Genomic DNA, 72,089 nt, shown 5'->3' with positions numbered 1-72,089 from the left:
TGCCAGCATCATTACTTTTGTGCTTTGGGATCATTATTAAGTAAAATGAGAGTTGCTTGAATGCAAGTAAGACAATTCTGTGACAGTTGATCTGATGACAGAGATGGCTACTAAGTGACTAACAGGCAAGTAGCATATACAGGGTGGATACACTGAAGAAAGGGATAATTCACATCCTAGGCAGAGTGAAACGGGACATTACAGGATTTCATCACACTGCTCAAAACAACATTAAGATGGATGAATTGTTTATCTCTGAAGTTTTCCATTTAATATTTTCACACCACTGTTAACTGTAAGTAATCAAAGATACAGAAAGTGAAACCACAGATAAGGGGGACTACTGTATTTTGTTAGGGATTTTTCATTTGTGTTCACAAGAGATATTTTATTTTTTACACATATGATCCTGAATATATTAAAAAATCACTAAAGAAGCTTAAGAGCACAGCCAAGTTTTCCTTTCATAAATCAACAGTACAGGAATATAAGTTATTGAAGAAATCTCCCAATCTTTCTTTCAAATACGAATGAACATGTGTTCCCATTGAAAGAACAAACTAATATTAAATCTTTGGAAGTTATACTAACTTTTAAAAAATATCATTATTATCTGGGAATTCAAACTGTTCCTACCAATCTCTTTCTTTTACATTTAGATTTTGTTTCTAGTTTTTGACTCCTGAAGGTTAGTATAATATCTTAGCTGGGTGATTTTAGGTAACGGATTTCGTTTTAAATAATTCCTATAGTGTCACCTTTTAGTCCTCAACCTGGATTCTGGCATCATTCAATTCACATCCAACTTCTTTTAGGTGCTACTATTCCTGTTGCTGTTTCCACAATTCCTAGATCAAATTTTGCCCTAATTCCTTGCATCAGCTGCCTTTTGAATATTACCTCCTGACTCTTCCTGGAGACCAGGGGAGGAAGATTTTTTTTAAATGAGTTCTTGCATGGAGCGATTCTGGATCTATATTCTCTTGTCCCACCATATTTATTCCTAACATGACCTGATGCCTGGGCATTTTATGATTTAATAAGAATTTATGGCAGCATAAGAGTTAATGAAATACACTCAAAATGCAGCATGTAGTGTGAACAGATAAGAAAACAGAAATGGATACTAAGAGGACATCAAGATTTAAAGTGCAGAGAGAGCCTTTTGGCTCTCTGATCAGCACCATGGCGGTTGGCAAGAACAAGCGCCTTACGAAAGGTAGCAAAAAGGGAGCCAAGTAGAAAGTGGTTGATCCATTTTCTAAGAAAGATTGGTATGATGTGAAAGCACCTGCTATGTTCAATATAAGAAATATTGGAAAGACGCTCATCACCAGAACCCAAGGAACCAAAATTGCATCTGATGGTCTCAAGGGTCGTGTGTTTGAAGTGAGTCTTGCTGATTTGCAGAATGATGAAGTTGCATTTAGAAAATTCAAGCTGATTACTGAAGATGTTCAGGGCAAAAACTGCCTGACTAACTTCCATGGCATGGATCTTACCCGTGACAAAATGTGTTCCATGGTCAAAAAGTGGCAGACAATGATTGAAGCTCATGTTGATGTCAAGACTACCGATGGTTACTTGCTTCGTCTGTTCTGTGTTGGTTTTACTAAAAAACACAACAATCAGATACGGAAGACCTCTTATGCTCAGCACCAACAGGTCCGCCAAATCCGGAAGATGATGGAAATCATGACCCGAGAGGTGCAGACAAATGACTTGAAAGAAGTGGTCAATAAATTGATTCCAGACAGCATTGGAAAAGACATAGAAAAGGCTTGCCAATCTATTTATCCTCTCTATGATGTCTTCGTTAGAAAAGTAAAAATGCTGAAGAAGCCCAAGTTTGAATTGGGAAAGCTCATGGAGCTTCATGGTGAAGGCAGTAGTTCTGGAAAAGCCACTGGGGATGAGACAGGTGCTAAAGTTGAACGAGCTGATGGATATGAACCACCAGTCCAAGAATCTGTTTAAAGTTCAGACTTCAATTAGTGTCAAATAAAAAGTGCTGTATGTGGGAAAAAAATAAATAAATAAATAAAGTGCAGAGAGATAAGGAACCATAAGAAAAAATCTCAGAAAAGTAGGTGGGAAACCAGTTTAATGACATATGAATTAAATTAGGAGACAGTTTCAAGATGTAAAACAAATTAAACCATGTAAGGTAATCCAGGAACCTAAGGAGCATGAAAAATAAATTTAACACTTGGATTTTGGCAATTAAGAGATCCTTGTTAACCTCTGAGTTAGTGGCTCTGAATAGCAATGGAGCATACTGATAAGTGGTGGACTCTGAAATCGGACTGCTTGAATCCACCAGCTTTACAACTTACTAGTTATGTGACCTTGGGCAAATCACTTAAATTCTATGATCCTCAGTTTCTTTATCTGCAAAGTGGGTATCATAAGAGTAATTGTCTGGGTTCTGATTTTAAATGAGCTATTATATCTAAAGAACTCAGAACAATATCTGGAACATAACTATATAAATGGTCTTGAATATGCACCACCCAGATTTTCTTTCAAAGAAAGACTTACTATCTGAGTTTCTAGAATAGCTGTCAAGAAGTAACTTTCAGCTGTCATATTCTGTTGGGGTTACCTGAGGTGGAGACTCACCACACCCAAAGTCATGCTCTTTCCAAGACAGCATACATCCAATAAGTGATTAAGAGATAACAAATAGGTCCAACTATTTCAGCCCAACACAGAAGATCTCTGATGGGTTTGATAGCTCCAAAGTTTCTATCAGGCTGATCAGGCTTCTTTTTCTTAGCCAAGCATGGTGATTCTAAGGCTTTTCCATTTCTAATAAACATCTTACACACTGAAGTTTTCCCAAGAGTCTGTTTCTCAGTGAACTCAAATTGTGACATAAGTGTAGATCGCTTTTATATTTTTAGTTGGATGTATGGGCGAATCAGATGGCAGTAGTAACATTAGATATTTTTCTGAATGCTTTATTTACTGACTGTGTTATTAAAACCATATTAGTATTAACCCTAAATGAAGTTTTAAAGTTTATTCTCCTAATTATTATCATAGTAACTTCCAAAGAATTTGCACAGAAACATAACCTATTTTTTCATGACAAACTAAACTCTTAAAAGCTTGTGTCTATAAGGAGAAATAGCCATTAAAAATCACCATTGACTTTTAGGTAGTAGAAAGTAAATTACAAATAGTATAAGTAGTCATCTTCACTACAAAATACCCAACATACTGTATCTCTGCATGCTAAAAATGATTATTTTGTCGAATAAAAATAAAAGATCAAAATGTTGGGCACAAATTGATATTATGCTCATTAAAATGAACATAGCATTAAAAAAAAAAAACCCTGGAATTCAAAAAACCCATAGAAACAAGAAACATACCAAACAATTTAAGGTTTCTATAATGAGAGGTATGGGGGTTTTGATCCAAGAGATTTACGACATTATGAAAAAATTATAACAAATCTATAGAGACTGAGCTTTTATTTTTAGCTCCTGAATTACAAGATCTGACATAAAAATATCTCTCTCTTCCCCTAACCCACTTTCAAGGACCTCATTTTTTTCATCTTTTGACTTCTAACTGCATTTTTTTTTTTTTTTTTTTTTTTTTTTTTTTTGAGACGGAGTCTCGCTCTGCCGCCCAGGCTGGAGTGCAGTGGCCGGATCTCAGCTCACTGCAAGCTCCACCTCCCGGGTTTACGCCATTCTCCTGCCTCAGCCTCCCGAGTAGCTGGGACTACAGGCGCCCGCCACCTCGCCCGGCTAGTTTTTTGTATTTTTTAGTAGAGACGGGGTTTCACCATGTTAGCCAGGATAGTCTCGATCTCCTGACCTCGTGACCCGCCCGTCTCGGCCTCCCAAAGTGCTGGGATTACAGGCTTGAGCCACCGCGCCCGGCCCTAACTGCATTTTTTAAATGTCTGAGTTCAAATGGTTGTGAGAACTTATATGACTAAGTTATGTGTGAAGGGAAATAAAGCACCAGAATGTGAGTGGGGGATTATTTAGTGGCTAGCTTTGCATCAGTTCTCCTTCAGAGGAGGACTCATGCAATTGTCAATGGCTTTAGAAGACTGCATAATTTAAGGGAAGCATAAAGAAAATTTTCCTCATTGGCAATGGTTGTTAAAAACTGAAATGAGTTTTCAAAAAAGAGATTGTAGAACAGATAAGAAAGGGATATCTTTAAATATAGTCTAGATTAAGGCCAGGGGCAGTGGATCATGCCTGTAATCCCAGCACATTTGGAGGCTGAAGCAGACGGATCACCTGAGGTCAGGAGTTCGAGACCAGCCTGCCCAACATGGCGAAACCCTATCTCTAGTAAAAATACAAAAATTAGTCAGGCATGGTGGTGGACGCCTGTTATCCCAGCCACCCAGGAGACTGAGGCAAGAAATTCGTTTGAACCCAGGATATGGAGGTTGCAGTGAGCTGAGATTGTGCCAGTGTACTCCACGGTGGGCAATAAGAGCAAAACTCCATCTCAAAAAAAATAATAATAAATAAATACAAAATAAAAAAAAATATATATATATATATAGAGAGAGAGATTATATTACAAAATATTAGCTGAACAATAGTTCTGCCTAAAGAAAAATACGTGTGTGTGTGTGTGTGTGTGTGTGTGTGTATTGGGGGATTTCAAATAAGAATCTTTCAATTTCAATTGAATCTATAATATGACTTGATATAGAGGCTAACTTCCTTGAAAAAACATCAACAACACAATAAACATTGATTAAGACCACTAACTCAAAATTATTCTATTAAAAATATATCACTATATCTAAAATATTATTTTAAATATACCTAATGCATTTTATTTTGAATAGCTGAAACTTACTCCCAATTTGGTTGTTATGTAAATGAAAACAATGCTTTCCTAAGTAATGCCTATTACTTTAAAAATTCTAATTTTCCAGGGACTTAAAAAGACATATTGCTCCCCAAATTCTTATTCAAATGGATTTAAGCCTTAGATACGTTTCTCTTAGAACAGAGATGGGATGAAAAGTAAGCCAAAATATTAATGTAAAAATAATAAATCATCTGGATCGGATTTTTCTTTTTCTTTTCTTTTTTTGAGACGGAGTTTCACTCTGTTGCCCAGGCTGGAGTGCAATGACACGATCTTGGCTAACTGCAATCTCCATCTCCCGGGTTGAAGCAATTCTCCTGCCTCAGCCTCCAGAGTAGCAGGCACTACAGGCATGTGCCACCACACCTGGCTAATTTTTGTATTTTTAGTAGAGATGTTTCGCCATGTTGGTCAGACTGGTCTCGATCTCCTGACCTAAGGCAATCCACCCACCTCGGCTTCCCAAAGTGCTGGGATTACAGGCGTGATTCAATGTGCCTTGCCTAGCTTTCCAGGTTCCACAGAGATCATAGTGGAAATTACTTTTTTAAAAACTTTTATTTTAGGTTTGGGGGTACATGTGAAGGTTTGTTACATAGGTAAACTTATGCCATGGGGTGTTGTTGCACAGATTATTCCATCACCCAGGAATTAAGCTCAGTACCCAACAGTTATCTTTTCTGCTCCTCTCCCTCTTTCCATCCTCCACTCCCAAGTAGACTCCAGTTTCCTTCCTTGTGTTCATAAGTTCTCATCATTTATCTCCCACTACTTGTAAGTGACAACACACGGTATTTGGTTTTCTGTTCCTGCATTAGTTTGCTAAGGTGTCTAGCTTCATCCATGTTCCCACAAAAAAATAACATGATCTTATTCCTTTTTATGAGCACACTGGGTTCCATGGTGTACATATACCACATTTTCTTTTCCTTTTTTTTTTTTTTTTTTTTTTGAGACAGAGTCTTGCACTGTCGCCCAGGCTGGAATGCAGTGGCGCTATCTCGGCTCACTACAAGCTCTGCCTCCCGGGTTCATGCCATTCTCCTGCCTCAGCCTCCTGAGTAGCTGGGACTACAGGTGCCCGCCACCACACCCAACTATTTTTTTGTATTTTTAGTAGAGATGGGATTTCACCGTGTTAGCCAGGATGGTGTTGATCTCCTGACCTCATGATCCCTCCGTCTCCACCTCCCAAAGTGCTGGGATTACAGGCGTGAGTCACCACGCCTGGCCTACATACCACATTTTCTTTATCCAGTCTCTCATTGTTGAGCATTTAGGTTGATTCTATGTTTTCACTATTGTGAATAGCGCTGCAATAAACATTTCCGTGTGTATGTGTTTATGGTAGAATGATACTGGATATTAGGCCTTTGTCAGATGCATAGTTTGCAAATATTTTCTCCCATTCTTTATGTTGTTTGTTTACTCTGTTGATAGTTCCTTTTGCTGTACGGAAGCTCTTAAGTTAATTATATCCCACTTGTCAATGTTTGTTTATGTTGTGATTGCTTTTGTGGACTTTGCCATGAAATATTTTCCCATTCCTATGTCCAGGATGGTATTGCCTAGGTTGTCTTCCAAGGTGTTTATGGTTTGGGTTTTACATTTAAGTTTTTAATCAAACTTGAGTTGATTTTTGTATACAGTGTAAGGAAAGGGTCCAGCTTTAGTCTTCTGCATAGTGCTAGCCAGCTATCCCAGCACCACTTATTGAATAAGGAGTCTTTCCCCCACTGCTTGTTTTTGTCAGCTTTATCCAGTATCAGATGGTCATAGGTGTATAGCCTTATTTCTGGTATCTCTATTCTATTCCATTGGTTTTTATGCCTGTTTTTGTACTAGTAACATGCTGTTTTGGTTACTGTCACCCTGTATGTACTATAGATCAAAGTCAAGTAAAGTGATGCCTTCAGCCTTGCTCTTTTTGCTCAGGATTGCCTTGGCTATTTGGGCAATTTTTTTGAATTGTAATAGTTTTTTCTAGTTCTATGAGGCATGTCATTGGTAGTTTTAGAGGAATAGCATTGAACCTGTAAATTGATTTGGGAAGTATGGCCATTTTAGTGATATTAATTCTGCCTATCCATGAGCATGGGATGGTTTTCCTTTTTTTTTTTTTTTTTTTTTTTGTCTTCTCTGATTTCTTTAAGCAATGTTTTGTAATTCTCACTGTAGAAATATTTCACCTTCCTGGTTAGCTCTATTTCTATGTATTTTGTCCTTTTGCGGCCATTGTGAATGGGACTGCCTTTCTTATTTGGCTCTTGGATTGGCTGTTGGGGTATAAGAATGCTAGAGATTTTTGTAAATTGATTTTGTATCCTGAAACTTTGCTGAAGTTGTTTCTCAGCTGAAGCTTTAGGGACAAGACTATGGGGTTTTCTAGATACAGAATTTTGTTGTCTGCAAACGAGATAGTTTGACTTTCTTTCTTCTTATCTGGATGCTCTTTCTTTCTTTCTCTTGCCTTATTGTCCTGGCCAGGACTTCCAATATTATGTTGAATAGGAGAAGTGAGAGAGGGCATCACAGTGTTGTGCCATTTTTCAAGAGGAATACTTCCAGTCTTTGCCCACTAAGTATAATGTTGGCTGTGGTTTGTCATACATAGGACTTATTATTTTGAGGTATGTTCCTTCAATGCCTAGTTAATTGAGAGTTTTCAACATGAAGGGGTGTTGAAGTTTATCAAAAGATCCTTCTGTGTCTATTGAAATAATCATGTGGTTTTTGTCTTTAGTTCTGTTTATGTGGTGAATCACATTTATTTATTTACATGTGTTAAACCAACCTTGCATCCCAGGGATAAAGACTACTTGCTAATGGTGGATAAGCTTTTTGAAGTGCTGCTGGATTTGGTTTGCAAGTATTTTGTTGAGGATTTTTGCATCAATGTTCATCAAGGATATTGGCCTGAAGTTTTCTTTGTGTGTATGTGTGTCTCTCTGCCAGGTTTTGGTATCAGAATGATGCTGGCTTCATAGAAAGATTTGAGGAGGAGTCCTTCCTTATCAACTTTTAGGAACAGTTTCTGTAGGAATGGTACCAGCTCTTATTTGTACATCTGGCAGAATTCATCTGTGAATCCATCAGGATGTGGGTTTTGTTTTTTTTTTTTTTTTTTTTTTTTTGGTAGGCTATTTATTACTCATTTAATTTCAGAGCTTATTATTGGTCTGTTCAGGGAATCAATTTCTTTCTGGTTCAGTCTGGGGAGGGTATATGTGTCCAGAAATTTATCCATCTCTTCTAGATTTTTTAGTTTACATGTATAGGGGTGTTCATAGTAGATTCTAATGGTTCCTTGTATTTCTATGGGGTCAGTGGTAACATTTCCTTCATTTCTAATTGTGTTCATTTGGAGCTCTTCTCTTTTGTTCTTTATTAGTCTAGCTAGTGGCCTATGTATCACATTAATTTTTTCAAAAAAAAAAACAGCTCCTGGATTCATTGATCATTTGAATAGGTTTTCGTGTCTCAATTTCCTTCAGTTCAGTTCTGATGTTAGTCATTTCTTGTCTTCTGCTATCTTTAATTTACTCTTGCTTCTCTAATTCTTTCAATTGTGATGTTAGGTTAATTTGAGATCTTTCTAATTTTTTGATGTGGGCATTAAGGGCTGTGAATTCCTCTCTTAACACTGCCTTTGCTGTGTTCTAGAGATTCTGGTATGTTGTATCTCTGTTCTCATTATTTTCAAATATCTTCTTGATTTGAGCTTTAATTTTATTCAGAAGCATGTTATTTAATTTCCATGTAATTGCATGGTTTTGAGTGACTTTCTTAGTTGTGACGTCTATTTGTATTGGACTGAGGTCCAAGAGTGTGTTTGTTATGATTCTGGTTCCTTTGTGTTTGCTGAAGATTGATTTATGTTCAATTATGTGGTCGATTTTAGAGTATGTGCCATGCAGCAAGGAGAAGAATGTATAATCTGGCTTTTTGGGGTCAAGAATTCTATAGAGATCTATCAGATCCATTTCATCTAATGTTGAGTTCAGGTCCAGAATATCATTGTTTATTTTCTGCCTTGATGACCTAATACTGTCAGTGGAGTGTTGAAGGCTTCTACTATTATTGTGTGGGAGCCTATGTCTCTTTGAAGGTCTCCAAGTGCTTGCTATATGAATATGGGTGCTTCTGTGTTAGATGCATATATATTTAGGATAGTTAGATGTTCTTGTTGAATTTAACTGTTTACCATTATGTAATGTCATCTTGATCTTTTGTGATCTTTGTTTGAAATCTGTTTTGTCTGAAATTAGGACTGGAACCCCTGCTTCTTTATGTTTTCCATTTGCTTGGTACATTTCCCTTTATCCCTTTATTTTGTTATTACACATGAGATAGGTCTCTTGACGACAGCATACCATTGGGTCTTGCTTTTTCATCCAGTTTGCCACTTTGATCCTTTTCAGCAGGACATTTACCACAATTACATTCAATGTTAGTATTGATATGAGTGGATTCAGTCCTGTCATTGTATTGCTAGTTGGTTACTATGTTGGCTTGTTTGTGTGGTTGAGATACAGTGACACTGGCCTTTGTGTTTAAGTGTGTTTTTGTATTAGCTCGTAGAGGTCTTTCCTTTCTATACTTAGTACTCCTTTCAAGATCTCTTATAAGGCAGGTCTGGTAGTCACTCATTTTATGAAAACTTGAGCCCAAACTCTCCATCGTGTGTACACTGCTTAACATGAACAGGACCAAAAAAACAAAAAACAAAAAACATGAACAAGACCAAAATTTGAGTTAAACAAATTGAACCAGTCCAGCCACAAAATAATAAAGGAAAACAGGGAGTGGGAATGTGGAGTTTTTGCTTTATACTACAGAGTTTCCAACACAAGAAGGCAGCAATTCCCCAGTGCAACAACAAACTGCTTCCCACTGTTCCCCAAAGCACAGTGATTTAATAATAAAATAGTCAAAGTCCTAAGAAAGTTTCAAGGAAAACAAGGACAGAACCCCTGTGGCTCTGTGCATGGCCTACCATTGAGGAACTAAGTTGTTAAGAACCTGTGATTGGCTAAATCTCTTGGGGAGAGCACCTTCATAGAATCTCCAGCACCAGGCCTCAGTTTTCCCATTTGTACTGGAGAGAGTAGGAGATCAAGTAGGCTTCCAGATCAAAGTTATTGTGCTCCTGGTTGTACTCTAGCACATTCTGCTTGATCCGAGATGAGTTGACCCAGGTGACAAAGTCCACCATTCTGCACATGACAAGGAAGGTAGTGTAGGTAACCATGTCAGGGCCCATGCACACATGGCCTTGCTCCACAAAGGCCACAGCAGCCTGAAGGTGCTTCATGATGTGCAGCTTGAGTAGCATAGTAGACAGGTGGTGGTGGCAGAAGAATGAGGCCATAATGAACTAACAGAGCTTGAATGAGCCACATGTAGGCACCAGGCTGAGAGCATACAGCTTGTCTAGCAGTGTGGCTGAAATACACATGCAGAATGGGTCACGCTCACACAGGTCTCACAGGCATGCCACGCTATCTTACACATGGCATGGTTCAGCTGGTTGTAGCACCTGTTGTCCTCCCACTGCTTCAACTGGTAATGATCAGTGACCTCTCAGTTCAGGAAGTTCACCTGCTTCAGCAGCTTCTGCACATGGAACTTAAGATTCTGCACCATGATGGTGGCAGCCAGAATGGCAGGACCTAAATGACTTTTAAACCAAGCTTATGATTGCTATACACTTGCCCCAGGATCTGTGTTCTGTGGGGAGGGTTGGAAAACACTTTGAGAAGCATATGCTGCACTGTTCTCAAAATCACTAAGTGTAGCCCATTCTCCTCAAAATAAATTTGTCTCTGTGAGAGTGTTTGACTTTCTTGTAAGTTTACAAACATGTAAGATAGACCTCACCAACCCCAGAAATGTTCTAGCTATAGGCTTTATGACATCATTATTGGTTTGCTAAGACATAAGTATAAAAAATAATAGAAATCAAAACAATCAATTTAAGTAATATTGCCATAATTCTAAAACACAGTGAATGTTGTATAATAGGTACTCAATCTGATAAATCTCTTCTTTGAAGCTTCTTCTAAAGTCAACGAGATTTTAATTATGTTTTCAATCTTTTTTTTTGCAAGAATATCCTTATTTGATTACTATTCCTCACAGATGGAAAATTATCTTTCTTTTTTTTTCTTTTCTTGAGATGGAGTTTCATTCTTGTTGCCTAGGCTGGAGTGCAATAGCACAATCTTGGTTCACTGAAACCGCCTCCTGCTGGGTTCAAGCAATTCTCCTCTCTCAGCCTCCTGAGTTGAGGGGATTACAGGCACCCACCACTATGCCTGGCTAATTTTTGGTATTTTTAGTAGAGATGGGTTTCATCATGTTGGCCAGGCTGGTCTCAAACTCCTCACCTCAGGTGATCCACCCGTGTCAGCTTCCCAAAGAGCTGGGATTACAGGCGTGAGCCACCATACCCGGCCAAACACTATCTTCTAAACCCAATATTCATGGCTGTCTTACTTTGACACCTAGTGTAGCTTGGCCCAATTTATCCATTTGTTTCATCTAATTTTACTTAATGTCTATGAAGCACCAGGAAACTTGCTAGTTCTAAAGTTATAAAGCTATAACTAGAGCTATAACTCTTGGTTCTCTTTCAAACAACCAAGGTCTAGCATGTGGGGCAGATACATCAATAGACAATAATGCAACCATAAGGTAAAATGCAAGCACAAGTGGCTAAGCAAACAATAAAATAAAATAAAATAAAATAAAACCAAAACAAAGCTAGGGTCTTAGAAAGTCTCAGTAAGTAAATAAATCCTGATCTGAATTGTGATGATATGAGAAATTAATCAGGAATAATATAAGTATGCTGAATTGGAAGGCATGGTTCAGGGAGACAAGCACCATATCTCTCAGGCAAGAGGTGAGGGATATGCTGAAGCTCGGCATAAACAAGGATCAGTTTTTTTCTCTGGGAACCACAAGTAATTAACTATTGATGTAACTCAGTACAAAGTGCATGAAGTTGACAGATGATGCTGGAGATGTAGGTAAAGAAAAATCTTGCTTTGGACTTCATGATTTAGGCAATAGGAAATAAAAGGATTTTAGGTGACGATGTGATATAACCAGATTAAGTGTGACACATGTTTGGAAGGGTCAAAGCTGGTGGAAAGATTATTCCACTTATCAATTGTAAGAGGTTACACAATTGTGTAACTTTTCTGAGCCTCAGCTTTCTCATGTGATCACACACACACACAAAGATATTAGTAATTTCATTTCAAAGTTGTTGCAAAAGTAGAGGATGTGTCTATAAAGCAGCTAGCACAGCAACAGTAATCTATTAGTTAATTATTAAGTGAAGTCCTTTTACCAGCTCCAGCCGCTGGAATGTTAGCCACCATTTCTACAAGGAAGATGATTTTTCCTTACAACATAATATATATTTTTTCTCTTTCTTATGACAACTCACTCTTTCACATGAATGCAAGAATGGGGAGGTAGCTCTCCTGCTGAGAATGGATGAACATATACAGTTATGTGCTTAGAAAAGGAAGCATGTCATTTCAAAATAGCTATTTCAAAGACATATCATATATTGATACATTGCATGCATTTTGCAGCTTAAACTAAAAATCCAGGCACAAATCGTGATTCAGGAGACTCCAGTTCTGCTATTTTGCCATACAATCACAAAGGCAAGGTGTCTGCTAAAGCCTTCCTTGTAAAGAATAGTTCCTAGCACCAAGCAAAATCTAAATGTATTTTTACAGGTGGATAGATTGTTAGTTTCCAAGTCGGCTTGTCATGGTAAGTGATATTTATGGGTGAAGATCAGTCACAAAGTTGTTCACATTACCAGTTTATCTTTCTTGGCTATAATTTTCATAAGACAAAGTCAAAGAACCAGATAAATAAAAATGTGGGTGTGTATGTTTGCATATGTGCACACTTGTATGCTTTTCTGTTATATCCTGTCCTCCAGTTAGTTTATCTCCCCCAAATTAGTGCTGAATACCTCAAGGACAGAAAATGCTTCCTGGTAAACATTTTTTTGCTTGATTCCAAGTTAGGCTTTGAAAGAGAGAAGAACATTTTCAAATGCTTTTGGAAAAGTAAGATCCTATGTTGAAGATTTAATATTTTTCAAAGTTATGCCTAAGGAAATGCTTGGAAAATTAGCAACTGGACAGACTGCTTGAAACTGTCTCCCTTGTGGAAAACAGCATTAATTTCTGAGAAATTTGACTATGTGATTGAGTGGCAATTATGCAATGTAGTGACTCCTAGTTGTGGGTTAAAATAATGTGCAAAGCTTAATTAATTGCTACAACAACTGATGGCCCTGTCAAATTGGCAAGTAAGTTCATTGATCTTAAAATTCAGCTGAGCTCAAGAGAAAGGCTGACAAAACAATTTGTAGACTGTAACAGAGAGAGACAGCTAGAGATAACGTGTGTGAAGGTAAAGTAGAGGATATACCACCAGGAGAGATAAAACAGGTATGGTATTTTCAAAGAAATATTATGCTTACATAGCTCCAGAGACAGGACCCTAGGAACCAAATATCTATCCTTCTCATGTATTGTACATAAGGGATTTCTTGTACTTTTAATGATCTCCTACTTTTCAATTTATACTGAGCATATAATAAATGGATCAGATTGTGTGCAAAGTTCATTTAATCTCCAGTTTTGAAAGCAAAAATATCCTGACATTTGGTTAATAAAAGAAGAATAAGTGCCTTCTTTTATATGAACTTCCGACTCTCAGACTTCCATGTAATCCTCCCAAGGGTGAAACGAATCTGACACATTCTTCTTTTTTATGTTAAGAACAAATTAGTATGCTTTGCCCTGTAGTTTAGAGATCTTTTATAAACTGAAGACTCCCTGTTACTCAAAGTAGCAGGATACCCCTCATCAATGTTCACTCACTGATAGAATAAGAAATGAAAAACAATGCACAATTCCTCCACTTTTTCCAAGATTTATAAGTGAGAAAATCCAATCCCTGAACATAGCGACTGAATTGCAGTACAGAATTTCTAATCACTTAAGCTATTCCTATAATCAGCAGCAATCTTGATGCTCATTGTATTGTCCAGAGAGAGGGTAAATAATCACATTAACCATGTCACAATGTAATCTTGCAAACAGCCATGGAGTATGTAAATAATAATGAAAACAATAATTAGAAAGAAGAGGCACAGTATTGACATTTAGTGAAGCAGTTCCAGAAATAAGACTCTGGATAAAACTTAGATACTTGGTATCCGACACCTTTTATGTTGCACATCAGATCACCTCAGCCTCATTGGTCTCCTATCTCTGGAACCTCTGGTAACTTTCTATATCCCAGTTCTTGGCTATTGTGATTAACTCTGTGTGAGTTGCTCCCTCAGCTCCAGAGTCTACCCTGAGAAAAAGTCATGTCTATGGACTTTCAGAAGATAATTATGCAAAACTGAGCAAGCAGTCTCACTTGACTCTAGTAATTGATCCTTAACGTGACTCTTCTCCTTCCCTGCCTCATTATCTTTTACCTTCTGCTCTCTGGAATTGCCCTCTCTTGTAAACTGGTAGTCTATAAGGCTTTGCCTTTGTTAAATAAAATTTATGGGAGGCTTTTTTTTTTTTTTTTTTTTTGGACTGAGCTCCTGCGCTAGACCCCAACATACCAAACCAAAATGGAGTCACTAATGCAAAGGTTTCACATCACCAAACCTAAACATAAGCTGTTGAATTGTAAGATCTGACCTTCCAAAAATCAAGAGAGAGATTATAGCCAAGCCTTCAACCAGACCAGTTTTCAGGAAGACAAACAAGCAAGCAAACAAATAACAACAACAACAAATACAGGAGATTCACAGCAACCAACCAAAAGGGGGCCAGTCAACCTGACTCAGTATAAGAAAGAAGCCCCTGCCGCTTTAACCCATGCAAACAAAGTCACCTGAAGTAACCTGATGTTAACAAATCAGTTTTTTGCACTCTGTTATTTCCTTGATTCAACTCAAGCTACCTTTAAAAAACTGACTATTTCGTCACTCCCAGTGGAATGCCTTTCTGTTTCATAAATGGAGTGCTGCCCTGTTCATAAATCCTTAACAAAAACTAATCAGATATTTAAAATTCAACTTGTTGAATTTTTGTTCTGTGATACTTCGCATTTGTTTTCTGCAACCTACATTGTAACATAGTATCTTTTCAAAGTAATAAAAATACTTCTTATATAAAAATGGATTAGCATGGTGCCAACACGATGTAAAAATTAAAATACCATGACTTATTTTTATTGAAACTGACAGCTCTATGCCTTCTAAAGTAATAAGGAAATATCCAACTATTCTAAATTTCTCATATATTTATCTATGGGCAACGTATTTGGGGAACAACAATATTTATACTATTAATTTCAAAAGAAAGTATAAAATGTGTGAATTGCTGGTTTGTCATAGCTAGGGCAGTTTAATGTGAATGTGTCTGTTTGTGTGTATTCATGCCTCTTTAGCTTTGGAGTAGGAATCCCTAGATCTAGTGAATATGTTCATATCAATAACTGTGGTTATTAACAAACTCAATAACTGTAGCCTGAACAATGTTTCAGACCCTGCAGGTTATGCTGTTGTCTCCTCCATTCTTCCCATACTCCTACTTCAGGGCATCTTGCCTGAAGGACTTCTTTCCACTGGTGTGAAACCAAGGTTTTTATTTCTCTCATTTAAACTGTCAGTGCACTACTTTTCTTCATGATTTTCTTTTCAGCAAAGTTCTTAAAAAAATTCTTTAAGGAGGAGTCAAAATGTAGAGGAAATTAATGAACTGGAGACTTCTGTATTTTTGTATATATTTAAAAATGAAATTTCAATGAAAATTCTAATTTAAAGAAGGCAAGATGGATGAATTAAGGAAAATATACATTTGTAAACACTGGGGTGAATGACACTTCCTGGTCCTTGAAAAAGCTTTCAATGTATAGCTAAGCTCTTCAGAGAGTAACACGTTGAGATTATAAACGTGGAAAAAACACACTAACAATGAAATATAGCACTGCACTTACATTTCATTTATTTGTTTCATTTCTGATAAATTATTATGATAAATGTCTGTGTGCATGAGCCCTTCAATTGAAAGTAAAATGTGATCCTATATATAACATATTGTTTTACTCTAAAAGCCTATTTTTAACAATTTGATTATTTTATCTAACACACATCTATTTCAAGTTCCAGAATTGACCTTGACATTAAAATTACAAGGACAACTTAAACATAGTTTTGACGATCAACTGGCAACAAATAGATTCTAGAGTTAATAAAGCAAATTAAAAGTGATGGTTTATTATAACCCAAGTTATGATAAATTTCTATTGGAGACCTACTGAATCACAAGGTAAAAGCATTTGTATTGGGGTTTACATTAGGCAGAGGTTAAGGGTTAGGGATCAAGGGAAATATCTATGAGCAGATAAAAATGTGGTAATTTAGAATGAATTGAAGCTATTTGAACACATATTGTACCTTGGGTTTGGAAAGAGAGTATATTCCACAGAATATTAACAAGCATGCTCGTGTTAAATAGCATAATGCAAGTGTAGAATCTTCAAGTCATTGTGGCTATGACTTGAGCACAGATTGAGGGATAGAGTAGAATAAGACAAGGTATAAGAGACAGAGACACAGTGTAGATAAAGCTAAACTAATTGAATATTATTCTGAAATATTTTGAAGCCATTGAAATCCTTTGTGTGTGATTAAGATTGTGTTTGAAGAGATCTCTAGGTCAGTATGTGTTGGAATGCTAGAGTCCAACTGGAGGCAGAGACTGGTTAAGCATCTACTGCTTTACTCTAAGAAAAAATGGTGAGTGTCAAAAGATAAACAGTGGAAATAATAAGAGAGAATAGGATGTCAATGGGATAGACATTAGAAAGAAAAGTTGATTGATCTTGGTGACAGAATAATGATTTTAAGTATGAACAAGTTTCTGACTGAGGCAACCTGAGAGTGGGTGCTAGTGCCCTTTGATTAATAAAGGAAATAAGACTTAGGAAGATGCTTGGGAGCAAGCGGCAATTATGAGTTCATTAATGTGTAAAATTTGAGATATATTTTGGGAAAGAAACTTGGAAATGTCTTAAAATGCAGGTACAGTCATGTGCCGCATAATGATGTTTTGGTTAATGATGGACCACATATAAGATGGTGGTCCCATAAGATTTATAATGGCACTGAAAAAATCCTGTTGCCTAATGATGTCATAGCCATTGCAGTTATATACTCATGAGTTTGTGGTGATGCTGGTGCCAAAACATGTACTGTGCTTCCAGTCATACAAAAATATAGTGCATATAATTATACACCATAGACAATACTTGACAATGTTGATAAATGACTATGTTTCTGGCTTATGTCTTTACTATACAGTACTTTTTATTGTGATTTTGGAGTGTATTTCATCTGCTTTTTTTAAAAAGTTGACTGTAAAACAACTTCAGGCAGGTCCTTCAGGAGATATTCCAGAAGGCATTATTCTAATAGGAGGTGACAGCTCCATGCATCGTTTTGCACCTGAAGGGCTTCCAGTGAGACAAGATGTGGAGGTGGAAGACAGTGATATTGATGATCCTGACCCTTTGTAGGCTTAGGCTAACGTGTGTGTTTGTGTCATAGTTTTCAACAAAAATGTTTAAAATATATTTAAAAAATGAAAAATTTAAAAATAGAAAAAGCTTATAGAATAAGGATATAAAAAAACAAAATATTTCTTTACAATTATACAATGTGTTTGTATTTTAAGCAAAGTATGATTACAAAAGACTCAAAAAGTTAAAACAATGAAGTTTATAAAGCAAAAAAGTTACAATAAGCAAAATTTATTATTGAAGAAAAAAAGGGTTTTTTTTCTTTCTTTTCCTTTTTTTTTTTTTTTTTTTTTTTTTTCCTGAGATGGTCTCTCTCTGTCGCCCAGGCTGGAGTGCAGTGGCATGATCTAGGCTCACTGCAAGCTCCACCTCCCGGGTTCATGTCATTCTCCTGCCTCAGCCTCCCGAGTAGCTGGGACTACAGGTGCCCACCACCACGTCTGGCTAATTTTTTGTATTTTCAGTAGAGACAGAGTTTCACGGTGTTAGCCAGGATCTCGATCTCCTGACCTGGTGATCCACCCGCCTTGGCTTCCCAAAGTTCTGGGATTACAGGCATGAGCCACTGTGCCTGGCCAAGAAAAAGGTATTTTAAAATAAATGTATGGCACCATAAGTATACAGAGTTTATAAAGCCTACAGAAGTGTACTGTGTCCTGGGCCTTCAGATTTACCACCACTCATTCACTGACTCACTCAGAGCAACTTTCAGTTAGTTCTTCAAGCTTCATTCATGGTAAGTACCCTATGCAAGTGTACCATTTTTTATCTTTTATACCATATTTTTTACTGTACTATTTCTATGTTTAGATACACAAATACTATTGAGTTATTACTGCCTATAGTATCCAGTAAAATAACATACTGTATAGGTTTATAGCCTAGGAGCAATAGCTATATGATATAGCCTTGGTATATAATAGGCTATATGATACAGGTTTGTGTAAGTGTACTCCGTGATGTTTACACAAGAATCAAATCACCTAACATTGCATTTCTCAGAATGTATTCTCATCCTTAAGCAACACATGCCTGTAAAAGCATAGTTCTAAATTTTAAGAGGGCGAATTTGACCTAAGATATATATTTGGAAGCTGATTGCATTTAAGCAATAACTGAAAACAGAAAATTGAATGAGGTTTCCCAAAGTTATACAATTTAAAAGATAGACAGCAGAGCATTTCCAGAAATATGCATTTCAAATTTAAGCATAAGAAGACCAACTAGCGAGGAGTACCAAGAAGGAACAAATGTAGTGGTAATAACATCCACGGTGATGGTGATAACCAACACCAAGTATTAGATATTTAACAGCATGTGTCAGCAACTAGTTACATGCTTCACATATGTTACCTCACTCAAACTTTGCAACAAATCTATAATTGACATTATATTGTTATTGTCTGCTTTTAAAGATAAGAAAACTAGGGCTCAGAATGGTTGCCAATTCACATAAATACTATAGTTACTATCGGGTACACTGGATGCAGCAGAGTGTATTTTCCAAAAATGTAATAATATTTCCCATTGTGAATACTCTCCTATAAACTCGGTGATTAAAAGGTCACGCACTTTTTCTTTGCTCTGCTAGGACTGTCACTTTTAGCAGAAGTCTCCATGGTGTGAGGAAGCCCGAACAGCCGGTATAGAGGACCCGACATGTGGAGAGGATCACAACCAAGCTGAGTGGCCTTTCACCATCACCAACTTGTTAGTCACGTAAGTGAAGCATGATTATTGTTGTTTTAAGCCACTAAGTTTTGAGTTAGATTTTTATGCAACAATAGACAAATAATACAGATTTGGGCACCTAAAAGTGGAGAGTAGACATAAAAACACCTAACACTGGTGACATTGACTTTGAGACTAGGCAATAAGTTAAAGCTGAAAATGCCTTGAGGAGACTCTTGGTAAAAAGCCTAGGACCTCAAGAATAGGTGAGAATAGAAAAGTAATGAAAATGTGACCAAGTTTTACCAAAGGGAAGCCTTGTTATATACGGAGTATTGAATTTTGAGAGTTCTTTATACAAGTTCTTTGTTAGAGAGGTGATTTGCAAATATTCTCCCCAACTGTGGCTTTTATTTTCACTCACTGTTTTCAGTCACTTAAAAGTGACCTTTAATAAGCAGAAGTTCTTAATTTTGATAAATTACGATTTATTATTGTTTTTTATTGTGTGTCCACTTAGTGTTGCATCTAAGAAACTGTTGTCTTATTCCGAGTCACAAAGATTTTTACCTGTTCACTTTTAACAGTTTTATAGTTCTATATTTTGCATTTACATGTGTACAATTTATTTTGAGTTATACATGTATAGTTGTGAGTGTGAGGACTATATCAACGTTTTTGTTTGTTTTGTTTTGTGTGTTTTGTATGCATATATTCAACAGTATCAGCACTATTTATTTAAAACAGCATCTTCTCTTCATTTATTTGCTTTTGCACATTTGTTAAAAATCAATTGACTGTAAGTGGCTCCATTTCTGGACTGTTCATTCTGTTCCATTTTTCTACTTTCCACCTGTTATCAATACCACACTTTTGATTGCTCCAGCTTTTTAGTAAATCTTAAAATCCAGTAGTGAGAGTCCTCCAACTTAATTTTTCTGTAGAAAAATCATTTTGGCTTCTAATTATGTATCTTCTCACATAAATTTCAATATTGTCTACAATATTAACTACAAAAAGTCCTGTTGGGACTTAATGACATTTTGTTGAGTTTATCACTTAGGGAAAAAGTGATGTCTTAACAACAATGACTCTTCTTATCCATCAACATGATATATCTCTTCATTTATTTTGTTCTTAATTTTATTTAACATAATTTAGTAGTTTTGTGTCTTCAGACCTTGCACATACTTTATATCTCACATTTTTGACCCTATCTAAACGTTAATTTAAAAATTACTTTCTGATTTTTTTATTGCTAGTATACAAGTATACAATTGATTATTGTATTTTGAGTTTATATCCTTTAATGTTTCTAAGCTCAGGTATTACTTATCATAGTATTTTTTGTAGATTCTTTGAATTGTCTTTCACAGACCACCATGTTAAGGCAAACAGAGACAGTTTTATTTTTTCTTTCTCAATCTGTATGTAATTGTTTTCTATTCCTTACTTTATTGTCCTGGATTAGACCTTCAGGAGAACACTGAATAACAGTAGTGAGATTGGGCATCCTTGCCATTTTCCTTTTTCTTTTTTTCCCCTCCTGAGATGGATTCTTGCTCTCTCGTCCAGGCTGGAGTGGAGTGGTGAGATCTCAGCTCACTGCAACCTCCGTCGCCCAGTTCAAGCAATTCTCCTGCCTCAGCCTCCCGAGTAGCTGGGATTGCAGGTGCGTACCCAGTTAATTTTTGTATTTTTAGTAGGGACGGAATTTCATCATGTTGGCCAGGTTGATCTCGAACTCCTGACCTCATGATCTGCCCACCTTGGACTCCCAAAGTGTTGGGATTACCCGTGCCCGGCCACCATTTTCTTAATCTTTCTTACAAGAAGAGCATTCAGTCTTTCACCATTCAGTATGACATTAGTTGTAGGTTTATGGTACATACCTGTCATAGAGAAAAGTTATTTTCTATTCCTAGTTTGTTTACAGTGTTTAACCATAAAGCAATACTGAATTTGGTGAATATTTTTTCCATATTCATTGGGGTGCTCATAAAGGTTTTCTTTATTCTTTTGAAAAGGTGAATTAATTTATTTTCAAATGTAGAACTAATCTTGCATTCACAGAATAAACTCCCTTTTCCATAAAGTATTATCACAAGTTTGAACACATACATATATATATTCTTTTATATATTGTTTAGCATATTTGATATGCATTAAATATACTAAATACACTAAAATTGAGGAAGAAAATTTCCATCTCTGTAAGGGTAGATGAAAATTAGATAATTTTTTCCTTCCAGTGTTTTCTCCTGGTTTTGGTGTAAGAAAATGATGGCTTCATTGAATAAATAAGGAAGTTTCCTTTTCTCCAATTTTCTATAAGAGTTTTCACAGAATTGCTATTATTTATTCCTTAAATTTTTGGTAGAAATGACCAGAGAAAACTTCTGTGCATGGCATTTTATTTTTGAGAAAATTTTAAATTACAAATTTAATTTCTGAAATAGATTTAAAGCTTTTCAGGCTACTTATTCAGGTTACTCCTCAGTGAATGCCCTTATTTTGCATCTTTCATAGAATTTGTCCATTTAATCTAAATTGTCAAATTGGTTGACATAAAGCTTTTATACTTATCTATTGCTATGTAACACATTGCCACAATATGTAATGCTTAAAATGACCAACATTTATTATCTCAGACTCCTTTGGTTGGGAATTTGGGAGCAGATTAGCTGGATGTTTTTGGCTCAAGGCCTCTCATGTGGTTGCAGTCCTCAAAGGAATTGAATGCCAGAGTATCCAGTTCCAAGACAGATCATTCACATGGCTTTTGGAAGAATACCTGGGTTTCTTGATGACTGTTGGCAGGAGGCCTTATTTCCTTACCATGTGGTTCTGTACTTAAGCTGCTTATGTGCTTAAGTGTCCTCACAACATGAAAACTCCCAGAGCAAGTGATTCAAGAGAGAGAAGAAAGCCACTACGTCTTTCATTATCTAGCTTCTAAGCTGGAACATAATCATTTCTACATTATATTATTCATTAGAAACAAATTGCTAAATCAAGCCCTCACTGAGAAGAACACAATAAAGCTCTACTTTTCAAAAGGGGATTTATAAAGAATTATAGAAATATTTTAAAACTGCCACAGGTTATTCAGATTTCTCCCTTATTATTTTATCTGATTTATAGGGATATTCTCTCTCTCAATTTTGATATTGGTAGTTTTGTCATATCCCTTTTTTGCATGATTCATTTGGCTAGAAGTAGATTCAATGTATCAGTTTTTACAAATAACCATTTTGTGTTTGATTTATTTTATGATTTATTTAATTTTTTTCAGGGACAGGGTCTTGCTCTGTCACAAAGGCTTGAGTGCAGTTGCACAATCATAGCTTGCTGCTTCCTCCATCTCCTGGGCATGTGATCCTCCTGCCTCAGCATCCTGAGTAGGTGGGACTATAGGCACACACCATGATGATTGGCAAATATATATATATATATATATTTCTGTGTGTGTGTATATATATATATATAGAGAGAGAGAGAGAGAGATACGACAGGGTCTCACAATGTTGCCCAGGCTCCTCTCAAACTCCCAGCCTCAAGCAATCCTCTCACCTCAGCCTCCAAAATGCTACTATTAAAGGCATGAGCCATCATGCTCTGCCTATTTGATTTTACACATTGTTTTCTATATTATTACTTGTGCTTTTATCTTTATTTTATTTTACATATTTTGGGTTATAGTTCCTCTTTTTATTTGCTTTGTTAAATGGAATATTAGGTCATTAGTTTGAGACCTTTCTACTTTCCTAATGCAGACATTTAGTGCTATAAGTATCCCTCTAAGCCCCATTGTAGCTATATCCCATAAATTTGATATCTGCATTTATGTTCATTCTGCTTAAAACATTTCCTAATTTGCTTTTTGTCTTTGATCATGGGTTGGTTAGAGATGCTTCATTTCTTATATTTGGAAATTTTAAAAATATCTTGTTATTCATTTTAAATTTAATTATCTTGCAGAAAGCTTACTTTACATAGTTTGAATCCTTTTAAATCTACTGAGCATAATTTTGTTTCTCAGAATATGGTCTATCCTGGTAACAGTTTCATGTGGCCTTGAAGAGAATGAATGGTCATTCTACATTGTTGAGTGGCATAGTTTACCAATACCAAGCAGGTTAGTTGATAGACTGTTTAAGCCTTCTACGTTATTACTGATTTTGTGTCAAAATTTTCTATCGCTTATTGACAGAAGAGTGTTGATGGCTCCAACTATAACTGTGAATTTGTCTATTTATTTTTGCAGTCCTCTGAGTTTGTGCTTTGTAAATCTGTGAGTCTTGTTACTGAGTTTATAGTCAGGGTTTTTAGGTCCTTTTGATAAACTTATGAAGTGACAGTCTTTATCCATGTTAGAATATTTTTCTCTGCAACATAGTTCATTTTATATTAATACAACTCCTTTAGTTTTGATTACTTTTGGCATGGTAGATATTTTTCCGCCTTTTCACTTTATACCTTTAAATTTCATTGGGCTTCTTATATTCAACACATGATCAGGTATAGATTTTTGTAATCTGATAATCTTCTTTCAACTGGATTATGTACCATTTGAATTTAATGTGGTTATTGACATGGTTGGACTTAAATCTACCACATTACTGTTTTCTATTATCCAAATGCCCCTCTGTCCCTGTTTTTTCCTATTTTCTGTTTTTCTGTAGAATAAATCAGTATTTTCTATCATTCCATTTTACAAACTTGCTTATTTGCTCTGTTCTTTTCTTCTAGCTCATTTAATGGTTAGTTAAGTTTTATATTATACATCCTCAACCGATCACAGTCAATCTTCAATTATTACACCACTTCATATCTAGTATAAGAACCATCCATGAGCATCCTTCTATTTTGCCTCTGAGCTTTTTGCTGTTGCTACCATACATTCTGCTTCTAAGATTTAACCTCACAAATATTTTTATTACTTTTGCTTAACACATTATAAAGAGATTAAAAGAATAAATGTTATTTTATTTTTATTTATTTATTTATTTATTTATTTATTTATTTTTTTTTTTTTTTGAGACGGAGTCTTGCTCTGTCACCCAGGCTGGAGTGCAGTGGCGCGATCTCATCTCACTGCAAGCTCCGCCTCCCGGGTTCACGGCATTCTCCTGCCTCAGCCTCCGGAGTAGCTGGGACTACAGGCGCCCGCCACCAGGCCCGGCTAATTTTTTGTATTTTTAGTAGAGACAGGGTTTCACCATGTTAGCCAAGTTGGTCTCGATCTCCTGACCTCGTGATCCGCCCGCCTCGGCCTCCCAAAGTGCTGGGATTACAGGCTTAAGCCACCGCGCCCAGCCTACGAGTTTTATATTTGCCTCATATTTGCCATTCTTTTGTTCTTTATTCTATTGTTTGAGTTCTGTTTTCCACCTGGCAACAGTTTTCTTCTGCATAAAACATTTTAATATTTCTTAATTTTTAAATATCTTATTTCCTTTATCATCTTTTGACAATTTTTTTTCCGATTTTAGTATAGCTAAAAAATTTTACCTTTTATTTTAGAAATATACTTTTAATTTTAGGATAGATTACATTTAGAAAAACATTGTAAAGATAGTGCAGAAAATGTCTTTATATATCACATCCTGTATTCTCTATATTAATATCACATATGAGCATGTTACATTTGTCACAATTAAATATTAATGTATTACTTTTCACTACATTTCATACTATATTTTGATTTAATAATTTTTATCTTGTTTTATTATCTGATCCCGAATACCATATTATATTTAGTTGTCATGAAAGTGAATGCTCTTTCTAGGATGACTGCAAAAATACAAAAACAACAGTAAAAAGCAATGTTGCAAAGAATAATGGGATGGACTCAATCAGCTCTGTGATTTATTGTGCTCTGGACAAAATAGTTAATCACTCAACAGATACTTATGAAGCTCCTCTATGTAACCAACATTTAATAATGCATTTTCCTCTACTTGCATATGAAAACATGTAATTTTAGTTTCCCAACCAAGCAGAAAACTGTGTATTTCTTGATCCCTGTTTGTCAAAGACAAAACCAAAAGCAATAAAAAATTATAAATGATGAAATTCACAGAACTTATGAAGCACATTTCCAACCAGTTACTATGTTTAGAGTTAATTCTATTGTCCAGCAAGATATTTTCTAGTCAATAGCTTCTTGGAATCATTCCAAATTGTCAATCCTATTTCTTATTCTTAATCATCACTATTAATGTTATTTTCAGTAGTTGTAATAATTTTTCCCAAAACATACACTGCTGAAGCCCTAAACACACCAATGAATAAAAATAATAAATATATAATATTTGAGTTATACATTTGATATTGTAGCAAACAAAAGAAATATGCCTCCTTAGCTGTTTCAATTGCTAACTGTTAATTCTGAGGCTGCTTATTTCTTATTTGTTTACCTGTTTATCTGGAACAGATAAAGGTCGATAAAGCAACTGAGGACAGGATTGCCCCAAATGAAGTTATTGGTACAATTATGAATTCATTTGAAATGCCTTTCTTAACTCCCATTTTGGGCTATTCTTGGCAGGATTAAAGGATTTCAATCTGGATTAAAGGATTAGGTAACTCATAAACTAGTGTTCATTTTAGAAAAGAAGGAAACACATTCATTTAGATTCTTTTTGTCAAGGGATGAATGACTATTCTTTGCAACATGCTTTTTTTCTATTTAAGCTGAGACAATAATACATTTATGTTTTTTCTAGTCCTTTGCTGTGTTGATTCCCTGTTCATCTTTTACACTGAATGCTTGAATATGCCTTCAGGGCTATAAAAAGAACATTGCAATAAGGTGAAGCATTACCACTTTTGGATGATAATGTTAAGCAATCATTGTTTCAATTTACAATAAATACGATATAGCAAAAACAGAAAAAAATGAATATTAGTATAAAGAAATACTCCCTACATGCTTTGATTTCCAGGGAAAAGAAAAGACAGAAAATCATTTTTGGATACTTGTATTTCCAGCATAAAGACTTTTCTAAAGCTTAGATTTACAAAGATTATTCCCATAAGTGATTCATCAAATAACTCACTTACTTGAATGGTGTTCATTCATCTTTTATTTCTAATAAGCAGGCCTCTGATACGATAACTGAAGTCATAACCATAGCCTTGGTTAGCTACTTTGTTGGGAAATAGTGTTGAGCTACCAAACATCTCAGTCCAAGGAGATTCCTGAGAAGTGAAACTTCTTGCTCCTTTCATCATATTCTTACCAGAAACAATCCCAAAAACCTGGCTGAATTCCATGTGAGAACATGACTCTCCCTGGCAAAAAAAAAAGGCTATAGGGAACACAGGATAAACCAGAGTCTCATAAAACTACATAGCAGCTTATGTGTGAAAAGCCATACTAGATTCCTACATTTTTGAAAAGTATTATTGATGCATTTCTCATTGTTAATTCAAATTATTCTGCCTTCTTTTGTCTTTTTCTTCTCATAGAGTTACCTCTTCCTAAAACATGCTGAAGATTTTAAAACTATCACCTGTTATCTCATATTTCCCCAGTCCTTCCTAGTAGTTCATTTTAAATTTCGACTCCAAAAAACCACACTGGCAGCTTACCTATCTGTCTGTGGCCTCCAAGAGGCTCCTAGCTACTTGTCTTCATTTCCTTGCTTATCCTCACATTTATCTTTCCATCTGGAAAAAAATTATGCTGCCATAGAGAAGAAACCCTATTGATAACTGAAGTCATAATAAAACATTTCTGAAAAATATTTTCTCATACCTTTTACTGCCAAAGGAGCTTTTCATTAAGCAGTAGTAATTCAAAACAGATAAGAGCACGGACACAGGAGCCAGATAGTTTGATTCATCTGGTTTGACCAATTTCTACATTTGTGATCTTGGACAAATTGCTTAACTGCTCTGTCCTTCAGGTTTTTTCTTTTTTTAAAAAAAATGAACATGAGCATAGTGCTTAGCGAAGTAGCTGTCTCATAGTAACTACTATAAAAGTGATAGTATTTTTATTTGCAGAGAAACAACATATCATCATCATTAAGGCATGGATCAGATATCTTCTCCACTGAGTTATTTCAGGTTCTCAGGGAAAATCTGGTTGATTAGGAAGATTACTGGTAATGTATCTTTCAGAAAAAAACAATACAATTTGCATACATACCTTAATTTTGTGTAGTTAACAATTTTAAAATTTCCATGGATATATGTGTTTTGGAAATATATTATGGTAGTATTTCTAAGACGTTTAAGAGTTAATTAGCCAAGCGTTGTGGTGCATGCCTGAAAGCACAGCTACTAAGGAGGCTGAGGTGGGAGGATCACCTGGTCTCCTTGGGGGATCAAGGCTGCAGTGGGTTGTGATCTTGCCACTGCACTCCAGGCTAGGTGAGAACAAAAGACTATGTCTCAAAAAAAAAAAAAAGAAAGAAAGAAAGAAAAAGAAAAAGAAAGAAAGAAAAGAAAAGGAAAGGAAAGAAAAGAAAAGAAAAGAAAAAGAAAAGAAAAGAAAAGAGAAAAGGAAACAATGCCCACCCTGTGGTTTTAAACTTTCTTTTTCAGATTTTTGTTTGTTTGCTTTGTTTTGTTTATGCTTTTGATTTTAGGGGGCAGCAGCTTCCCTAAAATGCTAGAAGCCCACAGCAGATTCAGATCAACCAAATATAGTTTCGTTTTCTTCTACTGTTTTGCTTTGGAAAAACGTTGAAAGATATTGAATACTTATATACTGTGCTGGTTTTTGTTTAGTTAATATTTCCTATCTCATATTTCAGATATAAATAAAAATTACAGTACTACTTGATATCTTTCTAATCCCAAGCATTCATTTTTACTTTCTATATTTTAAACATTACTGTTTCTTTAATTGCCATGCCATAAGTATTTATAGGTTTTGAATGATATATACAGCACATTTCTAAATATTTTAGGCAATTGTCAAGACCACACTGATAGTCAAAGAAAGATTTGTGGGGACATGAAGTATGATGTAGATCCAACAGATAAGCAAAATTTGATTAGGTAGATAAGGAAAATAAATGATATTTAAAGCCTGGTTACATTATCAATTTTGTTACTGAACCTCCCCAAATATGTAGAACCTCAAATTGGACCCAAATATATAAATATATTTATATCTATATATGTAGATATTTGTGATACATTTTATCTGTGAATGTCTAGCAACTGACAAGAGCCAAAACAGGCCCACTTCCACTTGTTTATCTTCAGCCTTAGACATTTAAACTTCCAGCTGTAATCATTAATTACTTAGTGGTAAAAAATTGAAAATGTTCATAGAAGTTGCCATTCCCTTAGAAAAGGAAATTATGCAATTCATTACATTCAGTGTGAATAAAGCTGAGCTCTTACTGCAAAAGATCAGTTTTGTTTAACTTTCCTCTACAGATTTTCAAAAAACTAGATGAAAAAAAAATTAAGAGTATTTGTAAATATATAAAGAAATCTTCAAGTCTTTCTGTATCAATTGTTTTAGTTAATAAGTGATGGCATTACTGATTTCAATTATATATACAGATTATACTATTGCTATCAAATTGTAACCGCCTTTTTATTAAAATTATTTCATGTCCAACTTCATAAATCTTTGAAAAGCATTAATATATTTCCAATTCTGTTAATTTAAATTATTTTGCCTTCTTTCATTTTTACATTTTGGCTTTCTCCCCACATTACTTTTGACCAACTTGACTGATCTAAGACAAAAATTATAATAGCTGTATATTTTAACTTAGATTATCTATATTATATATATAGAGAGAGAGCAATCAATAATTTTAACTCTTTATTCTTAAAATGATCCATATTATTTTCCCTTGCGTATTTATTTCCTGAAAAGTAGAGAATACTAATATAAGAATTTCAGGGCTTCTCCCAGCAAATCCTAGTTAATTGTGTCAGATTGACATCAGAGATAAAAGCAAGGCAAAACAAAATGTAAAGACTCAAGGTCGCTGAAAGAAAAGAAGAGACTAATTTTAACACATATTTAGAAGTAAGAATGTAGATAAGGAAGTATTATACTAGTTGCTATTAGTGCTCTGCTCATGTTCCCTCTGATCCCCTTACCAAGTCATGAACACAGGCTCTGTTTGCTCCTTCATGCTCTGTAGCCAACAGCATCACTGTCAGAGAACTGTTTCCTAGATGCTAGAACCTACTCTATGTATCAGTATATGCCAAAGAGCAGCAGGTGGCCCTTTCACAATGACTGATAGATATGACAGTATGAATACACCAGCTTCCTATTCTCATAATTGGACCAACACTGGGTCTCCAGAACTTCCATGTAGATTTAACCTAAATAATTATCTGGGTATCTGGGTTGGCACAAGATCCTTGCTTCAACTCTTTCTCTTCCCATCCCACTGCCTCAACTGCCTATTGTTTTTCCCTGGGAATCCTTCCTAATAAACCACTTTCAAAGAAATCTTCATTTTAGAATCTGCTTTTGGGAAACCAACCCAAATATGAGTGACAACTGATTAAGTCCTGTTAATAAAGTCACCACCCAGGCTTGTGTAGAGTGACATATTAATGACAAGTGAAATAATCCATCGTACAGAACCGCAGAAAATCTCATCATTTGGAGACACTGAGAAACAAGGTAAATGCAGCGAGTTTAAAAGAAGGAGATTGGTTGAAAATCTGTTTAAAAAGCACTTGGAACTCTATGTCTCACATCCTTATATGCTTATGCCCTGTTGGAAAACAGCATGGACTTGGAGATACCAAATATTGTAGAAAATAGGAGAAGTAAGGATTAGAGGAAACACTGCATTATAAATATGCTGGACTCAGCTGTCTTTCCTTCCCTGGTTCCCAGAAAGTCAGGAGACAAGTATACATAACCTACTCCAACTGTAAATGTGCACCTCCTCCAAAGTTAAGCAAATTATGTTGTCACAATAAATAAGTCTAGGAAAAGGAGTTTTGATATCATATTTATAAGTGTTCCACTGAAAATGAAAGATTGACATTAAATCACCACCAGGGGGCCAGTTCTGTCAATTAATCAACTCACTCTTAAATAAGAAAGGGCAGCTAGGGGTCCCCAGCAACCTAGGGAAAACCTCCGCCAGTGAAAAAGGAGATAAATAAAAGAAAAGAATGCCTAGGAAACAAAGACTAAAGAAAACTAATTTATTTTCAGGATGAGAGCAATGCTGAATATAAGCATAAAACAAATATGCTATAAATTTTTTAAAATCAGAGGACAAAGAAGCTCTTGGAAATTACAAAGATAATTACTTATATACTATTTCTTCCCTCCCAGAATGGTGAGCAGAAACATTTAAGGACATCTCTTCAACAGTTAAAAAAAGTCAAAACTAAGAATTGAAAAATACTGCTACAATTAGCAATTTGGAGTATAAATCAAAAATCTCCAACATCTTTCTGACAGGATTTCCAAAAAGAAAGAGAGAAAGAAGGAAGAGAAAGTTAGCAAAAAAGTAGTAATAGAAGGTTCTCCAGACCCCAAGAATTTCAGTCTCTAGTATGAAAGAACCCATCAAATTTCTTGTATAATGAAAGGAAGAGGCCCACACTAAGGTACATTTCCCAGCAATTTCAGAAAAACAGGAACAAAGAAGAGTTTAGTGTCCAGAAATGAAGAAGGAAAGAAGTCACAGTGACAAAAAAGAGGAAAAAAAATGGCATCATTTCTTAGCAGCACACTGGATTTTATAAAACAGTGCCTTCATTATTATGTGTAGGTGGATGATAGATTGAAGACATTTTCATATATGCAAAGCTTCAAGTAATTATCTCTTAAGATCCTCTTTTTAGAAATCTACTGGAAAATGGGCTTTAGTAAATAAAGCAGCTAAAAATGAGAAAGATACAGGGTACAGTAAAGCAGTGAAGCCTTTGCCCTTATTAAGGATATATTCCATTAAAAGAGAGGCAATAAGTAAGTATATTAAAATTGTGATAAATGTTAAACAGAAAAAGAAAACAGGATAAAGAGACTGAGATATGTTGGTTGGGAGGTACTTCAGATGAGTTGCAAAAGACAGCTTTCTAGGACATGAATGAAATACAGGAGAGCCAAATGAATACCTGGGTGAAAAGTGTCCTAGGCAATGGGGGTGGCAAGTAATACATCCCTGAGAAAGAAGCATGTTTGGCTTCATGAACAGCAGGGTGACCAGTGGTTGAGGCAGACAATAAGCTGCAGTCTCTCTGTGTGTATCTTTGTCTCTGTCTGTCTGTCTCTCTCTGTCTCTGTCTCTCTCTCGCGCTCTCGCTATCTCCTGCTCTCTGTTTCTTTGCAAAATAAGCTCAAGTACAACAAGCAAAATAAGCTCAAGTATTTCTCCAAGGTCACCAGCTTGGAGAAATAGTGAGAGTCCATGTCATGTGGGGCTGCTTGGGTTTGAAAGATGCTTTAGATTGTATTCTAAGTGTGATTGCCCATGAGAATCTGCTGGAGGATTTTGAGCAAGGAAGTAGTAAGACTTGATTCACATTTTTAAAAACCCTGATAGATGGAGAAGAGCTGATAGGAAATGATGCATAGAAGCAAGGAGACCAGATAAGCTACTGTACTTGTTTTGTCTGTTGAATTTTCAATATTCATTGTGCCTCCTTTGCTCTCAAAATCCAATAGTTTCAATAATTTAAATCAAGACTGTGACATTATCATTTCCACTTATATTTGAGACATTTTGGCACATGAGTCCATAAGTGTAATAAGATAATAAGAATCTGACAGGAGACAGCAAACAACAAAAAATTCCAGAGATAATTTCCTAGAACTCAGTTCTCACGTAATATGACTATTTTCTTATTTGTAACCATACATTATGACATCTATCAATGAAGAGTATATACAAATGTTAAAATGGCTGATGTGTATTTATATATTGCAGAACCAGTTGTCAAAATGGCTGATGTATGTTAATAGTATGAGGCTAGATATGACATTTTGAGTCTCAAAAAATAAGTAATTGAGTAGGGAGGAGAAGAAAAATAAATAAGTAAATCTGTTTACATGTTCGATGTTTTAACAATTTTTTATTTCAATACCTTTAAGGGTACAAATGGCTTTTGGTTACATGAGTAAATTGTATAATGGTGAAGTCTGGACTTGTTGTGTACCTATCACCCAGATAGTGTTCATTGTACCCAATAGGTGACTTTTTTTTTTTTATCCCTCACTGCCCTCCCTTGTTCATCCCTTCTGAGTCTCCAATGTCCATTATACCACTCTGTACAACTGTGTGTATGCATGGCTTAGCTCCCACTTGTAAGACCATACATGCTCAGATTTTGAACTTCTGCAGGAAAAAATCTTGAATTACAGAAAACTGCTACCCTATATCAACACCTTCACCAAGTAAAGTTAACCTGATGATCTAATCATATATATGAAGAGATAATTGTCTCTTTGATAGTCATGTCAATTTTGTCTTTTTTTCGTGGTTGCCATTTTATTTTTTATTCTCATTAGAAAAAATATGATATGTTTTGATTAAAAGAAGCATATTCTTAAGTGGAAGAAATGTTTGTTTTAAAGCAACCATCATTATATTAAATTTAACCTGGGACATATGCTAAAAATGGAAGCTGGTGTCATAATGTGCTTCTGGTCCTCTGGGAAACTTAACTCGACAGGCTATGAAGATCATGATAAATCCTCAGGACAGTAATCCAGAAACTGCTAATGATTGCATTCTTACATGTTAAAGAAGATGTGCAGAGTCAGCAAAGAACTATTAATGACAAGCATGAAGAAGATGGAAATCAAGGCCAGCTTGCTGCACAAGGGAATCTTTACATGCAGACTACAGTTTTTAAGCTTAAAAGTTGTCTAGAAGCTCTATTACCACATATTCCAAATGATGCACTGATTAAGGAAGGTCAGTATGTCTTTTGGGAGGTTGACAGTCATGATATAGTAACTATGCAAAGCTGCAAGTCTCTGGAGTAGTATTTGTGTCTAATCTATATGGTCACAGGAAATATAACTGCCAAAAATGCCGTATTTATCATCTTGAGTAGTTTTATCAGCACTACCTGATGTTGTACTCAAAAGAAAAATCACCAAAAATTGGCTTGGCCATTCAATCATGTAGACTTTGTGAAGTGTGCTTGAGGCAATCTCTGTGCCTGGTGCTCGCATAATAAAGGTGAAAATGAGACACTATCCCTGCCCTCATTGTGCTAAAAAATAAGAGAAAAAAACAGATAAATAAAGTATTTTAATATAAAGTAATAATTGCTATCATAGAAGCAAAATCCAAATGTTAGAGAAAATGCCACCTTACCTTGAAGATTCTCCATAAAATATATATCCAAACCTAAGAATAAGGAATAACTTATAAAAGTTATAATCAAAGATGCTTATTTAAGCATGAGAAAACAAAAAATAAATATTTTCATATTCTCTAAGTTCTTTAACAACTCTAGCACTAAAATCTTCCTGTTTTGAATCTAACTCTATTGCTTTTCTACTATACCGCACAAGCAAAAGGTTATTTTTTCATTAATTTCTGATCATATAAATATTTAGAATGTTCCTCTTATATATGACTGCCTTTTTTAGAATTTGGCAATAGCACTGCAAATAAAAATAGAAATTTTCTTTGATACAGCTTATATTATATAAGAGCAGGCACATATTATTCAAATAAATACAGAAGTAAAAATTAGAATTTAGCTTCCAATATAAGGAGCATGCTGGCTAACACCAACCCTCTAGCAATTAACCACTACAAAATGTGCACAAAATACAAAAATAATTACTTGAAGGTTTTGTAGAATGAAATGTGCAGGCAGGATTTGAAGGGGAGTCAAAATATGGAAAAAGAGATCAGAGTAGGATGATTCTTGTTTTGCAGGTTTGATTTGAGGATAGGCCATGGTCACTGAGGATAGCCCAGGGCAGCTGAAGCACCATAAGAAAACCTGCAATCTTTCCATCTTGAAAAACTATAAAAGTAAGGTTTAGGGGCCACAGTCACCAGGAAGTGAGGGAGCAATCCTGAACAAAGAGTTCCACAGCAGAGGAACCCCAGTTCCTGTGTGTTAACTCTGACCAAGTAGCTGGTTAACCCTTGAACAATGAACACCTTAGACAAGGTGCAAACACTTAACTGAGAATGGGTCTTCCCCCCACTGTAGATGAAAAAGGTTTTGCATTTTGAGTCTAACTACATCACTACCTGTTGAAACACAAAGAAAATTTAAGACTTTCTGAAGGAACATAGTAAAATCCACAGCCTCCACAAAATAACATTCACAATGTCCAAAATAAAATTTAAAATTATGTGAGTATAAGAAATATAGGGAAATGTGGAAATGTGACCCATTTACAAAAGAAAAGCATCAGAGGTCAATGCTGAGATGACTCAGATATCATAGTTCAAGGACATTAACAGGTGGTGTTACTATGTTCAATGAATTAAAAGTAGTAGGATTATGATGAATGGAAAGATGTGAAATCTCAAAAGAGAAATATAAAATATTTTAAATCAATCAAATGGAAACTTTAGAACTATGAAGATACATTACCTGAAATAAAAAAATTCTGGAATGGGCTCAATAGCAGAGAAAAGAGTCCGTAGCCTTGGAGATAACAAATAGAATTCTACTTATGGCTAGCCAATTTTCCCAGCACCATTTATTAAATAGGGAATCCTTTCCCCATTTCTTGTTTCTCTCAGGTTTGTCAAAGATCAGATGGCTGTAGATGTGTGGTATTATTTCTGAGGACTCTGTTCTGTTCCATTGGTCTATATCTCTGTTTTGGTACCAGTACCATGCTGTTTTGGTTACTGTAGCCTTGTAGTATAGTTTGAAGTCAGGTAGCGTGATGCCTCCAGCTTTGTTCTTTTGACTTAGGATTGTCTTGGAGATGCGGGCTCTTTTTTGGTTCCATATGAACTTTAAAGCAGTTTTTTCCAATTCTGTGAAGAAACTCATTGGTAGCTTGATGGGGATGGCATTGAATCTATAAATTACCTTGGGCAGTATGGCCATTTTCACGATATTGATTCTTCCTATCCATGAGCATGGAATGTTCTTCCATTTGTTTGTGTCCTCTTTTATTTCACTGAGCAGTGATTTGTAGTTCTCCTTGAAGAGGTCCTTTACATCCCTTGTAAGTTGGATTCCTAGGTATTTGATTCTCTTTGAAGCAATTGTAAATGGAAGTTCATTCCTGATTTGGCTCTCTGTTTGTCTGTTACTGGTGTATAAGAATGCTTGTGATTTTTGCACATTAATTTTGTATCCTGAGACTTTGCTGAAGTTGCTTATCAGCTTAAGGAGATTTTGGGCTGAGACAATGGGGTTTTCTAAATATACAATCATGTCATCTGCAAACAGGGACAGTTTGAACTGGATCCTTTCCTTATTCCTTATACGAAAATTAATTCAAGATGGATTAGAGACTTAAATGTTAGACCTAATACCATAAAAATCCTAGAGGAAAACCTAGGTAGTACCATTCAGGACATAGGCATGGGCAAAGACTTCATGTCTAAAACACCAAAAGCAACGGCAGCAAAAGCCAAAATTGACAAATGGGATCTCATTAAATTAAAGAGCTTCTGCACAGCAAAAGAAACTACCATCAGAGTGAACAGGCAACCTACAGAATGGGAGAAAATTTTTGCAATCTACTCATCTGACAAAGGGCTAATATCCAGAACCTACAAAGAACTCAAACAAATTTACAAGAAAAAAACAAACAACCCCATCAAAAAGTGGGCAAAGGATATGAACAGACATTTCTCAAAAGAAGACATTCATACAGCCAACAGACACATGAAAAAATGCTCATCATCACTGGCCATCAGAGAAATGCAAATCAAAACCACAATGAGATACCATCTCACACCAGTTAGAATGGTGATCATTAAAAAGTCAGGAAACAACAGGTGCTGGAGAGGATGTGGAGAAATAGGAACACTTTTACACTGTTGGTGGGATTGTAAACTAGTTCAACCATTATGGAAAACAGTATGGCGATTCCTCAAGGATCTAGAACTAGATGTACCATATGACCCAGCCATCCCATTACTGGGTATATACCCAAAGGATTATAAATTATGCTGCTATAAAGACACATGCACACGTATGTTTATTGCAGCACTATTCACAATAGCAAAGACTTGGAATCAACCCAAATGTCCATCAGTGACAGATTGGATTAAGAAAATGTGGCACATATACACCATGGAATACTATGCAGCCATCAAAAAGGATGAGTTTGCGTCCTTTGTAGGGACATGGATGCAGCTGGAAACCATCATTCTTAGCAATCTATCACAAGAACAGAAAACCAAACACCGCATGTTCTCATTCATAGGTGGGAACTGAACAATAAGATCACTTAGACTCAGGAAGGGGAACATCACACACAGGGGCCTATCATGGGGAGGGGGGAGGGGGGAGGGATTGCATTGGGAGTTATACCTGATGTAAATGATGAGTTGATGGGTGCAGCACACCAACATGGCACAAGTATACATATGTAACAAACCTGCACGTTATGCACATGTACCCTACAACTTAAAGTATAATAATAATAAATAAATTAAAAAAAAAAAACAAATAGAATTTATTGAATTTTAAGAAGAAAAAAATAATACGAAAAAATAATCAGGGCGTCAGGATGCCTATTGTGTGGAAATAGAGGCTAAAATATGTGTGTAGAGTTCCAAAAGAGAGAAAGAACAAGTGATAGAAAAAAATATTTGAAGAAACAATGAAAATAACTAATTTGGGGAAACACAAAAACAGTTTTAAGACATTCGGTGAACCCCACATGGGTTTAACATGAACGAAACTATGGACACATCATAATAAAGACAAAGATAAAGAGTAAATCTTGAAAGCAGCTAGAGAAAAACAACATATTACAATTTTTTTACAAAAAAATTATTGAGTGGCATGGACTTCTCAGAAAAAAAAAATGAAGGCAATAAGATAGAAGTTCAGTATCTTTAAAGAACTGAAAGAAAAAAGTAAATAAACTATCAAATCAGGTTTCCATATCCAGCAAAATATGTTTCAAAATTAAGGCATGCTAAAGACATTTCAAGATAAATAAATATAAAAAATTATATGCAAAATCTTTCAGAATATAGACAAGAAATTAGTTTCCCCAACTTGTTTTAGGAGGCCATCATAAATATTATATCAAAACCTGCAGACATTAAAACTAAAAATAAAGTTAGGTACAAATAGTCCTCATGTGCATAAACATAAATATTTCTAAAACATACTAGCATATTAATTCAATGTTAGATATGGTTCATCCCAGAAATGCAAGGCTTAACATACGAAAATCATAGGAATAATAATTGAACATAATAGGCCTATAGGAAGAAGGTTATGTGCAAGTATTAACTGTGTGCATGTATATGTATACACACATATATTCACAATAAAAGATTGGAAGTAAATTAAAATAAAAAATTCCACTTAAAATATTATTAAAAACCTACTTAGGAATGACTGTAACAAATGTTAAAGGGCTCTTTACTGAAAACTATAAAAGATAGTTGAGAAAATGTAAATACAGACATAATAAGACATAGTCTCCACTGATGCGTAGGAAGACTCAGTATTGTTAAGTTGGCAATTTTTCTCAAATTAACCTTCAAATATACCCCATTCTCAATCAAAATACTACATATATATATATACACACACACACACACACACACCTAACATATATTATATATTAGATATTGACAAGCTGATTCTAATATCTATGTGGAAAGTTAACAACATAGAATAACCAAAGCAATAACAAGAACAAAAAGAAAATTGTAGCACTTATATTATGTGAAAACTTATTTTCCATCTGTTTTTATCCAGTAATATAGTCCTTGCACAAGAATCATCTTCAAAGATTAATGGGAAAAATAGAGTTAAGAAATAAACCTGCACCTGTTTGATTACTTTTTTAAAAAACAAAGGTGTCAAGGCAATCAACTGGGGACAGAAAGACCTTTCACAAATGGTGCTGTGAAAATTAGATATCCACAAGTAAAAGTAAAAAAAAAAAAAAAAAAAAAAAAGCATCTTTCCTTCCCTCACATCATATACAAAAGAGGACACAAAATGAATTAAGAGTCTAAAACTGAAAATGAAAGTATACTACTTTTAGAAGAAAACAAAGAAAATCCATGTGACTTTAGTGTCAGCAAAGATGATATAAATAGGGTATAAAACCATAAGCCACTAAAGAAAAAAATAATAAATTGAATATTATGAAAAAATTTTAAATGCTCTTCAAAGACCCTGTTAGGAAGAGACAAGTCATAGCCTGGGAGATACTATGAATAACACACAGAGCTGACAAAGTGCTTATAACCAGAATGTATAAAGAACTCTTACAACTTAATCATAAGACGATAAATGCTTCAAAAACAAAATAGGTAGATCTGAGCAGATATTTCTCAAAAGAAATTGTAAGTTATAAGTGCATGAAATGCATGTGTCTCATTAGGAAAATCCAAAGTAAAACCACAGCAATATACTACTACACTCCCATGAGAATGGTTGAGAATGGTTAAAATTAAAAAGCTAATAATACTTGGTATTGATGACCATATGGAACAATTTGAACTCTTATAAACTGCTGATATGAATGTCAAATAGTACCACGTTGGAAAACCAAGAAATCTGGAAGTTTCTTAAAACATTAAACTTCTACCTGACAGATGATCCAAGGTATTTATCTAAGAAACACAAAAACATACCTCAATTAAGTTGAAAAAAATAAAGACAGATATAGAGAGTGACAGGTGGTTGGGAGTCAGAAATTTCAGGTTCTGTAGGTTGAAATACTGTTTTAAAGCCACTTTTGACAAAGCAAGTAGGCAGACCAATATTTTCCAACATTAAACTAACTAGAAGAGTATATCTGAATAATAAACTTAGTATCATGTCATCAGAAGCAACACTAGTAAATCCAAGAAGAAAGTCAGAGATGGAATAAGTAACTGGAAGCCACATTGTATGCAGATACCAATGATTAAGGCAAGAGAGATGGTCAGAAAGAAGGCCTGAGGCTGAAAGAGAAGTTGCTCTTAACTAGAAAGAGAGGAACTTTTAAAGAGAAAATACTCAGAGTAGAGCCACACATTTCTGTCTAGAAAAGAAATATCTGATGTGTTCAGCTCAAGGTTTAAACTACCTAGATAAAGGGCAAATATAGCATGCTGACTGGGGTACAAAGTAAAGGATGAAGGATTAAAAGATTGTAAGAAGATTCTATTTTTTTTTTTTTCAGAGAAAAACAAAGAAAAAGATGAGAGTAGATCAACATAGCAAATTGAGGTAAAAACAGAAGGTTGCTAGGGAAAAGTGGAATAACTCATGGACTCTAATTTAGTTTTTAGACTAAGAGGAATGTCAAAAGCAAGGACCAAAAAGAGCATTTGTGTATAGTTTTTCTTAGTCCAAAGAGATTTAAATCATTGTGTCTCTGATCAGAAACTCACAAGTTACAAATAATCGAATGTGAGAGCACCTACACCTAACCCTTCTCTAGGGAACACCACACTGCTGTAGCCATTGTGCCTGTTATGAAAACACAGAACTATTAAAAGAATTTGTAAATTCTGAGATAGAGTAAGGGGGAAAATATGAAAAGCAGAAAGAGCACATATGGAGGCTTATTCTGATGTCTGAATTTCAGACAAGGTCTGTCCCATCTTTTGAGATCTCGGCCCAAATATATATATATATATCTTTCTATAATATCTGAGTTTCTATTTTAACCCTTATGCAAAAAATACAGTTTTTTGAAATGAAAGTTCAGTTGACTGGCATGAAAAATTAGATACTGTCCTCATATGATATGAGTCTATTTAACAATGGTATATGGGAATTTCAATAAGTCAATAATTAGTTGAGTTATGGAAGTTTTGATTATGATGAGACAAATGATTTGCAAACAGTATTAGTAAAGAAAAGCAGTGAAAATAGTAGTAGAAACTAAGATAAATAGATAAAGAATGTAGGAAAGGAAGAGAGAAAAATACTAAAAATTTTCTTAGGCCGCTTCTGCATCAAATGTGGATGGGGAGAGCATGGGTATATCTTTCTTCTCCTTCCTGAATTAGGCAACCCACTTCTCCTCAACACCAAAAATAGGCTAGTTATAGTTCTATAATTGAATCTCATTATAGATTACATAAACTGTAGTGGATTGTTTGAGTGTGGGAATCTTAGTGCCAATAGTAGTATTCCTTTGTTGTTATGTGACAAATATGTGTTTCATATAAAAAATGAATTTGTAGTTTAGGAAGGTAGAGAATGGTGACATACTTCAATTATCAGTAATGGCTCCAACTCCTTTAGGATTGTGGTTAATAAGTTGCAATCATTAACTCTTTGTGTGTAAGTTTTTATTATTTTGAAATGAAGCTAGAAATGCCATAACATAAAGTGGAAATTGTATTAAAAACAAAAGAAACAAAGAACATATCTTCACTGATCTGAGATAGCTCCAGCAGAGGTAGCTCTAACAGAGGCAAAACAGTAACTCTGAAAACAATTATTGTCATATTCGCAATCACCAGTGATACTTGCACTTAAGGGTTTCTTTATCATTGGTATCTAGAAAAGTTGAAGGAGGAAGATACAATGGCCTAACTTTAATTAAAGTAAAATCATATGTAATCTGAGCATCTAATAGGTGGAAATTTGACATTCAAATTTGATATTCAAAATATAAAAACACTGATTGAATTCTGTTTATACTTTAGTGAATGTGTATTTAAAATCAGGTGGTCATCAACTAAAATTGAGAACTGCATAACGTTTGAGTATAATAGGGTTTAGTTTCTGATCTTAATTCCATTCTTATAGTTCAATCAATTATTTTACAAGTGGTGAGAATGACACTCCTGGAAACATTTTTGTGTCCCATATTTCTAAATATTTCACCTAGTGATTTGACATTTTATAGAATGAGAAAGTATTCCAAGACACAGCATCAAGCTGTTTGCCATTAGGGGTAAAAATCACATTGGCAAGAGTAGCTAAATTTTTACAAATACTTCCAAAATGGGTATCTCCAGAGTAAAAGCTATCAAGGCTATTTATATGTACAAAGAGAGATAGAAGCCTGAGGAAAGAAAGGAAAAGCATGTGGTAGGCAAAGTCAAGTTACTGAGAAGTATATGCCTGGAAAAAAAGATACATAGTGTTTTATAGTAAGATTTTAGGTCTTCTATTAAGATTCAATTCATTTATTGTTGGAATATTAAATTGCACATTTGAGTTCCTGTTAATTGAATTACTGATGGCCACACCCAAATCTTTCATTAGGAGTAAATTTCAGTTTAAAACTAACTGCTGGATAACAGTTTTGAAAATGACATGGTACTAGAGTGTGGTTTAATACCTTTGCCAAACTGATTAATTCTCCACTAATTTATGTTTCAATTCAGACAGTTTTTATCACAGCTTGTTTAAATTTGAAGACTAGGAGCATGAATCAAAATGTCGTTGGGCCCATGAATTAGTGAGAGATGGAACAATGTGTCAGCATTAAATTGGTGAATAGCAAAAGCGAGAATTATCTACTTGGGGATCAATATTGCTATTTAACTTGATGCTACAAATATTTGACCTTATAGATGTTAACTATTCTTGGATTACACTTGTTTCCTCCCAGCGCCAAATTATGAAAATCTGGTAAGACTAACATTATTTTTTAAAGTTAATTATTATAATTATCATGGCATACTAAAAAGAAGCTGATTAAAATATTGTTTTTATTCACAAAAAATATATCTACATTTTATAAAGGAATACATTCTTTATTATTCATAGGAATCCTGAAGTAGTAACTGTTATTTTTGTATTCTTACAAAATAATAAATGCTGTTATTTTAATTAAAGTATGAAAATCTCTTTCTCTCACACACACATACACACAAAAAAAACTTACTTTTTTTGTCTTGTGTTTTATGTGAAAGGACTTTTAACTGATCCTAGTGGCATCATATTAATGAGTGATCTTCAGATAGCATATCAATTTTAAGGATGATTTCAAGGATGGCTTTCTCCACTGAAAATGCTTAATACTTCGGACAACAGGACGCATGCCAATCTTCTCAGAATCTGAATTAATGAGCAAAATGTTATTCTTTTGTCAGCCTGATCATTTAATGTATTATTATGCTAATTACTTTAAGTAGCTTATATTTTGCCCCTGAAGGTTTTATTCCTTAAAATCACAATGCTAGTGTCTCTTTTCTAAACTTAGTTATACAGAAAAAAATGATCTGAGAATAATACAGTTAAGCCCCAAGAACTCCACAATAGTTGTAGACAAATAAAAAACACACTAAAGAAATATAGTTAAATATATTTTAAGACAGAAAAGCTGTTGTGTAAAAAAAAAAAAAAAAAAAAAAAGCTATCTGAAAACTAAAATTGAGTTATCCTCTCTTATAAAAATAAAAGGATGAGTGTGCTATTGTTACAATATTAAAAGGATCCATATGATCCCATTTTAAAAAGTAGTTCTCCACCCTAATTCTGCATTAGGATTAGGATGGCCTAAAGAGCTTAAGCCACGTCAATGCCTGAGTCACACCTAAGACCAATTAGATAAATTTGTGGATCCAATTAGATAAATTTGTGTAAAAAATTAATATTTTTACAAATCTTTCAAGGTGTTATAATGTGCGGAAATGTATTCAAACTACTGATCTAAAACATTGCTCCCTATAAACAATGGCTTCTAAACATTTTTTGTATCATGGGAGTTTTTGAAAATCAGACAATAGCTATTGAACCTTCTCTATCTAGAAAAATGTACACCTATACATCCACATCCACCTACACACCCACATAACATATCCACATAGACACCCAAACACATGCTCACACTCGCACACACACATGATTTTACATATGACTTTAAAGACAACCCCAAATTCCTGAAGCCCAGTTAAGAAACCTGGCTTTAAGAGCAACACTTAAATGATTTCAAGAGGAAAAGAAGCTGTTGCTCTTTCAATGGATCAAGAAGCATCACCTAGGTAATTGCTTCATAATTTAAAAATCACTTGTATTAATGACATTCCTTTGTAGCTGCAACATAAACCTGCTTACATTCTCAACACAAGTGGAGAGAGATCAACTTGTGCATGTTCTGTGTGACCACGAGTAATTTACTTCCCCTCTTCAAGTCTGTTGTTTTAAATCTGATAAATGAATAAACTGATAAAATGTGGAGTAATAATTCAAAGAAATATATAATACTGACATTGAAAACAATCAATGACTATAAGCTGCCACTCTTACTTTTGTTTTTATTTCTCTTAAAGATCGTTCTATATGCCTGTAGACTTAATGAAATTTCCCATGTAGTATTTTTACTTCAAGAAAATAGTTACATTAACAAAGCAAAGAAGAGCAAACAAGCCATAAATAAACAAAACAATGATCACGATGGCCATTTCCATCTCTTTACATTGATTTAATTCAAGTTTGGTTAAAGATACTGAGAGACTGTTTGTGCTTCCATTCTTAAAATATATTTCTGTTACATTTACTAAAGAAGGTATTTAAGGGAAAAGTTCAGCATTGTGTTGTTGCCTCATGCCAACTTTGTGTCCACTTTGCCGCTTAGATAAGAGTACTTCTACATAAAACAAGTCCATTTTAGTTGTTAATTAAACAGTATTGCCATTCATATTTGTATTAGTCCATTTCACACTGCTATAAAGAAGTACCAGCGACTGGATAATTTATAAAGGAAAGAGGCTTAATTGACTTACAGTTCTGCATGGCTTAGAAGACCTCAGGAAACTTACAGTGATTGTGGAAGGGAAAGCAGGTACCTTCTTCATGAGTCAGCAGGGAAGAGAGCATGTTAAGGAGGAACTATCACACACGTATAAAACCATCATATCTCCTGAGAACTCATTAACTATCATGAGAACACATGAGGGTAACCGCCCCCTCATTCAATCATCTCCTTCTCTCAATATGTGGGGATTACAGGTCACTCCCTTAACATGTGAGAATTAAAATTTGAGATGAGATTTCAGTGGGGACACAGAGCCAAACTATATCATTCTACTCCTCATCCCTCCAAAATATCATGTTTTTTCACGTTTCAAAACCAATTATGCCTTCCCAACAGTCCCACAAATAGTCTTATCTCATTCCACATTAACCCAAAAGTCCACAGTCCAAAATCTCATCTGAGACAAGGCAAGTCCCTTCTGCCTATGAGCCTGTAAAATCAAACACAAGTCAGTTACTTCTTAGATAAAATGAAGGTACAGGCAATGGGTAAATGCTCCTGTTCCAAATGGGAGACATTGGCCAAAACAAAGCAGCTACATGCCCCATGCAAGTCCAAAATCTAGCAAGACATTCATTAAATCTTAAAGCTCCAAAATGATCTCCTTTGACTCCATGTCTCACATTCGGGGCATGCTGGTGCAAGCGGCGGGCTCCCACAGTCTTGGGCAGCTCTTTCATGGTCTTGCATTGAGTGCCTGTGGTTTTTCTAGGCATGTGGTGCAAGCTGTCAGTGGATCTACCATTCTGGGGGCTGGAGGATGGTGACCCTCTTCTCACAGTTCCACTAGGCAGTGACCAGTGGGGAATCTGTGTGGGGGCTCCAACCTCACATTTCCTTTCTGCATTGCCCCAGCAGAGGTTCTCCATGAGGGTCTGCCCCTGCAGCAAACTTCTGCCTGGATATCCAGGCATTTCCATACATCCTCTGAAATCTAGGTGGAGGTTCCCAAACCTCAATTCTTGACTTCTGTGCACACTCAGGCCCAACACCACATGTAAGTTGCCAGGGCTTGGGGCTTGCATCCTTTGAAGCAATGGCCTGAGCACTACGTTGGCCCCTTTTAGTCATGGCTGGGATGCAGGGCACTAAGTTCCTAGGCTGCCCATAGCATGGGGGCCCTGGGCCAGACCCAGGGAACCATTTTTCCTTCCTAGGACTACAGGCCTGTAATAGGAAGGGCTATATGGAAGGTTTCTGTAATGCCCTGGAAACATTTTCCCCATTGTCTTGGCTATTAACAATTGACTTCTTGTTACTTACGCAAATTTCTGCAACTGAATTGAATTTCCACCTAGAAAATAGGTTTTTCTTTTCTACCTAATGGTCAGACTGCAAATTTTCCAAACTTATATGCTTTGCTTCCTCTTGAACACTTTACCGCTTACAAATTTCTTCCACCAGATACCCTAAATCACCTCTCTGAAGTTCGAAGTTTCACAAATCTCTAGGGCAGGGACAAAATGCCACCAGTCTCTTGGCTTAAGCATAGCAAGAGTTACTTTTGCTCCAGTTCTCAATAAGTTCCTCATCTCCATCTGAGACCACCTCAGCCTGGATTTCATTGTTCATATCACTATCAGCATTTTGGTCAAAACCATTAAAAAAGTCTCTAGAAAGTTCCAGACTTTCCCATATTTTCCTGTCTTCTTCTGAGGCCTCCAAACTGTTCCAACCTCTGCCCGTTATCCAGCTTCAAAGTTACTTTCACATTTTTGGGTATCGTGATAGCAGTGCCCCACTCCCAGTATCAATTTACTGCATTAGTCCATTTTTACATTGCTATAAAAAATACCTGAGACTGGATAATTTATAAAGAAAGTAGGTTTAATTGACTCATAGTTCCACATGGCTAGGGAGGCCTCAGGAAACTTAAAATCATGCAGAAGGGGAGGCAGATACCTTCTTCACCAATCAGCAGGAAAGAGAGCATGCGAAGGAGGAGCTCTCAAACTCTTATGAAACCATCAGATCTCATAACTCATTCACTATCATGAGAATAGGATGGGGGAAACTGCCCGCATGGTCCAATCACCTCTCTCCCTCAACATCTGGAGATTACATGGCCCTCTCACAACATGAGGGAATGACAATTTGAGAAGATATTTGGGTTGGGACACACAGTCAAATCATTTCAATATTTTTTCATATTAAATATTAGTATTTTTTCTAGATCATACCTCTAAAATACTGTCATCATTTCAAACTCAGATTTCAATATCCTGGCCCCTCTTCCACATGATTGTTGACATGACATGGTAAATAATAAGTTTATTTTAAAATATCTTAACCCTGATTTTTAGTTCTCTCTCTCTCTCTTTTCAAACCTCCAAAGGCTACATACAACTTTTAAAGAAATCTAACACTTCAAGATGTGAAAAACACCTTGAAACTGAAACTGACAAAGCGAATCACATCCCTCTCCCAATTAAGATGTACGCAGACAGAAATGCTAGTATGTGTGATATATATACACAAACACAGCTGGGCTGAAACCCCACATGCAAGTGCTTGACTTAAAATTCTCTCAGCCCCAAACTTACATGGCTGTGCTATTCTGTGAATATGCCAAAACTTTTGTTACATGCTCTTGTTAAATAATTTAAATTTTCAGTACAAATATCTATTTAATTATAAATTTGCTTATGAAATGAAGATGAAACTCTTTGAAGACGGGAAGAATAGCTTACTATAAGCCAAAGACTGCATGCATAGAAAGTAATCTAGTCTACTTCGAGCCATCTGTTATTTGTATTGTCTTACTTTCTGGCAACCACCCTATGAAGCAGGTATAATTGACCTCAGTTTTACAGATGAATAACCTATATTTTAAAGGGTTAAAATAGATCACACAGTGAGTAACAGAGTGAGTAACAGAGGTAGAATATGATTTATCTTCTGCTGAGATTATCTATCCTAGTATTTAATTATGACACACTGCCCCTTTTGGGTTTAAGGGAATCTAAAAGTTAGCAATTTTTCTATACTGAAGAAGTTAAAACTGAAAATAGCAGTACTTGGGTAAATCTTGATACTGCAAAGAAGACTAGCATAAGGAAGATTTAAAATCACTTTTGTACTGTAAAGTAATTATAAATGTGAAATAGCAATAAAAATATTAAATGAGACTTTGGTAATACTAAATTTCTATAAATGGCTCTATAATTTCTCACAACTATTTCCTGCACTTATATGAAGTCTGAAACTATCACTTAATTCTATATCCTACACATGACATTCAAAATTGTAATAGAAGATCTTAAAATATTTTAAATGATTAAGGACAAATATTCTACTACAAAGTTTTAGGTAGGCTAAAAAAAGAACTATGTGAAGTAATCTGGTGAAATAAAAGATAGCTGTAGAGATGAACTGTGATTAAATTCAAATTATGTATAAACAGATAAACATTAAAAACTCATTTATTGTCATGAATTTTAGTCCCAGCTGAAGGTTATGTATAAACAACATGAAGAATGCATCTGGATCATACACCAATAGAAATAGCAAAATCAAAGCTAATCATTTTGGTTCAAATCATCGGAGTTGAGTATTTCCATGAAGCATGGTAATGTTAGTCACTGCCTTTTAGAGAGTATCCTTATTGTTATAAATATATTCGCATCCAGTTTACACCTCAGTGATTCTATCAACACCAAATGAGTGATTTAGATATTTAAAAAGATGGATTTTAGGTCTTGTATAAAAACCTTCAAATTAGTACTCTTTCCTGAAATTGGCAATACATTAAAAAAATCAAGAATTCATGTATTTTAGCAATTTTGCTTTTACATTTTCTTGATATTTTTTGAACCATTTTCCCCAATTTCTTACCCCTTTTTTTTACAGAACACTTTTATTGCCAGCTACCTTTACAATAGCCTAATAACATTATCTTACCAATGCTATTTGTACAAAATATTACATTTGAGGTATTCTTTGCAGTCTAGGCCTTGTATGGGTTTATTAAAAGGAACATTTATATTTAAAGGCACATTTTAGATTATTCAAATGTAAATATATTTTTAAATATTTACGAAGATATAACATAGCTCCCAGACCTAATATTGATTTTTGTGTATTCAAAAATAAAAAAAAAAAAATCATGTGTGACTTAAGCTGCAAAAAAGTGACCCATTTTGGTTCAAATTTCTTTCCTGTCTGACTCATGTCATATGGATTTGGAAGGGAATGACTACACAGGGAGAAAGAGTATTGGAAATGTGCCAATTGAGTATTCTCTGTGGAGTCTTAGGGAAAAATGGTGACAGCGATAAAGGACAAACTGTTAAAGGACATTCTTACTTGCCTTAAACATGACTATATAAGGCAGTGGTTATGAGCTCTAGAATCAGACTTTCTGGACCTGAATACTGACTGTATCATTTATTATGTGTGTGACCTTGGGAAAGTTAACTACTTTCTCTGTGGTTCAGTTTACTCACTGGAAGAATTGTGATAACAATGACGTCTACATCATAAATTTGTTGTAAGAGATAAGTTATCTATTAGAGGGGTTAGCACAGTCCTTGCATATGTTTTTTTTTTTTTTTTTTTTTTTTGAGACAGAGTCTCACTCTGTCGCCCAGGCTGGAGTGCAGTGGCGCAATCTCGGCTCACTGCAAGCTCCGCCTCCCGGGTTCACGCCATTCTCCTGCCTCAGCCTCCTGAGTAGCTGGGACTACAGGCGCCCGCCACCGCGCCTGGCTAATTTTTTGTATTTTTAGTAGAAACGGGGTTTCACCGTGGTCTCGATCTCCTGACCTTGTGATCCGCCCGCCTCGGCCTCCCAAAGTGCTGGGATTACAGGCGTGAGCCACCGCGCGCCCGGCCAGTCCTTGCATATGTTAAGTGCACAATATACATATTGACATTTTAGAGGTGATCTTGATATATTTCAGAATAGTAAAATTGTAACCCACTTTTACTCATGGTGATAGGAGAAACCACTGCAGCTTATCCGAAGCCCTATTTCTCACCTCTGGAAAGGCCATCTCTTCCACTACAATTTTAATATCTGCAGAGGCTTTTGCTCTTTTGTTTACTGCTGTATCCTCAGGGCTTAGATTAGTGCCTGAACCATAATGTGCTGTCTGTGAATGTTGCAGGAATGAATCATTGGTCAACTTTCAGCTTCTCCTTGCCAGGAAACCTCTCCACAATATTTTGTAGTGGAGAAAATATTCCATCCATCATGGAAATACTCTACCGCATGACAGCATTCAATCTAATTATTCTTTTTTTCTTTAATCTGCTTCCTCCTGCTTCTAACTCTGTAATGGATGCCTCGGGTTGCTAGAGAATTCTAAAAATCCCTTTGATATCCCACTCAGGGTTTTCCAATTTGGGAAATCCCTTGTAAAGCAAAAGAATTTTTCTCTGCAAACCCTTGCCAAAACCTCCATACCTGGAGAATATGAAAATAATAGTAGCATTTAATATTTATTGAGTATTTACTGTGTATGTGGTAGTGAGTTAGCTATTTCATTTGGTCCTCCTATCTTTCAATGATATGGATCCTAGAAACTTTTTACAAATGAGAAGACTGAAATTTGGGGAGATTAATAATTCACTAGTAAGTCTCAAACTATTTTAATCAGGGTTCTGTAGAGAGACAGAACTAATAGATGTATATATGTAGGGGAGTTTATTAAAGAGTATTGAATTACATGATCACAAGATGAATTCCCACAATAGGCCGTCTGCAAGCTAAGGAGCAAGGAAACCAGTCCAAGTCCCAAAAACCTCAGAAGTAGGGAAGCTGGCAGTGCAGCTTTCAGTCTGTGATCCAAGGCCGAGAGTCCCTGGCAAACCACTGGTGTAAATCCAGGAGTTCAAAAGCTGAAGAACTTGGAGTCTGATGTTTGAGGGCAGGAAGCATCCAGCACAGGATAAAGATGAAGGCTGGAAGACTCACCAACTATGCTCCTTTACATTTCTTCTGCCTGCTTTATTCTAGCCACTCTAGCAGTTGATTTAGAATGTGCTCACCCAGATTGAGGGTGCGTCTGCCTTTCCCAGTTCACTGATTCAAATGTTCATCTCTTTTGGCAACAACCTCACAGACATACACAGGAACAATATTTTGCATCCTTCAATCCAATCAAGTTGACACTCAATATTAACCAACACACAAACTATAAGGGGCAAAACAGTTTTCACTACACTACTATTAACATCAATGCTCATAAGAATCAACTGGCCAGGCGCGGTGGCTCAAGCCTGTAATCCCAGCACTTTGGGAGGCCGAGGCGGGTGGATCACGAGGTCAGGAGATCGAGACTATCCTGGCTAACACGGTGAAACCCCATCTCTACTAAAAATACAAAAAACTAGCCGGGCGTGGTGGCGGGCGCCTGTAGTCTCAGCTACTCGGGAGGCTGAGGCGGGAGAATGGCATGAACCCGGGAGGCGGAGCTTGCAGTGAGCCGAGATCACGCCACTGCACTCCAGCCTGGGAGACACAGCGAGACTCCGTCTCAAAAAAAAAAAAAAAAAAAAAAAGAATCAACTAACCTCTACTTCTATCTGTGTAGTCAGTGTTCAGTACCAAAGCTATCAGGAACTCTGATCATTTCACACATACCAGGGTATGAAGGACTGACAATAAGTTAACACCAGGCTAACTCTGAATATGTTTTTTCTTAGAAGAATGTTACCTTGAACAAAAATATATTAAACCTAGTGAAAGAAATTTAATGGTGAATTTCAGACCCCATGCCAGGTAAATGGAATAAATAATTTGCGACTAGAAACTTTCTAGAGTTAACAATCTTCATACAATTTTGATCTGAGTTTCACTTTCAAATTCATCCATATATGTACTTTCCCTTCTAACACCTATATGATAAATACATATTCTACTAATTAATTAATTAAATCGGTTCAATCATTCAATTCAAAGATTTTTAGAATGTCTACTCTATGGCAAACATTGTTTTAGACTTGGAGGTGAATGACTTCAGAAAGTTTACAACTTATGGTAGGGAAAAGACATGTATGTACATGATTAGAGTACAATAAGATAAACACTATATGAAAGACATTTATTACAAAAATGGGAATAAAATGTTCATTGAGAAAAACTTCACTGGAGCAGTTACATTTAACTGTGATTGGGGACAGAGGGGAGGTAGTACAGAATGGTGAAAGAAATTTACCAGCTGGAATAGCTCGTGTAGGGAATTCTAGAGAAAAGATATGCAAAGGCACGGAGGACTGAAAAAAAATCAACTTACTGAGAGAATTAAATTAATAGGCTATGAACAATCATGTTCTGATGACTTCAATGACTAAAGTCACTATTAGTTCTGCTTCCTCTGAATTTGTGTCTTGAATGTTGGGACTACTCATCAGACGGTCCTCCTCGCCTCTCTCAATTTTAGGTATTTATGAGTTACCTCATTTTCTCCAGGGCTTTAATTAGCTGCTACCAGAATCTGGTGGTGGCTTTTTGAGGCCTTCCAGTCTATTGTCACATAGATGAGCCAGTCTCATCAAAATTAGACAATTCAGAATCATAGAATAAAGCCCAAGTGAAAGGAAAGAGATCTTTGCAAATGTGAAAGGAATAAAAATTTGGAGGTGGGAGAAATTTCAAAAGTAACAACTAGTAAGAATTCGTGTTCTGCTTAATGAGGTTACAGATAATTACAGAAGTATTTATACTTTTATAAGCGTGTTTTCTTGTAGCAGTTAGTATACAAACATATATTTCTTTGCTCCATCAGGCGCAAGAGCCTAAAAGAAATGATACCCCAGTAACAATGTGCATACCATGGGCCCATATGTCAGTTACAAATAGCTTTCTCCAAAGGAAGGAATCAGGGCTTGTTGGAGCAATGGCTGATTCTAGGATTGCTATGAGTTTCTGAGAGGTCGTGTGCCACTTTTAATTTGGAATCAGTAAATTGTGGGGTATTTTTGTCCTGCCACTGACTGGGATTTTGGGCAAGTCATTCTCACTTGTCTGAATCTCAGTTCCCTGTGTCAGCTAGAACCTGAGCTTTGCTTGCCCTAAGATTCATGCAAATAGGAGTCCCAATAAAGGATATGAAAGCCAGATCTAGCTATGAACTATTTATATAAGGAACTGTGGAATTTCCTGGGAAATAGCTTATTGAAAGGAAAGGTAGAATTCAGGCATGGAGGTCTAAAAACAATGTCCGAGGGTCTAATAGGGGAGAAAGGGAAAGAGAACAATTGAACAGCCCACTGTTAATTATTGCATTATTTTTAGCCCAATCTTCACCAATGTGTGCTTAGATCTAAGAAGACGGAGTAGGTAGAAAGTATAGATATAGTTCTTTTGCTAAAATCTCTGAACATCAAAGTACAGTCCAGGGATTCATGGATTAGCACAGTTGAGGAAGTGGAATCCTTTCCCCACATAAGTGGAAAGCATGGTATGTTTCATTTTGCATTAAGACCTCAGAGGTCTCAGCTTTCTTTGCAGGCCCTAACAGCTCTAAGATACAGACACAGCAGAGTAGTTTCCATCCAATGTGCCACAATGTGATTCCTGTGCAGTCTCTTATACCAGAGATGGAAGTTTCGGTGTTTTGAGTTCCACTGTGTTAACCCTCAGAAACAGGTTTGAAGAGGAGTAGGGTCTTTCCATAAGTTTGAGACAAATACAGAATGAATTAATTTTATATATATATATTTGAGATGGAGTTTTTGCTCTAGTTGCCCAGGCTGAAGTGTAATGGTGTGATCTCAGCTCTCCACAACCTCTGCCTCCTGGGTTCAAGTGATCCTCCTGCCTCAGCCTCCCGAGAGCCAGGATTACAGGCATGTGCCACCATGCCCGAATAATTCTGTATTTTAGTAAAAACTTTTATATTTTTAAGTTTCTCCATGTTGGTCAGGCTGGTCTCGAACTCCCAACCTCAGATGATCTTCCCACCTCAGCCTCCCAAAGTGCTGGGATTACAGGCATGAGCCACCATGCCCAGCCAATTAATTAGATTCTGATGTTCTATAATTGTAGATGGTGATAAACTCAGGGAAACAGTATTTGTTATTATTATGCTTGAACAACGGAAGCTAAGAAACATGTAGAATAGGAATTTCTAAGTAATTATTAAAATTGATATTGCATAAAATTTGAAGTAGAACTCCAATATCAGAAAAATTGGAGTTAACTCTTGTAGAGGAGTGACATACTCTATCTTAAGATCTCAGTGTTTGGCATCTCTCTTATTTCCTGAAAATATCTAAGAATATTCTGAATGAAATGAACATAAGGGCACCCCAGAATGCAGACTGAAAAGATATCTAACTGATTGATGGCTAAGATGCTACCTACCTTTAGATAATTGTTGGCTTTAAGCCACTGAGAAGACTTATTATAGAAACATTGTTGCTGATTCTCAAGACTGTGAGGAAGTAAGAAAAAAAACAATGAATCCTTAGAAGCAGCTGAAATGATAGCCTGGCTACTTGAAGAAGGTCACACTGCTTTTCTATCCCAAAACCAATAAGAAAATATTAATATTCTGAACCTTGGGCCTTCTGCCAAGTCTCTATACCAAGTCTACCACATTAGCTATTTACATGTCAGTTACACATAGAAAAATTACTTGTCTGAAAATCCTTCACTGCATGACAAAGACTAAAAGGAATTCCAAGAGAAATAGGAAAACCAGGCAGCCCCTACTGCAGGCAGCTTCCTCCTTTATGTTACCCATACATCTCATCCCTTGCTAAAAGTGCCAGGAAATAAGGCATTGATATAGTTCAGTCTGTGAGGGAGAAGTTTTTGTTTGTTTGTTTGTTTAAAAAGGGAACAGGCTGAAAGAGAATGAATGCTTTTTAACTGAATTGCAGACAGTCCAAGGAAAGAAGAGATAAGATATCAGGCACTCCCAGGGCACTTCAAATGTAAGCCCAACAAAAGAAAAATGAATACAGAAATAAGTGATAAGACCTGGGTTTTTTAAAAGGTAAACTGTGACTGTGAAATACTTGTCAATCAGTGAGTGCCAGGGGCCAATCAGATGAAAAGGAAGCCCATTGGGCTAGAAAAACAATTTTGATTGTATTAAATTGGTGACCTGTGCATACAAACAGAGTGAACAAAATTACTCAGTTCTGTCATTTAAATCAGTCAAGGGGATCCTGAAATCAAATGAATTATTTCTTAGTATTCAGTAAAAAAATTTAATGAATTCAATTTCCCATTGTCCATCTGATTGTGTGAAATTTCCCATAAACGGCCATTTAGAAGAGGAGTTTTGGGAAGCAAATTAATAGGTTAGGAAATCTAAAACAATTACATCTGCCATTATTCTAGTTTGGATTCACGGATAAAACACACACCCCCATAGTTCCATTGGTGATGTGATACCATATGGGAGGGTGGTAGAAATAGTTTCAATCATCTCTATAGCTATAGTAGTGTAGAGGATCATTTGTGAAAGTTTTTCCATAAAATGCATTCTTTGGCCTCACCCTTGATACTTAAATATTTTGCAAGTTGGATACGTATTGAAGAGCAAATCTTGTATTTGAGCATATCACATGAACAAATTCTTAAAGATAAGATAATACACCCTGTTCATATATATTTTGTTTTTTCAAAAATTTTAAAGAAGCAGTCAGTGTCTCCAGCTTTTATAAATCAACTCTTCCAAATGCATAAAAGTGTCCATTTAGGAAGTCTTGCACAGTCTTGCAAAGTTCAGTGGGGCTATTCTTTCTTTGGAGAGTTCATCTCTGTTCTAAGTTCAGAAGCTTACAAAAATCTTTCAGAAAACAATGAAAAAAATTCAATTTGAAGAATAAATGTGTCATGGAAAATACAAATTAAGATATTCAGACTTTGGTTTCACAGTTAGGGAGAAATAAAAACGTATTTTTCATTTGTATTTCTAAAGGCTTTGGTTTAGTGAGATATTTTCCTTAAAGGCAATTAGCTGACCAAGATAATTACTTCATCTGACATGTACAAAGAATTATTGATTTGTCTAGTGCATAATTTTGAATTGTGCTCCATTTTAAAAATGAGCCTTTGTCCATCACCTCTACCAAGTCAATGAATGCAAATTATTTTCAGTGTTCTGGCAGCTTTTATCTTACAGTATTTGTTTACCAACAGGATTTTCTAGGAAATGGGCAACTTATACTATTTACTTAAATAAAGTATAAAAAAGGATTTCGGGTCAGAAAATCAGTATCTAAATAGATTTAAATAAGTGATTTTTTTTCAAATATAGGTCAATGGAATATAAATTGTATTATGTACATGCTGCTATTATGTAAATTTTATTATTTTTATGGCTACTATATAGCCATAGGAAGAATATAACCATGAAGAAGAAGAAAGTGAGGTATCAAAAAACTGTAATGAGAATAGAGTCTTGGAGAAATAAAAGTATGCCTCAAGGAAAGGGGATTAATAAACAGCAGTTGCTTCTACTAATGTACTCTTGGAGATTGTAGGTGCAGAAACCAACATTAACACTTTTGATAGTGAATTTTGGAAAGCTTACAAAATCACTGCAACTTGTCTTCAGCCATAGGTCTGATTTATTGGAAACTTATGGAAAATACATTGTACTGGGAATATTAACTTTCAACAAACTAACATCTTGAGATGTCTAAAGCTTCCTTTTTAGTCAACATCTGCCAAAAATGATTTAGCCTTGAGAATCAAATTTAAAACCAACCAAATCTCTGAGATTCCTTTAGTGATCAAGAATATGGGTATTTTTTATGTGAATGCATCTTGACTTGGGTCTAGGTTTCTATTTAAACCTGTGCTAGAATCTCTGTCTGTAACACAGGTCAACAGCACTACATCCCAAGAATAACGCTTGAAAATAATTAATCAGTTCATTTAATACTTACATGGTACTTTTCTGTGCCAGAAATTTGCCAGAATTTCTGAAAATCAGATAGTACAGAGAACAAGATGCAACTTTCTTATTAAAATGTTTTAAAATAGGTAATATAATGACTTTCACACAGATATAAATTACTTCATAAAATATCTTATTCATTAATTACTGAAGAAACCAGTAAGATATTACAATTGGATCAAAATAGATTTCAAAATGCCACATATTTTTAGTCAGAAAACCAATGCTGAAATGAATTTATAAATGAATAGAAAACCTAGTCAATATTCACAGAGTGATGATCAACTGCACTTTACTGGAAAATTTGTGTTTTTAAGACACAATTTGTCTGAAGCTGTAAAATGGTTAACAACAAGCAAAGGTAGAGACAATGAATGGTGAAGTTGGTCAGCACACTCATTACATTTCAAAGTCCCTCAGATTTTTCCTAAATTTACAACAAACTCATAGCTTAAAATCTAATGTAGAATGGAAAGTAGTCAGTTGGAAGCAGAAAAAAAGGATCTTCATTTGTAGATGTGAGTAGGGTAGGGACTACATAGTGGGGGTGATAACTAATATAAGGAAGAATGGAAAATAAATAGCAGGCCCAAATAATGTGGATGGATGGAGAAGGGATGGTGTTCTTAGAAGTAAACAGGGCAACAGAGAACTTATATATTCATAAAGTGACCCACTTCTCTTCAAAAGACATAGAGATAAGCTACTTTTAAAATATTTGTTTGTTCCAGGAAATTAAAATACAGAAAACATCCACATATTAAGGAATTGATCTCTGCCTTATTGGTAGATACTTACCCAGTGCTACTTGGCTTTGACAATACATAAAGTGAAGTGAAAATGTCATACAATGCCACAGGTTCAGTTCTGCTAAGTGTAATCACGTAGACCATCCATCTCTATATTGGAATACTAAGATAAAAGATCAGTGCAATCATTGGCCAAAACTAAATTCCACTGCAGATAGAAATTGGGCATTGATTAGAATAGCTACAAAAGAAAAATTTATACTTTTAAATTTCTCCCTCATTTAACTTGTCTACTTGGTAATTGTGGCAAATTACTTAACTCCTCTCTCCCTCAGTTTTCTCTGTAGTAAAGTGGACAACAGTAGTGCCTGGATCATAAAATCATGAATTTCAAAAGAGATAGCACATGCAATATACTCAGGACAGTGCCTAGTATGTAGTAAATCCTTAATAAATGTTAACTATTTTATTGCCAGTTTGAGATCATCATTACAAAGAAGACTCCCTTCATCAAATAAAGCCAGGCTTTGGTAAGCTCAGATAATAGGGTTTGTGTTTTAATATATAACATTCAAGGGTTCGAAGTTATGCAAAACACGCAAACTCATTTAAGACAAAGAGAAGAGTTGACTACAGTCCAATATGGAGTCCTGTGACCTGGTTATAGGTGTGGGCATGTGTTATGATTATCTGAAAGCTACACAATCATCGTACAAGATAACCAAATGAAAGAGGGTGCATATGTTGAAGGACTAGTCCAAAATGACCACTCCAGATAAGAGAGGGAGAGAAGAAACTGATCTGAAACCACAAATCATACATCAAAGATTTGAAAGTGTCTCCTAATAGGGGAGTTTCAGGCTTGAGCTTTTAGAAGACACTTGATTCCAAAATCTTAATTTGATATATCTCCTTGCTCTCTTGTTTTGTATGTAGTATTAAAAACATGGCATCTTGCTTTCTAAGATTCCTGAGCATTTCCTATTTTTATCTTCTATTTTTATCTGGAACATTATAGTTTCTGGGTTTTCTCTTTTATTCATCTCTTATTAGTACTTGTTTTGTTTTTGTTTTTGTTTTTGTTTTTTTGAGACGGAGTCTCGCTCTGTTGCCCAGGCTGGAGTGCAGTGGTGCAATGTCGGCTCACTGCACTCTCTGCCTCCCGGGTTCATGCCATTCTCCTGCCTCAGCCTCCTGAGTAGCTGGGACTACAAGTGCCCCATACCACACCCAGCCAATTTTTTGTGTTTTTAGTAGAGACGGGGTTTCACTGTGTTAGCCAGGATGGTCTCAATCTCCTGACCTTGTGATCCGCCTCCCTCGGCCTCCCAAAGTGCTGGGATTACAGACGTGAGCCACAGCGCCCTGCAGTTCCATTCGGATCCTCTCCTGAAAGGAGACTCTGGAGATCAGTTTGGAGAGTTCATAGAAGTCCTTTAGGGCTTTACCACCCACTGTTTTCACTATCCTGTCAGTCAAGTGGGAAATGTTTCTTCTAGCTTCAACTGCCATTCTCAGGAGCAGGCATTCCTTACACCATCTAGTGAATACCGGCTGGCTAATGTGAGTTCATCAGAAACTCCATTGCTTCTCTCTACTTTCTCCCTTACAGGCACCTACAAGATACAGATCTTGATGGCAGTGTATTTTGGGTTTGTGGTATTCCTTGCCACCTATTTAAGTTGGAAATACTTTACATGTATTGTTATTTTTGCCATCTAGGTGCTCTGTCTGATTTTACGTGAGAATTTTGGAAGATCCAAAATTGTGCTGCCCCTTTTTCCTCTCTTTTCCTCAATTGCACATACAGATATTCCCATATATTTACTGCTAAAGTACTTATCTAATTAACAATGTTTAAACGTGAATAGGTAAAAGATAAGTAAATTAATTATTTTTGTCCTGTAAGATGTGTTTTTAACCCCTAAATGACACAGGAATCTCATAGAAAGCAAATAAGAATACTTCTGTTTTATTTTGAAAACCCCTATAAAAGGAAGTGGATCTGTAAAGTTTTAGCAAAGCCAAAGGAATGTGAAATCTTCACATAGCACCATGAACTGACAGTTTTGTTTTACAGTAATACATTATTTGAATTGATATTGAATAAAAGTATGATGTATTTCATTATCTCTGAATATTTAGTAGTCATCAGCTGGAATAAAAGTAGTGTTTAAGAACCCTCAGTAGTCACATGTTTATAGTATTCAACATAATTTTATTTAGAAGCAGGGTGACTTTTAAAAATGCAATTATATCACATATAACAAGTGCTTAGATATTGGGAAGAATATATTGTTTCTGGAAGGCTTTTCCCCATCTTCTAGATCATTGTAAATGCATTTACTATTCAATTATCTGGTATTTCCTTTTCTGTAATAATACTGAGTTGGATAAAAATATTTCAAGTATACAGACCAGGCATGGTGGCTCACACCTATAATCCCAGTAATTTGGGTGGCCAAGGTGAGGTATCATGTGATCCCAAGAGTTAGAGACTAGCCTGAGCAACATACTGAGACCGTGTCTCTACAAAAAAGAAAAACCAAAAAAATTAGCTGGACATGGTCGTGTGTGCCTGTATTCCCAGCTACTGAGTGGGTGAGTCGAGGGAGAATCTCTTGAGCCTGAGAGGTCTAGGTTGACTGTGCCACTGTACTCCAGCCTGTATGACAGAGGGAGACCCTGTCTCAACAAAAAAAAAAAAACAAAAAAAAAAAAATAAAAACTATGCAAACCTCCCCCCTTTTAAAGAAAAATGTATTATTGAAAAAACTTTGGAATTGGTATTAGTTTCTAGGAAAACAAAACTAGGTGTATTTTTTTAATAGACAACATTTCCTCCTTTGACTTTTGTCATTGCATAGCTACATCAAATCAATCAGTAAAACGGCATTGATTTGAGTTGTATCTTGACCACACTACAATGAAGTGATTTGCTTACTAACACAGAGTGCATTTTAAAAACTTTTCCCCCAGAAGGAACTCCTAATTTACATAAATTCTAACTGCTTTTATATAAGGGTAGTAAAAGTTAAAGAATGGACCATAGTGACAGTTCCATAGCATTATGAATGTAGTTAATACCACTAAATTATCCACTTAAAAATGGCTAAGATGATAAATGTTCTATTATGTGTGTTTTACCACAATTTTGAAAAAGCAGGAAAAAAGATAAAGGACGCATTTGACTATCTACATTGAAATAGCACTTATCTGGCAGATATCAATAGAGACTCATCCTCCTTGCAACTATAATGTTTTTTAAAGAAAGAAATGGGTGTATGACAAATACGTGGTTCTGAAAACAAAAAAATCCAAAGATAGCCTATAATCAGAGTGCAAGAGACATTCCATGAAATATTAGTCAATGCAACTAAATTGAGGGGAATAAACAACAACAAAGCTCTGGTGGTCTAGTAATACTTTATTTCACCAACTAGAAGAGTCCCACTACGAGAAAGGTAACAGGAATCCCTTATGTTCTCCCTTACTTTCTACCTCCTGGATCAGGGCACAGGGTTGCCATCTTTTCAATAACAAGCAGCTTTTCTTTGAGTTTGCAGAGTTTCAGTAATAGCTTAAGAAAATGTGTGTGTGTGTGTGCGTGTGTGTGTGTGTGAAGTGTTATATATATTGATTTGACACATTTTAGGAACTCAATCAATAATACATATGTAACTATGATTTTGGTTTCCTCAGATATCAGCTGAGAAAGGCTTGTATATACTATAATGTTTAACTGCTTTGTATGAAGTCTAGAGGTTAGTACCCTCCACTGACTCCATGAACATTCTCTTATCATAGACATTTGGGAGCACTGAGTTACTTATTAAAGATATGGGGGTAATTAACTAAGGGGTCATTTAGGCAGCACTTAACCCTTCCTTCAGTACTTATTGGAAGCCATCAATGTTGGTACTCCACAAATCGTTAACTTCCTGCTTGGAAGCTAAATTAAAGAAATTAATTCATGAAATTAATAAACAAAAATACATAATAACCTTTAAAATATTGGAAAATCTACATAACCATAAATATTTTAATGACATACGCTAACACTTAAAATTCATTTCTCAAAGAAGTTTAATGAAATGTGGATTTCTCCCTATAACATAATATTCAGAAGTTAAAACAGGGAATTGTGCAAATAAGGTATGATAAGGCACTAAAAAAAGGAAATAAAATGTTATTTTTTCTATATTTCTGTGTGTCTGAAATTTTCAAAAATTAGAATACATTTCTCTCCATATCAGAAAAAAGTAAATATTGTACACATGGGCTCGAGGATGTAGACAAACAACCAGTAAAATGGCCCAACAAATTTTTTTGGTTCATTTTGTATCATAATGTAAAATATTGTCTTAAATCACACCATGATAATGTGAACTATAGGTTTTTCTGCTTCTTTAAAAATAGCAGACACTGATATTTCTGTGAATATTTTAAGCTATTTTACTTTTTATAGTATGTACAATACATCTATATACACACATATTTTGTTTTAACTATTTAAGCAATGATATAAAACCATGTATCAGAGTATTTTTTTCTCCTTTCCACCGTGTATTTCTGTTCAATACCTGTTTACTCAGACATAACATTTACAATCAACTTTGAAATTTTTTCTGACCATACTGACTTAGTCATTGCTTCTACATTTTGTGATGCATTATGTGCAGTAGAAAATGGAGATGCTGTTAATAATTTCGTAAGACTTACACTGCAAATTTGCTTTTTTGTAGTTCAAATTTGTAGTGCATCTGTATGAATGAGTTGTATCTAAACTTCTGAAACTAGATTAATTGAAATTTCTTCATAGGAAATAGAGGATACAAACTAAGTTAATAATATTTTCTCATTTTCTCTATGAAATTAAAACTTTGTGATTTGTAAATATTGAGATGTAAGAGAGAAATCAAAGGATTATTTTTTCTCTCTCTCTTTATAGTTGAATAGTCTGCAAAGAAGACCTCTGATAATGATGAATTTTTTTTTTAGGTGTAGAGAAAATTCCCATTTGTCAATCATGCTGTTTTGAATTGTTCTTCAGAGCAATTAATGAAATCTATAGTAATCTGACGAATAACTACAAAAATATAAGTCCTAATATCATATATAGGAATAACACGGCAAAATCACTCACAAATTCCCTGTTCTTAAGACTGAAGCAAAGTGGTAGAGCACAAAAACAAAAATGTCTGCCCTGAAATAGAGCAGGGGCAGATGAAGACATTGATATTTCACTGTAACCTATTCAGTAGATTGATTTTAAATCGTTGTCAGAAACATGAGAAAACAAATTAAGAAGAAATAACCAGTTAAAAGTCTGTGCTATAAAAAACATATTTTTTTTTCTTTCTTTGTTTTTTCCTGTCTTTTTTTTCTTGAGACAGGGTCTCACTGTGTCACCCAGGTTGGAGTGCAGTGGTGTGAATCTCGGCTCACTACAGCATGCTTCCCAAGTAGCTGGGACCTAAGGCATGCACGGTCAGTCCTGGCTAATGTTTGTATTTTTTGTAGAGATGGGGTTTTGCCATGTTGCCCAGGCTGGTCTCAAGCTCCTGAGCTCAAGTGATCTGCCTGCCTCATCCTAAAAACCATATTTCTATTTGTTCTGTAATTTTGATTCTTTATAGCCATAAGTATATTATTTAATAGTATAGTCATTGAGAGGTAACAGTTCTAGGGTCATTAATGAATTCAAGGAATACTGAAAATGTTTGCTCACTGTATTCCTGGGGCTTAAGTAAGAGCTACTTCTAGAACCTATTCAAGTTTGACTAATTAGCAACCATGTAATGCCATCTTATAACTATTTTGATCTTACTTTCAATGTTAGCCTAAATTTAGGTATAAGACTGGGAAACAGCTGATGTATTTTGGTAGAAATGTTACAGGAAAGGTGTCTGGATCCAAACCCCAAGAGAGGTGTCTGGATCTCGCACAGGAAAGAATTGAGGACGAGTCCACAGTGTAAAGCAAAAGCAAGTTTATTAAGAAAGTAAAGTGGTGAAAGAACAGCTACTCCACAGACAGAGTAGGGCGTTCCTGAAAGTAAGAGGAGGAATGCATCCACTCTAGGTACAGTACTTGTGTATATATATATAATTTAAAAACACATCACAGGAGATGCGCTTTGCTACAAGGGCTTGTGATAAAGGATTGGTTTTCTTAATTACTACATTTTGCAAGAATCAATATTATTGTCTTTAAAGAAAACTTAAGAATGCCTTTGTTCTCAAGGTATTGGGATATCTGGACACTCCAAGTTCCGGTATGTTTAGTAAACATTATCAATCTGTTCCCTTGGCCATAAACATTTAGAGGGTAAGAATACCTAACTTTCTGGGAATGCAGCCTAGCAAGTCACAGCCTCAATTTCCTAGCCTACCTCACTCAAGATGGAGTCACTCTTACTGGAACACTTCTTACAGAAGGAGCTCTGAACTGGACATTTGGAGCCCTGGACTTGTTCTAGTCTACCATTAACTGGCCACATTTATAAATTTATTTTTGGCACTTTTTTGGTTAAATACTTATAGAGGAATAAAACAGATGTTCCATAATTTCTTGTCAACATCCACATTTTCTACGAAGCTTTGATGTTTCCTTAAGCATGTGAAAACGCCCACAGTCTATCTAATTTTGTGGGCCAACTTATTTACTTCTTGAGAAAATCCAGAGCAAGAAGTGGGTTCCACAGAGACAACATTATTTAGCACATTTCCCTAATGTACTACCCTGGACTTCTGGAGTAGTTTTAGACACTGTTTTATTTCCCAGAAGTGAATGAGAGGCGGAACACATGTGCTTGTTAGATCATGAGTACACATTTTGCTTGTGAGTTACAGGCTTAATTCTTGTCTTGATTTCTGCACCACACTGCTGGATACATAGTAGGTACTCAGTAAAGATTCATGAATTGAACTTCTCCATTTTCCAGTTAACCAAATATTTAGCAATTAGCATCTATGTAAGGAAGTCCTGGAATGACTAAGGTTACTTAATTGTTATAATACTGCTTATCAGGAACTCGGTAGGTGTTCAGTAGTTCTACTGTAATGATGGATGATGCCTATTTTTATGCAAGACTTGCCTTTCTGTAGCTATTTGTCATTGCCTTTGATAATACCTCTTTTGCATAAAATATCTTAGGGCTTCCAGACCAAGGTCCTAATTTTTGTAAAATTATTGAGATGTTCCAAGATGCTTATCACACCGTTTACAATTCCAAAATCTGGATAACCTAACAAGAATACCATGTACAATTGGGCTAAACATGGTAAAAAGTAATATAAAAGCAAATATCAATAATTTCCTCAAATAAAACATCACTTTTCTTTCTAATTTACCACATGGCAATGGATTTTAGACATTGCATTCCCAGCATAAGAAGTTAATAGCAGCTAGAAGTTAGACAGCTGAAGACTTAACTGATAGTCTGTAGAAGAAAAATTGAATGTGACTATTTAGAGCTCTTACATAAAAATATGTCAAAGTAATTTTTTAAATGTAAGAGTTAATGCCAATAGTTATGCAATAATTTTGTGTACTAATAATTACAGACATGCTATATGCTATATCTTACATTTATTCAAATACCTCTTTACACCTAGAATCTATTAGTTAGAGCTTTGGCCTTTGCTTTCGAAAACATTCACAACTATTCTTCTTACCGGTTCTCTCAAGTACTTTCTCCTTAAATTTCCCAAGCTGTGTAGCTTGTTAGGTACACTGAATATGAAGCAAACAATGATAAAAATATCAGCTAAAGAGCTCAATACACACATTCACTCGAGAAATTAGTGTGACCATGTAGAGTACTGACTATTTACTCACTTGTTTATTTACTTTTTATAAACATTAGCTTATATTCTAAACATGATAGAAACTTAACATACATAAACAGGATGTTGTTAGTTAAAAACTTAATAGATCAACCCCACACCAAAACTTTGATTATTAACCTGTATTTATCTATATAATGGGTTTTGCATGCACCAGGACCTCTTAATATATCAAAACCTTCTTGTTGAGCCAAGCTAAATTATGTATTCCTTATGTTTTTCCAAGACTAATTGTTTTTTAATACCTTCATATATGACATAAGCCCTTGAAGAGACTGACTGTATCAGTTAAGTAAATAAATAATTGTTCTGGGAACACAGAGACAAAACATAAAGTACTTACTTGTTGATTGTTTATAAATATTAGGTTATGAAGGGATGTTACCTAGGTAGGACACATACATATGCATTTACAAATAAAACAACTCACTACAGACAACATCCATTTCAGTGTATGACCATCAGTTTTCCCAATATTATTAGAATTCGTTAATTATGAACACATATTAACTCAATTTAAAATAAATTTAAAAGAATCTGCTCAATGAAGTTTCATAATTAATTTACAAACTACATTTACACTGATTTATTTATTGATTTTCAGACTTGGAGCTAAGTTATATAGTTGAAGGGTTAAAAAACAGGCCAGACGCAGTGGCTCATGCCTCTAATCCCAATACTTTGGGAGGCGAGGTGGGTGGATCACCTGAGGTCAGGAGTTCGAGACCAGCCTGACCAACATGGTAAAACCCTGTCTCTACTAAAAAATGTGAAAATTAGCTGGGCATGGTAGCGGGTGCCTGTAATCCCAGCTACGTGGGAGACTGAGGCAGGGGAATCGCTTGAACCCGGGAGGCTGAGGTTGCAGTGAGCTGAGATTGTGGCTTTGCACTCTAGCCTGGGTGACAGAGCAAGATTCCGTCTCAAAAAAAAAAAAAAAAAGCAGAAATTTCCGATGCTCATATTATATAGTCTAAATATCTTAGTGAATAATTAAAGTGAACATAAATAGTATCAAACTACAGCCAAGACTTCCAAAAGAATAAGCTACTGAAAATGCAAAAATTGAGGAAGGAAACCGAACATTGGGCAGAGAATGGAAATATCCAAGGAGACTCATTTTTCTCTTTGCACTGTTTTTCTCAGCTCTCATTAAGTTTTTCATTGTAAAAATATTAGAATCTCAGTCAGTCATTCTGTCAAGAAGAGATATTTGGATTAGAGAGAATTCATTTTATATTTTTGCCTTTTACATTGGCAATCTAATGAAAAATGATAATTACTGAGCTGACAGTGAAATTCACAAAATTATAAAATCCCAAATTTACTAGTCAATTCCACATTTGGTAAACTCTAACTATATGAGTTATCATCACCACTTGTTTAACTCAGTGTGCATCTACTATGAGATAGGCATGATCTAGGTATTGCAGACATATCGGGCAATAACAAAGATGTGGTCTCTGTCCCCTTTTAGCCTATAGTGAAAATAGAGATTTAAACCAGTGAATCGAAATCTGATGATCATGCTGAAAGAGAAACACATCATGTTTAGAAGAGTGTCAAAAGCATTTGCTGAAGGATTTCTGTTAAGGTTTATAGAAGAAACAAGAATTCAAAAGTGTTTGAATAACTGGAAACTCATATATATCTGTGCATGTTTGGTTAGTATTAGGAAGTCTCACAGATCTGAAAAGAGCAAACAGAAACACAGGTGGCAATATAATAAATAGAGGCATAGGAAAATTACTGGCCTTTCTTCTAATAGTTTTAAAGTTCAAATTGAAAATAAAATGCTTTTCAAGAGAAAGGTGAACAGAACTGTCTTAAAATGTAAGTTCATTATAGGATTTTCAAAGCACTGAGTTGGTTAAAATAAGGTTGAATATTTCTATAAGTATCGTAATTGAAAATTAATTAAGTAAATAGGTATATTAGTCTGTTCTCACGCTGCCAATAAAGACATACCTGAGACTGGGTAATTTCTAAAGAAAAAGAGGTTTAATGGACTCACAGTTCCACATGACTGGGGAGGCCTCACAATCATGACAGAAGGCAAAGGAGGAGCAAAGGCAAGTTCTGCAGGATGACAGGCAAGACAGAGCTTGTTCAGGGGAACTCCCATTTATAAAACCATCAGATCTCATGAGCCTTATTCACTACCTTAAGAACAGTATGAAGGAAACTACCCCACGATTCAATTACCTTCACCTGGCCCTGCCCTTGACATGTGGGCATTATTACAATTCAAGGTGAGATTTGGGTGGAGACATAGCCAAATCATATAATTGTGCCCCTGGCCCCGCCCAAATCTCATGTTCTCACATTTCAGAACCAATCATGCCTTCCCAACAGTCCCCCAAAATCTTAACTCATTTCAGCATGAACTCAGAAGTCCACAGTCCAAAGTTTCATCTGAGACAAGGCAAGTCCCTTCCACCTATGAGCTTGTATAATAAAAAGCAAGATAGCTACTTCCTAGATAGAATGGGAATCCAGGCATTGGGTAAATACACTCTTTTCAAATGGGAGAAATTGGCCAAAACAAAGGGGCTACAGACCCCATGCAAGTCTGAAATCAAGTGGGGCAGCTAAATGTTAAAGCTCCCTAATGATCACTTTTCACTCCATGTCACAAATCCAGGTTACACTGTTACAAGAGGTGGGCTCCCATAGCCACGGGCAGCTCTGCCCCTGTGTCTTTACAGGGTACAGCCCCTGTTTCTCGTTGCTTTCATGAGCTGGCACTGATTGTCTGCAGCTTTTTTAGGTGCACAGTATAAGCTGTTGGTGGATCTACTGTTCTGGGGTCTGGAGGACAATAGCCCTCTTCTCACAGCTCCGCTAGGCAGTGCCTCATTGGGGACTCTATGTGTGGGCTCCAACCCCACAGTTTCCTTTTGCACTGACCTAGCAGAAGTTCTCCACGAGGGTCCCACCCCTGCAGCAAACTTCTGCTTAGACAGCCAGGGATTTCCATACAGCCTCTGAAATCTAGGCAGAGGTTTGCAAATCTCAATTCTTGAGTTCAGTGCACCAGCAAGCTCAATATCACATGGAAGCTGCAAAGGCTTGGGGCTTATACTCCTGAAGCCATGGCAGGAGCTGTACCTTGGTCCCTTTTAGCTATGGCTGGAGTGGCTGGGACGCAGGACACCAAGTTCCTAGGATGCAGAGAGCAGGGCCTGACCTACTGATCCCTGGGCCTGATCCACAAAACAATTTTTTCCTCCTGCGCCTCTGAGCCTATAATGGAAGGGGTTGACATGAAGATCTCTGACGTGCCCTGGACACGTTTTCCGCATTGTCTTGGGGATTAACATTTGGATCCTTGTTACTTATGCAAATGTCTGCAGCCTGCTTGAATTTTTTCCACAGACAATGGGTTTTTCTTTTCCATCACATCAGCAGGCTGCAAATTTTTCAAACATCTATGCTCTGCTTTCCTTTTTAACATAAGTTCCAATTCAAAACCATATCTTTATGAATGCATAAAATGAAATGCTTTTAATAGCACCATAGTCACCTCTTTAACAATTTGCAACTTAGAAATTTCTTCTGGCAGATGCCCTAAATCATCTCTCTCAAGTTCGAAGTTTCACAAATCTATCTAGGGTGGGGCAAAATGAAACCAGTCTCTTTGCTAAAATATGACAAGAGTCATCTTTGTTCCAGGTCCCAACAAGTTCCTCATCTCCATCTGAGACCATCTCAGCCCTGATTGTATTGCCCATACCACTATCATCACTTTGGTCAAAGCCATTCAACAAGTCTCCAGGAAGTCCCAAACTTTTCCATATCTTCTTGTCTTCTTCTGAGTCCTCCTAACTGTTCCAACCTCTGCCTGTTACCCAGTTGCAAAGGTGCTTCCACATTTTCAGGTATCTTTACTGCAGCATCCCACTCTACCAGTACCAATTAGTCTGTTCTCATGCTGCTAATAAATAGATACCCAAGACTAGGTGATTTATAAAGAAGAGAGGTTTAATGGACTCACAGTTCCACACGGTTGGGCCTCATCATCATGGTGGAAGACAAAGAAGGAGCAAAGGCACATCTTACATCATGGCAGGCAAAAGACAACTCATGTAGCAGAATTCCCATCTATAAAACCATCAGATCAGGAGTGGTGAGAGAGGGCATCCTTGGGCCAGTTTTCAAAGGGAATGCTTCCAGTTTTCACCCATTCAGTATGATATTGGCTGTGGGTTTGTCATAAAGAGCTCTTATTATTCTGAGATATGTTCCATCAATATGTAGTTTATTGAGAGTCTTTAGCATGAAGGACTGTTGAATTTTGTCAAAGGCCTTTTCTGTATCAATTGAGATAATCATGTGGTTTTTGTCATTGGTTCTGGAAGTTCTGGCCAGGGCAATCAGAAAAGAGAAAGAAATATTCAATTAGGAAAAGAGGAAGTCAAATTGTTCCTGTTTGCAGATGACATGATTATATATTTAGAAAACCCCATCATCTCAGCCCCAAATCTCCTCGAGCAGATAAGCTACTTCAGCAAAGTCTCAGGATACAAAATCAATGTGCAAAATCACAAGTATTCCTATACACCAATAACAGACAAAGAGAAAGCCAAATCATGAGTGAACTCCCATTGACAACTGCTACAAAGAGAATAAAATAAAATACCTAGGAATCCAGTTTATAAGGGAAGGACATCTTCAAGGAGAACTACAAACCACTGCTCAATGAAATAAAAGAGGACACAAACAAATGGAAGAACATTCCATGCTAATGGATAGGAAGAATCAAAATCCTGAAAAAGGCCATACTGCCCAAGGTAATTTATAGATTCAATGCCATCCCCATCAAGCTACCAATGACTTTCTTCACAGAGTTGGAAAAAACTACTTTAAAGTTCATACGAAACCAAAAAGAGCCCACATTGCCAAGACAATTCTAAATAAAAAGGACAAAGCTGGAGGCATCATGCTACCTGACTTCAAACTATACTACAAGGCTACAGTAACAAAAACAGCATGGTACTGGTACCAAAACAGAAATATAGACCAATGGAACAGAACAGAGGCCTCAGAAATAACACCACACATCTACAACCATCTGATCTTTGACAAACCTGACAAAAACAAGAAATGGGAAAAGGATTCCCCATTTAATAAATGGTGCTGGGAAAACTGGCTAGCCATAAGTAGAAAGCTGAAACTTCATCCCTTCCTTACACCTTACACAAAAATTAATTGAAGATGGATTAAAGACTTAAATGTTAGACCTAATACCATAAAAACCCTAGAAGAAAACCTAGGCAATACCATCCAGGACATAGGCATGAGCAATGACTTCATGACTAAAACACCGAAAGCAATGGCAACAAAAGCCAAAATATACAAATGGGATCTAATTAAACTAAAGAGCTTCTTCATGGCAAAAGAAACTACCATCAGAGTGAACAGGCAACCTGCAGAATGGGAGACAATTTTTGCAATCTACTTATCTGACAAAAGGCTAATATCCAGAATCTACAAAGAACTTAAACAAATTTACAAGAAAAAAACAAACAACGTCATCAAAAAGTAGGCAAAGGATATGAACAGACACTTCTCAAAAGAAGACATTTATGCAGCCAACAGACACATGAAAAAATGCTCATTATCACTGGTCATCAGAGAAATGCAAATCAAAACCACAATGAGACACCATCTCACGCCAGTTAGAATGGCGATCATTAAAATGTCAGGAAACAACAAATGCTGGAGAGGATTTGGAGAAATAGCTAGGCTTTTACACTGTTGGTGGGAGTGTAAAGTAGTTCAACCATTGTGGAAGGCAGTGTGGAGATTCCTCAAGGATCTAGAACTAACGATCCCATTACTGGGTATATACCCAAAGGATTATAAATCATTCCACTATAAAGACACATGCACACGTATGTTTATTGTGGCACTGTTCACAATAGCAAAGACTTGGAACCAACCAAAATGTTCATCAATGATAGACTGGATTAAGAAATTGTGGCACATATACACCATGGAATACTATGCAGCCATAAAAAAGGATGAGTTCATGTGCTTTGCAGGGACGTGGATAAAGCTGGAAACCATCATTCTCAAAAAACTATCACAAGGACAGAAAATCAAACACCACATGTTCTCACTCATAGATGGGAAATGAACAATAAGAACACTTGGACACAGGGCAGGGAACATCACACACCAGGGCCTGTCAGAGGGTGGGGGCTGCAGGAGGGATAGCATTAGGAGAAAAACCTAATGTAAATGATGAGTTGATGGATGCAGCAAACCAACATGGCAGATGTATACCTTTGTAACAAACCTGCATGCTGTACACATGTACCCTAGAACTTAAAGTATAATAAAAAATAAAAAAATAAAACCATCAGATCTCATGAGCCTTATTCACTGTCATAAGACTAGTATGGAGGAAACTGCCTCCATTATTCAGTTATCTCCACCTGGCCCCCCGCTTGACACATGGGGATTCTTACAATTCAAGGTGAGATTTGGGTGGGGACACAGCCAACCCACATCAATACAACAGATCTTGAATTTTTAAACATCTTTGTCATTAGATAGTTATGCTATATCTTACATTTATATTCTCAGGCTTTTGGAAATAAAAATATTAATTTATGATTAACAAATTTTATTGTTGTATTCTCTTATATTTAAGAAATTCCTTTCAGAGATATATGTTTAACATTGTCATTGAAAATCAATCGGCCTTTAAGAATTTCCAGGCTGCGCAATAAGAACTTTAATGATTTGATGATATAACAATAGTGTTATATAAGAATATCTGCTTCTTAGCATCTAGTTCAGGACAATATACTTCTTAGGTTACAATCAAAATGTCTTGCTTGATGATGATAAATTATTTCTACATATTCAATTTTGTTATTATTAGGACTTACCAGATAATGAAATTTAGAGAAAAAATAGCCACACCACTTGCAAAAGATATAGCTGTAATACACTTAATTTTTTAAATTTAGGGTTTAACTGAAAAAAAAGTTATTGCTATGTAGTAATATAATATATTGCATTAATACACATTTAGACTATTATACTTATTTCAATTTTTTTCTATTTTTCATAATTTCTCTGTTTTATATTCTGATTCAAATATATATGCAGGCCAAATGCTAGATTCAATTTAGGATAAAATTAGTGATAATCAGAGTTTTAATTGACAGAAAACTGCTACTATTTGTAGGTTATTCCAAAAACTATATTATAACTACATAGAAGAAGAGACTATACTAAAAATAACATTTTATGTGACAGACCCATAACCTGTTCACAAGATAGAACAGGCAGTCCTACAGTGTACCGGGGTATAATAGGAAAAATATTATTGTAGCTGCATTAATTTAAAATGGAATTACATTGTTATAAATTGGAAAGAAAAAATAAAGTATGAAATAGAAATCTTTCTTTTGCTCCACTCAAATAGAAATTACAGGGCAATTTCAGCTAAGAGGATTTCCTGTTTTATTCAACTTGAGGTCATTCTATATAGTTTGTGTTTCTTTTTTTCTTTTTTTACCCTTCGGTATTTACTCAGACAAGGTCAACAGCCTATCTGGAGTGTTCTGCAATCATCCATTTATTTTAAAGAACCAGCCTTCCCTAGTGTTAAAATCCTTCCTAT

At 35.7% G+C, this 72,089-nt stretch overlaps 1 pseudogene; it reads left to right on the top strand.

Annotated features, from left to right (window-relative positions):
• The first annotated feature begins 1,167 nt into the window (after window positions 1-1,167).
• Window positions 1,168-2,045, top strand: LOC102124886 (small ribosomal subunit protein eS1 pseudogene; annotated as a pseudogene).
• Window positions 2,046-72,089: the final 70,044 nt, after the last annotated feature.

This window comes from Macaca fascicularis, chromosome 15 (assembly GCF_037993035.2).
Source record: "Macaca fascicularis isolate 582-1 chromosome 15, T2T-MFA8v1.1".
In the NCBI taxonomy this organism is placed as follows: Eukaryota; Metazoa; Chordata; class Mammalia; order Primates; family Cercopithecidae; genus Macaca; species Macaca fascicularis.
Note: the sequence above shows the minus strand (reverse complement) of the source record. Positions and strands in the feature narration are given on the sequence as shown.